Raw genomic sequence first — 66440 nt, 5'->3', positions numbered from 1 at the left:
ATTATTGGTGTTTCCTTCTATACCAGCCGTGTCCCCCCTTGGCAGAGGCAGGTCTCAGTGTGCCTGGCCCTGAGCTAATGTGTAGTTGGAGATGTTCTGCTGTCTGACAGCAGAGTCACACCATTGGTGCACACTGGAGGACGAGGCAGCCCAGCCCATCGGACCCCGTTCTCTGCCCCAGTCTCCTTGGCTTGGCCCCGACCTGCAGCCTGGTGCCTGCAGGAACAGACCCAGGGCAAGGCTGTTTCCAGGTCCTCCCTGCGGAGGGCCCTCTGTCAGCTGCAGGCCTGGGGAGTGGGTGCTCTGGTCTCCTTCCTGCTAGCTGGACTTGCCCTCTGCCTTGTGAGCACATTTGTTGTTTCAAGTCCCGCTCATCTGTTTTCACAAATGCACTCAACCTTGTTATATCCTTTCAAAAAAGGAAAAGAAGGACAGATCAAATTATGCCTTATTGTCCTAATTTTGAAATAATGTTGCCTTCAAAGAGGAAGCTTGGGCAGATGGTGATTGTTCTGTGGAGCCAGCTTCTCACACCACGAAGCACATAGGAGCCGGTGAGGGCTGGAACCGTGTACCTGGAGAGCCTGGTTCCATGACGCTCACACTGGACTGTGGGGAGTCCACCAGGCTCCTGAGCGACCACCCTCCACGGCTGACCCCTCAGAGGACTGCTCTTCCCCCTCCCTCACATCCCCACTGACCACTGTCTGGTCCATGCCAGCCACATCTACCTGGCTTGCAAGACTTCTCCGGGTTAAGCCTCAGTTCCCTGATTCTTTGCAGGGGCTGGTTCTAGATTTAGAATCACAATTTAGACCATAAAATCAATGGATTTATTTACATTTTATCCTTATTACCCTTAGACACTTGACTGAATTGTGGGTCCTCCAAAGTGCATGGAAGGAAAACACTGAGACTACCCATCTCTCCACACACACCCCGCCCCCCCCCCTCGCCCCCCCAGTACTCTTGAAGATACGTGGCCTCAGGGATTGTAAGTCTGGAAAGAGTTTTGAGTCTGGATTGTCTTCCTGGGACAGGTGCTGCTTTAAGGGTCGGCCCTCTTTGGCTTTAACTGGGCAGTCCGAGCCTCCTGAGCCCTTGTGAACTCGGCGGCCGGGACTAGGCGGAGCCATGCGGCGAGGGGGAGGGGAGGGATTTTATAATACAGTTAAGACTTGTCTCCCAGGCTCACTGCCCACTCGTGTGACTGAGCCGAGGTCTGAGTGCGGCCCGGAGCCGCGGAGCGGGCCATGACACCGAGAAGAGTCTGAGCCCGGCGTCCTTGGGCGTTAGGAGCTCAGTCTGGGCTCCCCGGTCCCCAGGGCTGAATCGTAGAGAGGGACTATTTCCGTAGGTCCGAGGACGGCGGCCTCCCCAGGAGTCACTTGGTTTCGGGGGCGTGTAATGGGCGGGGCGTAGAGGCGGCGCCTAGACTCAGAAACGCGTGGACTGTGCAGGAACTGTCCCAACGCTCCGGCAGAGTTAATTTTCAAGACCCTCCACTCAGTGCGCGAAAACCAGCACCATGGCCATGACCTTGGGTTACTGGGACATCCGCGGGGTGAGCGAGGGTCCGCATGGGCGGGTGGGATGGAGCAGGCGGCGGGGAGATCCTGGGCTCCGGGCCGGTCCCTGCAGGGTCCTCCTCGCGGCTGGCAGAGCCGAGCCCCGTCGCCTGCCTGGCCGGGTGTTGGGTGAGGGGCAGTACCCGGAGCGGAGCAAGTGCCGCAGTCGGAACCCCGGATCGTTGACCTCTGTCCCTCCGTCCCCCTCTCTAGCTGGCGCACGCCATCCGCCTGCTCCTGGAGTACACAGACTCCAACTATGAGGAGAAGAAGTACTCGATGGGGGACGGTAATGGCATCCTCGTGTTCTGACTTCGACCCAAACTCTGATATTTGGTCGCAAGTACCCTTGCCCCGGCCACTGTCGCTCACCTCTGCCCCCCTCCACCGTCTGAGGGTGGACCCTGGCCTTCCAGGCAGGTCAGGAGAGGGTATTGCTGGGTCTCCTGTGTCAGTAACTGCGACGACACTCCTAGTGCTGGCCTACATTTATGGAAGCCTTGCCCATGTAACGTCCTGAGACTTTTAGCATTCTTTCCTCAAACCTGAGTGAGAGACTTAGTGTTCAGATTGCAGACCCCTGGTCAGGGCCTGGCCACTGACTGCTTGCTAGGGTCCCGGGAAAGACGGCTGGCCTGGGGGGATGTTTGTTTCACTCCATGTTCTCCACCACAGCTCCCGACTATGACAGAAGCCAGTGGCTGAGTGAAAAATCCAAGCTGGGCCTGGACTTCCCCAATGTAGGTGCTGGGTGTGAGCGGGGGGCACAGTGGGCAGAGAGAAGCTTGTCTCTACTCTGACATCTCCGTTCCCAGCTCAGACAGAGGTTCCAGGATGCAGGGTGTCTGCTCAGCCTCTCCGCTTCCTGGTTCTCCTCACTGCTTTCCCACCATGCTCTGTCTTCCAGCTCAGTCTTTAATTTTACAGTGTATTCACTTAGTGTCTCCCATGGGCTAGCCAGTGAGAGGCCAGATTTCGTCTCTGTCCTGAATGAAGGGAGGGGTTCCAGGGGAGCCTGTGACCTGCTGACCTGTCCCTGTCCCCCTTCCAGCTGCCGTACTTAATTGACGGGGCTCACAAGGTCACCCAGAGCAACGCCATCCTTCGCTACATTGCTCGCAAGCACAACCTCTGTGAGTGGGGCAGGAGTGGGTGCAGGTGGATGGTGGCCGTGTCCCTAGTAGGCTACGGTGGGACGCAGAGTGAGGGTCACTATGGTGTCCACAGGTGGGGAGACGGAAGAGGAGAAGATTCGCATGGACATTTTGGAGAATGAGTTTATGGACGTCCGACTAAAGCTGGCATTGATGTGCTACAACCCTGACTTTGTGAGTCCCCTCTTGCAGGGCTCGGCTGGATAGCATTTGATAGAAGACTAGATCTTTTGTCTCATCTAAATTGGTCCTTTTTGTCCTTGGGCTTATCTACATTAATTCTTGGAGCTTCTGATCCTCCAAGATGGTTGCAAACCGCCAGCTGTGTGACCCTCATAACCGCAGTGCCTCAGGTGAAATTTCTGACCCGGTTCCCTTTAATGTTAGGAGAGTGATTAGACTCCCTAGGTGGGAGTTCAGTTCCTAACAGTGTTCACCTTGTCATCCCAGCAGCACCTCCCTGACTCCTTTGTGCATCAGCACACTTTCTCATCAGGCGGCGTGGGGCAGCCACAGGGCCTCTGGGCCTCTCCCTGTCTCTCTCAGCCTCTCAGAGTCTCCCCATCTGTCTAGAAAGTGCTCAGGTGTCCATTCTTTCCCCACTACCCCCCACAGCACACTGCGGAAACTTATCATTTCCTACCCGAGGCCGTGGGATCTGTGCTCTTTCGTTCTGCCTGACGTCTGAGTCTCGGGCCCGGCCCGGTTCTCCCAGCACTCCGGGGTCTGGCCCATGGGAGGCTGTTTGGAGATGAGTGGGGACGGGTCCAGGGACAGTGAGGTGTTTCCCTTTGCCTTCCCAACTGCCTCTCTCGGGTGGGTGGTGGTAACCAGGCGAGACTAATGAATATAGGTTGCATTAAATTAAACCCTGGTCCCAACCCAGGTACAGTTGGGGAACACGGATGCTCATTCATGACAGTTGAGGGTTGAGAACAGCCTTGGGGGACCTGCCTCTCTGCCCAGGGAATCTGTGTCTGAGGGTGGTGACAGCTCCTTTGTCCCTCAGGAGAAACTGAAGCCTGACTACTTGAAGGGACTCCCTGACAAGATGAAGCAGTTCTCGCAGTTTCTGGGGAAGAGGTCGTGGTTTGCAGGGGACAAGGTAAGGGGTGGGCTTTGGGGGGTGGTAGCTGACATTGTCCTTGGTTCAGGGTTTGGAGCCCATTCATGCTTTTCCTGTCCGCAGCTCACCTATGTGGATTTCCTGGCTTATGACACACTAGATGTGCACCGCATATTCGAGCCCACGTGCCTGGATGCCTTCCCGAACCTGAAGGACTTCATGGTCCGCTTTGAGGTGATGGCTCTGATCCTCTTACTATTTGTCTCTTCTGTCTTCCTGCAAATCCCTGATGCTTTCCCAGTCCTGGGGCTAAAATGGAGCATAAGTAGCATTCACTGAGGACTTGTTTATGCCAGGACCTGTGCACAGCGTTATGCAGATAAGGGTGAAATTCAGTTCTTACAACCTTTCTCCTGTTAGATTTATCACCTCCAATTTACCGATAATAAACTGAGGTTGAAAGGGTAAGTTGTTTGCTCAAGGTCACAGAGCCAGCACCGGCTGTGCTGGGCTCCCAGTCCGCCCCGGCGTCTGTGAGCAGCAGTCAGAGGCTTCCCCATTCCTGTGCCAGAAACAAGAGCTCAGGCCCTTCTCCAGCCTGGGGTCCCAGCTCAGGACATGGTGGATGAAGCAGGGCGTTCAGGTGCTCGTATGTAGCAGAACTAGTGGCGTTGAGACAGGGTAGGCTGAAAATAAGCAGAACTAGTGGCGTTGAGACACGGTAGGGTGATAATAAATACCAAAGACACAGACAGGATTTACTTCCTGTCCCCCGACCGCTCTGCAGCGTGGGATCCCCTGAGTGCAGTCTGAGATTTCCGGGCTGCGGTTGGTGCCGGGATCTGGGTGCTGGTGTGGGTGCCCTGAGGGAAGATTTATCCTGATGGCTTCAGTGGTGGGCTTTTTCTTTGCCTTCTGTCTCCAGTTCTTTCTTCCCTCTAATTAGCCAAGATAGTCTCACGGGGATGGGAGGTGACACTCATTCTCAGTCGTGTTCACTGAGCTGCTGTCTTCTCTGTGTGAGGCACTGTGTCAGGCAGGGCGGGGTGCAGAGGTGACCCAGCCCCGCCTCCCGGGTCTCAGTGCAGTTTGAGAAGCACAGGAGTCCCAGCCGTGTGGTCCTGTGGTTCCACCTGGGTGATGGAGGGCCACAGCCTGGACCACACCGCACAGCCCATCCCACTCACCCTTAGTCAACTCCCAGAGGAGGAACAAAGTCGGCTTTATTACGGATTTGGGGAGTTGAGGCATTGTTAGTCCAAGAGGGTTCCCCCTTACAATGTGTCCCCTCCCCCTCATCAGGAGATCTGCTCTGTCAGCTGCTTCTCATCAGCTCTGGGTCTGGTCAGAGGTGATCAGCCTTGGATATTATCCAAGAGCCGGGAGGAGTGACAGGCTGGGTGGAGGGGACTGCTGTGGGCTGCCGTCTGCGCCCTTTGGGCCCGGGCTGTGGTCACAGGCTGTCCCAGGACCTCTGAGTGCTGTGGGACTCATGGGCACCTGCCCTGGGAAGCTGGCTCTCACACACCTGTGTGTCTTAGGCCTAGTGGCTGCATCATGTCCGGGATGAGTAGGTCGGGACCCAGTGAGACTGGGCTCTGGTACGAGGCCACGCAGTTGGACTTTCCCCTTTAAGTGGAGTTCTCAGGGCCTGGCCTGTGCTCTGCTCCCCCTCCTCCTGTCGGCTGTCCTGCTTGTTTGACTGAGTCACTGGGGGAGATGTGTCTTCTGCAAGCTGCACAGGCACATTCTGAGCCCCTTTGTTCTGCCCGGGGTCCCTCCTCTGGCAGCCCCTGGGAGCCAGGAGCCTCCCTCTGCAGGGAGAGTGAGCAGCCTGGGAGGGGGAGGGCCGCCTGTGTGGGAGTGAGGTGGTGTGTTTGGGGGGTGCATCAAGCAGGGCTCCGAGGGGGGGGGAGAGCCCAAGTAGGGGAGACAGCCTGAGTGGGGGAGAGAGCTGTGCTGCTCCACCCTTTCCCCTGAGGAGCAGTGTGGCCTGAGGGCGGGACTTCAGCTTGTGTGTCTGTTTCCCTTCTGAAAAATGTGATTGTAGAACCTGGTTAGTAAGGGGTTGTGTGGAAGTTCTAAACCTGTAACATAAGCATTAATGAATATAAAACCCGTAGCAAGGTGTATAGTATTACATGTGGTAATTCTTACTAAGATAGCACATCAGTTAAAGGGAATTGGAAGAACTAAATTACTAGAGTTGGGTCCCCAGGAAGGCACTTAGTCCTCAGTGCCTGGCCCACAAGGAAGTCTCGCGAGATCCTGGACCTGGAGCACCTGCTGGGGGCGGTGAGAGTCCAGGTGGGGCAGCTGAGCCTGATGTCCGGCCTCCCTTTGCACCCTCAGGGCTTGAAGAAGATCTCTGCCTACATGAAGTCCAGCCGCTTCTTCCGAACACCCGTGTACTCAAAGATGGCCGTGTGGGGCAACAAGTAGGGGTGCCGGTCCGGAAGATGGGAGCCAGGAGCACTCTGGGGCCTGGGGAACAGCAGGCCCTCCCGAGCCTCCATGGAACCAGCTGTCTTTTTTTCCTCTTCTTTCCTTCATTCCCAAGGTGGTCTTGTCTGGCCCCTTTACTTCTCCAGTCCTAGTGCACCCCGGGTTTAAAGTCTCCTGCGCCCCTGTGCTCAGGGAGGTCACCCGCTGAGGTTTCCCTGACTGCAATAAATCAGAGCCAGGCAGACAGACCTTTCTTTCAGTGCCTGTTTTGCTGTCAAGAGCCCGACCAGACCCCTGGTTTGTGATGCTCTGCCCTGGGCTCCCAGCCCTTCCCTGGTGACATGTGCTGCCTGCTTGTGCAGGCCCTATCCCCGACATGGCCCCTGCCCAGCCCTGCCTGATTTCCAATAAAGCCCCCTCACACCTGCTGTGTCTGGTCTTATTCCCTCCTGGCCACCTGAACTCCAGCGGGCCCTGCTGCTTCCACGGGTCTTACTGCTCATACTGGCCGTGGCTAGGTGCATGGGGATCATGGGTAGTAGTAAGGTGTATTGACTCTTCTTGGTCCCATTGATGACACCTGGGAGTGGGCTCTCTCAAGAAGAGATGCTTTTATGTGGACCTGTGTCTCTCATTCTTTCACTCTTTGTTATTGAGGCTCCCTGCACAGAACTTTGGGGCTCAGTGGGTAGGGCCCAGGGGTATTTGTTGTTGTGAGTCGGGGGCGCAGGGAGAGAGATCAGCAGACGAAATCATCAAGGACTAGCAAAGGACCACCGCTCGCTCAGGCAAATGGCCACGAGTTTGCGCTGTGTCCTATTTCTATTCATAAGACTTCCAAGAGCTTGTTTACTGAGAAATTGGGATAACATCAAGCATAACTTTTACTTAAAGATACATGGAGGCCCTGGCCAGTTGGCTCAGTGGTAGAGCGTTGGCCTGGCGTGCGGGAGTCCCGGGTTCGATTTCCAGCCAGGGCACAAAGGAGAAGCGCCCATCTGCTTCTCCACCTCTTCCCCAGTCCTTCCTCTCTGTCTCTCTCTTCCCATCCCGCAGCCAAGGCTCCATTGGAGCAAAGTTGGCCTGGACCGTTGAGGATGGCTCCATGGCTTCTGCCTCAGGCGCTAGAATGGCTCTGGTTGCGACAGAGCAACGCCCTAGATGGGCCGAGCATCGCCCCCTGGTGGGCATACTGGGTGGATCCCGGTGGGGTGCATATGGGAGTCTGTTTGACTGCCTCCCCATTTCCAGCTTCAGAAAAATACAAAAAAAAAAAAAAGAAAAAGAAAAAAAAAAGATACATGGAGTACACCTGCATGATAACTTAATAACAATATAATATCAAAAGGCATTCATTGCTATTGCTTCTATGGTTTCCACAACATTCCTCTCTTTATCTCAAGGGATAACCTTGAAAGCAACAGAAATCTTATGAGAATCTTTGACTGAGAAAAAAGCCCAGCAACTGCCTTCAGTCACATAGACCTGTTTCAGTGACCTGCCTTCAAGTCACAAAACAATTCTCTTGGCAAAACATTCTTTTCTTGTTGGCTGTGTTTCCATCCAAGGCCATGCAATGGGTTATTCCACTACAGGTATTGCAAATTCAAAGGGGTGGACCCGGGATTCTTTTCCCTTTCTGACTTAATCACATCTGTATGATTCCTGGGATTCCATTTACTCCTTTCTCAGATGACGTCACTCCCTCCACAAGCACTCTAACACGTGGTTTCCTCCACCTTCTCCACCTTCACCTTTCCTCCTGCTTCACACTTTCTGGAAGTAACATTAGATTGCACCGTAAAGTGGGCTGCTACATAGGGGGTTTCTAGTTGCTCCGGCATTCCCATGTTGTGCCACCATGCATACTTGCCTGTTTTGTGCACCTGGTATTCAGGGAGCACTCAGCTAGGGGGAAATATTGCAAATCCTCAAAGGACTCTTCTCCCAAAAGGTTGTTTCAAAATACGACTCAGTGAAAAAAGGTCCCAGTCTTTATCAGGCATTTCCCAAGAGAGATTATTCAATTGAGTCAGAATCATTTGCAAAATGCTGAACATCATTAGATAGTGGAGGAATTATGAATCCAGTTGGAGCCTATTATATACCCATACAGGCTAAAATTAAAAGGATTGACAACTGTTTAATTCATGGAGTCCCTGGAATTGTCATTCATTGCTGGTGGGGCAACCACTTTGGAATACCCACAATATTTATTGAAATTTAAATTACATCTACCTTATGACCCTGGCATCTTACTTCGTGTTATAGTCCAACAGGGATGAATGTTTGTATATGTCTTCCAGGGACATGTACAGTGACCTTCCAGGCAGCTTTATTTGAAATAGCCAATTACTGGCGACAGAGAAATGTCTTATCAGTTGGGGAATGGGTGGATAAATTTGGCTTATTACTATGATTCCATTATTGATGCGATGGAATGGGACACTTCAGTGGATGTAACTATATAATGAAAAGAAATGCCCTACTTGTACATGTGAGGACATTGGTAACTAACAGATACAGTGTAGACCAAAAGGATGCAGATAACAAAAAGTACATTGTCTATAATTCTGTTTACCTTGAAGTTAACACACAAATGTTGTATTTAAGGTTGGCGAGGTCAGCTGAATGGTGTCCTTATTTGTATGGTGTTGCTCATTGAAGGGACTTTGTGAAGGATGGAAACACTGTCTGTTTGTTCTGGGTGATGATTTCCCGAAAAGTATCAGATATGCAAAGCCACATAATACGTAGTGCATGTCAGATTCGGGCACTTTACTGCATGTCCTGCCTATTTATTATCTTGTGTATTATATTATTGGAGTTTCCTTCTATACCAGCCGTGTCCCCCCTTGGCAGAGGCAGGTCTCAGTGTGCCTGGCCCTGAGCTAATGTGCAGTTGGAGATGTTCTGCTGTCTGACAGCAGAGTCACACCCTCGGTGCACACTGGAGGACGAGGCAGCCCAGCCCATCGGACCCCGTTCTCTGCCCCAGTCTCCCTGGCCTGACCCCGACCTGCAGCCTGGTGCCTGCAGGAACAGACCCAGGGCAAGGCTGTTTCCAGGACCTCCCTTCGGAGGGCCCTCTGTCAGCTGGAGGCCTGGGGAGTGGGTGCTCTGGTCTCCTTCCTGCTAGCTGGACTTGCCCTCTGCCTTGTGAGCACATTTGTTGTTTCAAGTCCCGCTCATCTGTTTTCACAAATGCACTCAACCTTGTTATATCCTTTCAAAAAAGGAAAAGAACAACAGGTCAAATTATGCCTTATTGTCCTAATTTTGAAATAATGTTGTCTTCAAAGAGGAAGCTTGGGCGGATGGTGATTGTTGTGTGGAGCCAGCTTCTCACACCACGAAGCACACAGGAGCCGGGTGAGGGCTGGAACTGTGTACCTGGAGAGCCTGGTTCCGTGACGCTCACACTGGACTGTGGGGAGTTCACCAGGCTCCTGAGTGACCACCCTCCACGGCTGACCCCTCAGAGGACTGCTCTTCCCCTTCCCTCACATCCCCAGTGACCACTGTCTGGTCCATGCCAGCCACATCTACCTGGCTTGCAAGACTTCTCTGGGTTAAGCCTCAGTTCCCTGATTCTTTGCACGGGCTGGTTCTAGATTTAGAATCACAACTTAGACCATAAAGTCAATGGATTTATTTACATTTTTATCCTTATTACCCTTAGACACTTGACTGAATTGTGGGTCCTCCAAAGTGCATGGAAGGAAAACACTGAGACTACCCATCTCTACACCCCCCCCCCCCCCCCCCCCCCCCCGCCCGCCCAGTGCTCTTGAAGATACGTGGCCTCAGGGATTCTAAGTCTGGGAGGAGTTTTGAGTCTGGATTGTCTTTCTGGGACTGGTGCTGCTTTAAGGGTCGGCCCTCTTTGGCTTTTACTGGGCAGTCCGAGCCTCTGAGCCCTTGTGAACTCGGCGGCGGGACTAGGCGGAGCCATGCGGCGAGGGGGAGGAGAGGGATTTTATAATACATTTAGACTTGTCTCCCAGGCTCACTGCCCAGTCGTGTGTCTTAGCCGAGGTAGGAGTGCGGCCCGGAGTCGCGGAGCGGGCCATGACACCGAGAAGAGTCTGAGCCCGGCGTCCTTGGGCGTTAGGAGCTCAGTCTGGGCTCCCCGGTCCCCAGGGCTGAATCGTAGAGAGGGACTATTTCCGTAGGTCCGAGGACTGCGGCCCCAGCAGTCACTTGGTTTCGGGGGCGTGTAATGGGCGGGGCGTAGAGGCGGCGCCTAGACTCAGAAACGCGTGGACTGTGCAGGAACTGTCCCAACGCTCCGGCAGAGTTCATTTTCAAGACTTCCACTCAGTGCGCGAAAACCAGCACCATGGCCATGACTTTGGGTTACTGGGACATCCGCGGGGTGAGCGAGGGTCCGCATGGGCGGGTGGGATGGAGCTGGCGGCGGGGAGATCCTGGGCTCCCGGGCGGTCCCTGCAGGGTCTTCCTCGCAGCTCGAGCTCCGTCGCCCTCCTGGCGGGGTGTTGGGTGAGGGGCAGTACCCGGAGCGGAGCGAGTCCCGCAGTCGGAACCCGGGATCGCTGACCTCTGTTCCTCCATCCCCCTCTCTAGCTGGCGCACGCCATCCGCCTGCTCCTGGAGTACACAGACTCCAACTATGAGGAGAAGAAGTACTCGATGGGGGACGGTAATGGCATCCTCGTGTTCTGACTTCGACCCAAACTCTGATATTTGGTCGCAAGTATCCTTGCCCCGGCCACTTGTCGCTCACCCCTGTCTCCTTCCACCCTCTGAGGGTGGACCCTAGCCTTCCAGGCAGGTCAGGAGAGGGTATTGATGGGTCCCCTGTGTCAGTAACTGCGACGACACTCCTAGTGCTGGCCTACATTTATGGAAGCCTTGCCCATGTAACGTCCTGAGACTTTTAGCATTCTTTCCTCAAACCTGAGTGAGAGACTTAGTGTTCAGGTTGCAGACCCCTGGTCAGGGTCTGGCCACTGACTGCTCTGTAGGTCCTGGGAAAGAGGGCTGGCCTGGGGGGATGTTTGTTTCACTCCATCTTCTCCACCACAGCTCCCGACTATGACAGAAGCCAGTGGCTGAGTGAAAAATCCAAGCTGGGCCTGGACTTCCCCAATGTAGGTGCCGGTGTGAGCGGTGGGCACAGTGGGCAGAGAGAAGCTTGTCTCTACTCTGACATCTCCGTTCCCAGCTCAGACAGAGGTTCCAGGATGCAGGGTGTCTGCTCAGCCTCTCCGCTTCCTGGTTCTCCTCACTGCTTTCCCACCATGCTCTGTCTTCCAGCTCAGTCTTTAATTTTACAGTGTATTCACTTAGTGCCTCCCACGGGCTAGCCAGTGAGAGGTCAGATTTCGTCTCTGTCCTGAATGAAGGGAGGGGTTCCAGGGGAGCCTGTGACCTGCTGACCTGTCCCTGTCCCCCTTCCAGCTGCCGTACTTAATTGACGGGGCTCACAAGGTCACCCAGAGCAACGCCATCCTTCGCTACATTGCTCGCAAGCACAACCTCTGTGAGTGGGGCAGGAGTGGGTGCAGGTGGATGGTGGCCGTGTCCCTAGGCTGGCTACGGTGGGACGCAGAGTGAGGGTCACTATGGTGTCCACAGGTGGGGAGACGGAAGAGGAGAAGATTCGCATGGACATTTTGGAGAATGAGTTTATGGACGTCCGACTAAAGCTGGCATTGATGTGCTACAACCCTGACTTTGTGAGTCCCCTCTTGCAGGGCTCGGCTGGATAGCATTTGATAGAAGACTAGATCTTTTGTCTCATCTAAATTGGTCCTTTTTGTCCTTGGGCTTATCTACATTAATTCTTGGAGCTTCTGATCCTCCAAGATGGTTGCAAACCGCCAGCTGTGTGACCCTCATAACCGCAGTGCCTCAGGTGAAATTTCTGACCCGGTTCCCTTTAATGTTAGGAGAGTGATTAGACTCCCTAGGTGGGAGTTCAGTTCCTAACAGTGTTCACCTTGTCATCCCAGCAGCACCTCCCTGACTCCTTTGTGCATCAGGACACTTTCTCATCAGGCGGCGTGGGGCAGCCACAGGGCCTCTGGGCCTCTCCCTGTCTCTCTCAGCCTCTCAGAGTCTCCCCATCTGTCTAGAAAGTGCTCAGGTGTCCATTCTTTCCCCACTACCCCCCACAGCACACTGCGGAAACTTATCATTTCCTACCCGAGGCCGTGGGATCTGTGCTCTTTCGTTCTGCCTGACGTCTGAGTCTCGGGCCCGGCCCGGTTCTCCCAGCACTCCGGGGTCTGGCCCATGGGAGGCTGTTTGGAGATGAGTGGGGACGGGTCCAGGGACAGTGAGGTGTTTCCCTTTGCCTTCCCAACTGCCTCTCTCGGGTGGGTGGTGGTAACCAGGCGAGACTAATGATCACAGGTTGCATTAAATTAAACCCTGGTCCCAACCCAGGTACAGTTGGGGAACACGGATGCTCATTCGTGACAGTTGAGGGTTGAGAACAGCCTTGGGGGACCTGCCTCTCTGCCCAGGGAATCTGTGTCTGAGGGTGGTGACAACTGTTTTGTCCCTCAGGAGAAACTGAAGCCTGACTACTTGAAGGGGCTCCCTGACAAGATGAAGCAGTTCTCGCAGTTTCTGGGGAAGAGGTCGTGGTTTGCAGGGGACAAGGTAAGGGATGGGCTTTGGGGGATGGTAGCTGACATTGTCCCGGGTTCAGGGTTTGGCGCCCATTCATGCTTTTCCTGTCCGCAGCTCACCTATGTGGATTTCCTGGCTTATGACATACTAGACGTGCACCGCATATTCGAGCCCACGTGTCTGGATGCCTTCCCGAACCTGAAGGACTTCATAGTCCGCTTTGAGGTGATGGCACTGATCCTCTTCCTATTTGTCTCTTCTGTCTTCCTGCAAATCCCTGACGCTTTCCCAGTCCTGGGGCTAAAATGGAGCATAAGTAGCATTCACTGAGGACTTGTTTATGCCAGGACCTGTGCACAGCGTTATGCAGATAAGGGTGAAATTCAGTTCTTACAACCTTTCTCCTGTTAGATTTATCACCTCCAATTTACCGATAATAAACTGAGGTTGAAAGGGTAAGTTGTTTGCTCGAGGTCACAGAGCCAGCACCGGCTGTGCTGGGCTCCCAGTCCGCCCCGGCGTCTGTGAGCAGCAGTCAGAGGCTCCCCCATTCCTGAGCCAGAAACAAGAGCTCAGGCCCTTCTCCTGCCTGGGGTCCCAGCTCAGGACATGGTGGATGAAGCAGGGCGTTCAGGTGCTCGTATGTAGCAGAACTAGTGGCGTTGAGACAGGGTAGGCTGATAATAAGCAGAACTAGTGGCGTTGAGACAGGGTAGGGTGATAATAAATACCAAAGACACAGACAGGATTTACTTCCTGTCCCCCGACCGCTCTGCAGCGTGGGATCTCCTGAGGGCAGACTGAGATTTCCGGCTGCGGTTGGTGCCGGGATCTGGGTGCTGGTGTGGGTGCCCTGAGGGAAGATTTATCCTAATGGCTTCAGTGGTGGGCTTTTTCTTTGCCTTCTGTCTCCAGTTCTTTCTTCCCTCTAATTAGCCAAGATAGTCTCACGGGGATGGGAGGTGACACTCATTCTCAGTCGTGTTCACTGAGCTGCTGTCTTCTCTGTGTGAGGCACTGTGTCAGGCACCGCGGGTGCAGAGGTGACCCAGCCCCGCCTCCCGGGTCTCAGTGCAGTTGGAGAAGTCCTGGAAGACCCAGCCATGTGGTCCTGTGGTTCCACCTGGGTGATGGAGGGCCACAGCCTGGACCACACCGCACAGCTCATCCCACTCACCCTTAGTCAACTCCCAGAGGAGGGACAAAGTCGGCTTTATTACGGTTTTGGGGAGTTGAGGCATTGTTAGTCCAAGAGGGTTCCCCCTTACAATGTGTCCCCTCCCCCTCATCAGGAGATCTGCTCTGTCAGCTGCTTCTCATCAGCTCTGGGTCTGGTCAGAGGTGATCAGCCTTGGATATTATCCAAGAGCCGGGAGGAGTGACAGGCTGGGTGGAGGGGACTGCTGTGGGCTGCCGTCTGTGCCTGTTTGGGCCCGGGCCGTGGTCACAGGCTGTCCCAGGACCTCTGAGTGCTGTGGGACTCATGGGCACCTGCCCTGGGAAGCTGGCTCTCACACACCTGTGTGTCTTAGGCCTAGTGGCTGCATCATGTCCGGGATGAGTAGGTCGGGACCCAGTGAGACTGGGCTCTGGTACGAGGCCACGCAGTTGGACTTTCCCCTTTAAGTGGAGTTCTCAGGGCCTGGCCTGTGCTCTGCTCCCCCTCCTCCTGTCGGCTGTCCTGCTTGTTTGACTGAGTCACTGGGGGAGATGTGTCTTCTGCAAGCTGCACAGGCACATTCTGAGCCCCTTTGTTCTGCCCGGGGTCCCTCCTCTGGCAGCCCCTGGGAGCCAGGAGCCTCCCTCTGCAGGGAGAGTGAGCAGCCTGGGAGGGGGAGGGCCGCCTGTGTGGGAGTGAGGTGGTGTGTTTGGGGGGTGCATCAAGCAGGGCTCTAAGTGGGGGGGAGAGCCCAAGTAGGGGAGACAGCCTGAGTGGGGGAGAGAGCTGTGCTGCTCCACCCTTTCCCCTGAGGAGCAGTGTGGCCTGAGGGCGGGACTTCAGCTTGTGTGTCTGTTTCCCTTCTGAAAAATGTGATTGTAGAACCTGGTTAGTAAGGGGTTGTGTGGAAGTTCTAAACCTGTAACATAAGCATTAATGAATATAAAACCCGTAGCAAGGTGTATAGTATTACATGTGGTAATTCTTACTAAGATAGCACATCAGTTAAAGGGAACTGGAAGAATTAAATTACTAGAGTTGGGGACCCCAGGAAGGCACTTAGTCCTCAGTGCCTGGCCCACAAGGAAGTCTCGCGGGATCCTGGACCTGGAGCACCTGCTGGGGGCGGTGAGAGTCCAGGTGGGGCAGCTGAGCCTGATGTCCGGCCTCCCTTTGCACCCTCAGGGCCTGAAGAAGATCTCTGCCTACATGAAGTCCAGCCGCTTCCTCCGAACGCCTGTGTACTCAAAGATGGCCGTGTGGGGCAACAAGTAGGGGTGCCGGTCCGGAAGATGGGAGTGAGGAGCACGCTGGGGCCTGGGAAACAGCCAGCCCTTCGAGCCTCCATGGAACCAGCTGTCTTTTTTTTTCTTCTTTCCTTCATCCCATGGTGGTCTTGTCTGCCCCTTTGCTTCCCCAGTGCCAGTGCACCCCGGGTTTAAAGCTCTCCAGCGCCCCCTGTGCTCAGGGAGGTCACCCCCTGACGTTTCCCTGACTGCAGTAAATCAGAGCCAGGCAGACAGACCTTTCTTTCAGTGCCTGTTTTGCTGTCAAAAGCCCGACCAGACCCCTGGTCTGTAGTGCTCTTCACTGGGCTCCTGCCCATTCCCTGGTGACATGTGCTGCCTGGGTGTGCAGGCCCTGCCCCCGACATGGCCCCTGTCCAGCCCTGCCTGATTCCCAATAAACCCCCCTCACACCTGCTGCGTCTTGTCTTATTCCTCCTGGCCACTTGAACTCCCAGCAGGCCCTGCTGCTTCCACGGGTCTGACTGCTCCTACTGGCCGTGGCTAAGTGCATGGGGATCGTGGGTAGTAGTAAGGTGTATTGACTCTTCTCCATCACATTGATGACACCTGGGAGCGGGAGGCCTTGTGGGCTCTCTGAAGAAGAGAGGCTTTTATGTGGACCTGTATCTCTCATTCATTCACTCTTTGTTATTAAGGCTCCCTTCACAGAGCTTTGTGGCTCAGTGGGTAGGGCCCAGGGGTATTGGAAATTCCCAGGGGTGGACCCAGGATTCTTTTCCCTTTCTGACTTAATCACATCTGTAAGATTCCTGGGATTCCATCTATTCCTTTCTCAGATAACGTCACTCCCTCCCACGAGCACTCTAACACGTGGTTTCCTCCACCTTCTCCACTTTTACCTTTCCTCCTGTTTTACACTTTCTGGAAGTAACATTAGATTGCACCATAAAGTGGGCTGCTACATAGGGGGTTTCTAGTCACTCTGGCATTCCCATGTTGTGCCACCACGCATACTTCCTTGTTTTGTATGCCTGGTATTCAGGGAGCGCTCAGCTGGGAGGAAATATTGCAAAACCTCAAAGTACTCTTCTCCCAAAAGGTTATTCCAAATACGACTCAGTGAAAAAAGGTCCCAGTCTTTATCAGGCATTTCCCAAGAGGAATTATTCAATTGGGTCAGAAGCATTTCCAAAGTGCTGAACATCATTAGATAGTGGAGGAATTATGAATGTAGTTGGAGCCTAATACATACCCACACAGGCTAAAATTAAAAGGATTGACAACTGTTTAATTCATGGAGTCCCTGGAATTGTCATTCATTGCTGGTGGGGCAACCACTTTGGAATACCCACAATATTTATTGAAATTTAAATTACATCTACCTTATGACCCTGGCATCTTACTCTGTGTTATAGTCCAACAGGGATGAATGTTTGTATATGTCTTCCAGGGACATGTACAGTGACCTTCAAGGCAGCTTTATTTGAAATAGCCAATTATTGCCGACAGAGAAATGTCTTATCAGTTGGGGAATGGGTGGATAAATTTGGCTTATTACTATGATTCCATTATTGATGCGATGGAATAGGACACTCCAGTGGATGTAACTATATAATGAAAAGAAATGCCCTACTTGTACATGTGAGGACATTGGTAACTAACAGATACAGTGTAGACCAAAAGGATGCAGATAACAAAAAGTACATTGTCTATAATTCTGTTTACCTTGAAGTTAACACACAAATGTTGTATTTAAGGTTGGCGAGGTCAGCTGAATGGTGTCCTTATTTGTATGGTGTTGCTCATTGAAGGGACTTTGTGAAGGATGGAAACACTGTCTGTTTGTTCTGGGTGATGATTTCCCGAAAAGTATCAGATATGCAAAGCCACATAATACGTAGTGCATGTCAGATTCGGGCACTTTACTGCATGTCCTGCCTATTTATTATCTTGTGTATTATATTATTGGAGTTTCCTTCTATACCAGCCGTGTCCCCCCTTGGCAGAGGCAGGTCTCAGTGTGCCTGGCCCTGAGCTAATGTGCAGTTGGAGATGTTCTGCTGTCTGACAGCAGAGTCACACCATTGGTGCACACTGGAGGATGAGGCACCCCAGCCCATTGGACCCCGTTCTCTGCCCCAGTCTCCTTGGCTTCGCCCCGACATACAGCCTGGTGCCTGCAACAACAGACCCAGGGCAAGGCTGTTTCCAGGTCCTCCCTGCGGAGAGCCCTCTGTCAGCTGGAGGCCTGGGGAGTGGGTGCTCTGGTCTCCTTCCTGCTAGCTGGACTTGCCCTCTTCCTTGTGAGCACATTTGTTGTTTCAAGTCCCGCTCATCTGTTTTTACAAATGCATTCAACCTTGTTATATCCTTTCAAAAAAGGAAAAGAACAACAGGTCAAAGTATGCCTTATTGTCCTAATTTTGAAATAATGTTCCCTTCAAAGAAGAAGCTTGGGTGGATGGTGATTGTTCTGTGGAGCCAGCTTCTCACACCACGAAGCACACAGGAGCCGGGTGAGGGCTGGAACTGTGTACCTGGAGAGCCTGGTTCCGTGACGCTCACACTGGACTGTGGGGAGTTCACCAGGCTCCTGAGTGACCACCCTCCACGGCTGACCCCTCAGAGGACTGCTCTTCCCCTTCCCTCACATCCCCAGTGACCACTGTCTGGTCCATGCCAGCCACATCTACCTGGCTGGCAGGACTTCTCCGGGTTAAGCCTCAGTTCCCTGATTCTTTGCAGGGGCTGGTTCTAGATTTAGAATCACAACTTAGACCATAAAGTCAATGGATTTATTACATTTTTATCCTTATTGCCCTTAGACACTTGACTGAATTGTGGGTCCTCCAAAGTGCATGGAAGGAAAACACTGAGACTACCCATCTCTCCACCCCCCCACCCCCCCCCCCCCCCCAGTGCTCTTGAAGAGACGTGGCCTCAGGGATTGTAAGTCTGGAAAGAGTTTTGAGTCTGGATTGTCTTCGTGGGACAGGTGCTGCTTTAAGGGTCGGCCCTCTTTGGCTTTAACTGGGCAGTCCGAGCCTCCTGAGCCCTTGTGAACTCGGCGGCGGGACTAGGCGGAGCCATGAGGCGAGGGGGAGGAGAGGGATTTTATAATACAGTTAGACTTTCTCTCAGGCTCACTGCCCACTCGTGTGACTGAGCCGAGGTCTGAGTGCGGCCCGGAGCCGCGGAGCGGGCCATGACACCGAGAAGAGTCTGAGCCCGGCGTCCTTGGGTGTTAGGAGCTCAGTCTGGGCTCCCCGGTCCCCAGGGCTGAATCGTAGATATGGACTATTTCCTTAGGTCCGAGATCGGCGGCCTCCCCAGGAGTCACTTGGTTTCGGGGGCGTGTAATGGGCGGGGCGTAGAGGCGGCGCCTAGACTCAGAAACGCGTGGACTGTGCAGGAACTGTCCCAACGCTCCGGCAGAGTTCATTTTCAAGACTTCCACTCAGTGCGCGAAAACCAGCACCATGGCCATGACTTTGGGTTACTGGGACATCCGCGGGGTGAGCGAGGGTCCGCATGGGCGAGTGAGATGGAGCGGGCGGCGGGGAGAGCCTGGGCTCCGGGGCGGTCCCTGCAGGGTCCTCCTCGCGGCTGGCAGAGCCGAGCCCCGTCGCCCGCCTGGCCGGGTGTTGGGTGAGGGGCAGTACCCGGAGCGGAGCGAGTCCCGCGGTCGGAACCCCGGATCGCTGACCTCTGTCCCACCGTCCCCCTCTCTAGCTGGCGCACGCCATCCGCCTGCTCCTGGAGTACACAGACTCCAACTATGAGGAGAAGAAGTTCTCGATGGGGGACGGTAATGGCATCTTCGTGTTCTGACTTCGACCCAACCTCTGATATTTGGTCGCAAGTATCCTTGCCCCGGCCACTTGTCGCTCACCCCTGTCTCCTTCCACCCTCTGAGGGTGGACCCTAGCCTTCCAGGCAGGTCAGGAGAGGGTATTGATGGGTCCCCTGTGTCAGTAACTGCGACGACACTCCTAGTGCTGGCCTACATTTATGGAAACCTTGCCCATGTAACGTCCTGAGACTTTTAGCATTCTTTCCTCAAACCTGAGTGAGAGACTTAGTGTTCAGATTGCAGACCCCCTGGTCAGGGCCTGGCCACTGACTGCTCTGTAGATCCTGGGAAAGAGGACTGGCCTGAGGGGATGTTTGTTTCACTCCATCTTCTCCACCACAGCTCCCGACTATGACAGAAGCCAGTGGCTGAGTGAAAAATCCAAGCTGGGCCTGGACTTCCCCAATGTAGGTGCCGGTGTGAGCGGGGGGCACAGTGGGCAGAGAGAAGCTTGCCTCTACTCTGACATCTCCGTTCCCAGCTCAGACAGAGGTTCCAGGATGCAGGGTGTCTGCTCAGCCTCTCCGCTTCCTGGTTCTCCTCACTGCTTTCCCACCACGCTCTGTCTTCCAGCTCAGTCTTTAATTTTACAGTGTATTCACTTAGTGCCTCCCACGGGCTAGCCAGTGAGAGGTCAGATTTCGTCTCTGTCCTGAATGAAGGGAGAGGTTTCAGGGGAGCCTATGACCTGCTGACCTGTCCCTGTCCCCCTTCCAGCTGCCCTACTTAATTGACGGGGCCCACAGGCTCAACCAGAGCAACGCCATCCTTCGCTACATTGCTCGGAAGCACAACCTCTGTGAGTGTGGCAGTGGTGGGTGCAGGTGGGTGGCGGTTTTGTCTCAGGGCTGACTGGGGTGGGACGCAGAGTGAGGGTCTCTATGGTGTCCACAGGTGGGGAGACGGAAGAGGAAAAGATTCGCATGGACATTTTGGAGAATGAGGTTATGGACGTCCGACTAAAGCTGGCATTGATGTGCTACAACCCTGACTTTGTGAGTCCCCTCTTGCAGGGCTAGGCTGGATAGCATTTGATAGAAGACTGGATCTTTTGTCTCATCTAAATTGTTCCTTTTTGTCCTTGGGCTTATCTACATTAATCCTTGGAGCTTCTGATCCTCCAAGATGGTCGCAAACCGCCAGCCGTGTGACCCTCATAACCCCAGTGCCTCAAATGAAACTTCTGACCTGGTTCCCTTTAATGTTAGGAGAGTGATTAGACTCCCTAGGTGGGAGTTCAGTTCCTAACAGTGTGTTCACCTTGTCATCCCAGCAGCACCTCCCTGACTCCTTTGTGCATCAGGACACTTTCTCATCAGGCGGCGTGGGGCAGCCACAGGGCCTCTGGGCCTCTCCCCGGTCCCTTTCTGCCTCTCAGAGTCTCCCCGTTGGTCCAGAAAGTGCTCAGGTGTCCATTGGTCACACCCCCCCCCCAACACAAACACAACTGAAACTTATCATTTTCTTCCCGAGGTCCTTGGGATCTGTGCTCTTTCGTTCTGCCTGACGTCTGAGTCCAGGGCCCGGCCCGGTTCTCCCAGCACTCCGGGGTCTGGCCCGGGGTGGGGCTGTTTGGAGATGAGTGGGGACGGGTCCAGGGACAGTGAGGTGTTTCTCTTTGCCTTCCCAACTGCCTCTCACGGGTGGGAGGTGGTACCCAGGCGAGACTAATGAACAGAATTTACGTTAAATTATACCCTGGCCCCGACCCAGGTATAATCGGGGAACATGGCTGCTCATTTGTGACAGCTGTGGCTCTGAGCAGCCCTGGGTGACCTGCCTCTCTGCCCAGGGAGTCTGTGTCTGAGGGTGGTGACAACTCCTTTGTCCCTCAGGAGAAACTGAAGCCTGACTACTTGAAGGGGCTCCCTGACAAGATGAAGCAGTTCTCGCAGTTTCTGGGGAAGAGGTCGTGGTTTGCAGGGGACAAGGTAAGGGGTGGGCTTTAGGGGGTGGTAGCTGACATTGTCCCGGGTTCAGGGTTTGGCGCCCATTCATGCTTTTCCTGTCCACAGCTCACCTATGTGGATTTCCTGGCTTATGACATACTAGACCAGCACCGCATATTCGAGCCCAAGAGCCTGGATGCCTTCCCGAACCTGAAGGACTTCATGGTCCGCTTTGAGGTGATGGCACTGATCCTCTTCCTATTTGTCTCTTCTGTCTTCCTGAAAATCCCTGATGCTTTCCCAGTCCTGGGGCTAAAATGGAGCATAAGTAGCATTCACTGAGGACTTGTTTATGCCAGGACCTGTGTACAGCGTTATACAGATACGGGCTGAAATTAAATGTTTACAACATTTCTACATGAGAACACTTATCACCTGTCCTTTATAGATAATGTACTGAGGTGACAGGGTGAGTCATTTGCTCGAGGTCACAGAGCCAGTACCGGCTGTGCTGGGCTCCCAGTCCGCCCCGGCGTCTGTGAGCAGCAGTCAGAGACTCCCCATTTCCTGAGCTAGAAACAAGAGCTCAGGCCCTTTTCCGGCCTGGGGTCCCAGCTCAGGAAATGGTGGATGAAGCAGGGTGTTCAGATGTTCATTTGTAGCAGAACTAGTGGCGCTGAGACACGGTAGGCTGATAGTAAGTACCAAAGAAACAGACAGGGTTTACTCCTTCTGTGATGGGCCCTTCCTTTGCCTCCTGTCTCCATTTCCTTCTTCCCTCTCATTAGCCAAGATAGTCTCACGGGGATGGGGTGACACTCATTCTCAGTCGTGTCCACTGAGCTGCTCTCTTCTCTGTGTGAGGCACTGTGTCAGGCACGGCGGGGTGCAGAGGTGACCCAGCCCCGCCTCCCGGGTCTCAGTGCAGTTGGAGAAGCACAGGAGTCCCAGCCGTGTGGTCCTGCAGTTCCACCTGGGTGATGGAGGGCCACAGCCTGGACCGCACCGCACAGCCCATGCCACTCACCCTTAGTCAACTCCCAGAGGAGGAACAAAGTCGGCTTTATTGCGGATTTGGGGAGTTGAGGCATTGTTAGTCCAAGAGGGTTCCCACTTACAGTCTGTCCCCTCTTTCTCATCAGGAGATCTGCTCTGTCAGCTGTTTCCCATCAACTCTGGGTCTGGTCAGAGGTGATCAGCCTTGGATATTATCCAAGATCTGGGAGGAGTGACAGGCTGGGTGGAGGGGGCTGCTGTGGGCTGTCTTCTGCACCTGTTGGGCCTGGGCCGTGGTCACAGGCTGTCCCAGGACCTCTGAGTGCTGTGGGACTCATGGGCACCTGCCCTGGGAAGATGGCTTCACAGCCCTGTGTGTCTAAGGCTTAGTAGGCTGCGGCAGGACCGGGATGAGTAGGTTGGGGACCCAGTGAGACTGGGCTCAGGTACCAGGCCACGCAGTTGGACTTTCTCCTTTCAGTGGAGCTCTCAGGGCCTGGCCTGGCTGCTCTGCTCCCCCTCCTCCTGTCGGCTTTCCTCTCCGTTTTGCTGAGTCACTGGGGGAGATGTGGCCTCTGCAAGCTGCACAGGCACATTCTGAGCCCCTTTGTTCTGCCTGGGGCCCTCCTCTGGCAGCCCCTGGGAGCCAGGAGCCTCCCTCTGCAGGGAGACTGAGCAGCCTGGGAGGGGGAGGGCCGCCTGTGTGGGAGGTGGGGAGGTGCAGCAGGCAGGGCTCCGTGTGTGTGTGTGTGTGTGTGTGTGTGTGTGTGTGTGTGTGTGTGTGTGTGTGAGAGAGAGAGAGAGAGAGAGAGAGAGAGAGAGAGAGAGAGAGAGCGCGCGCGCGCAGAGTGGGGGAGAGAGCGGGGCTGCTCGCCCTTTCCCCTGAGGACCAGTGTGGCCTGAGGGCGGGGCTTCAGCTTGTGTGTCTCCTTTCCCTTTTGATAAATGGTGGTAGCAGCACCTGCCTTGCAGAGGGTTGTAAACCTGTTTCATAAGGTCTAGTGGAAATAAAGCTCCGAGCACAGTGTGGGCTTACACGAGGTAACTCTTACTAAGACAGCACAGCATGGTTGTGAGCGTGGAGGGCCTGCAGGTTGGCTGTGAGGCCCTGGGTGGGGTGCAGACCCTGATGTTTCTCCGTCTTTTCCCACCGGCAGGGCCTGCAGAAGATCTCTGCCTACATGAAGTCCAGCCGCTTCCTCCCCAGGCCTCTGTTTCTAAAGATGGCCGTGTGGGACAACAAGTAGGGCCTGTCCTGTCCGGTTTGGGGAGCGAGGAGCACGCCGTCCTACTGAACAGCTGGACGTTTCTGTAGTCTTAGAACCATCTGCTTTGTCTCTTTTTTCCTTCTTTTAGCTCCCTTCTTTCCCCCCGACCCTCACCAGATGCATTACTGGCCCTCCTATCTGCTTCCCACCCCCCATGTCATCCTGGCCCTCTGAAGGTTCAGCTCCCCACTGTGCCTATTGATGCTCCCACCCCACTCGCCTGAACCCTGTGGTGAAGCCAGTGAGACTGACCTTCGCCTCACTGGTTGCTCTGCTTGACGAGCCCTACCAGACCCCTTGCCTGTAAATCTCAGTCCTGAGCTCCGGCCCCTGCCCTGAAGACCATGGTTGCCTGGGTGTGCAGGCCCTGCGCCACCAGCGTGGCCCCTGTCCAGCCCCGCCTGATCCCCAGGACAGCCTCCTCACACCTGCTTGTCTTGTTACTCCTTTCCAGCCACTGGACTCGGCAATGACCGCGTTGAAAGTTTGGGGCGTGTCCATTTTCTCTCTGCTGTCTGTAAGGGCTGGAGTGGGGGGCTGTGTGTGTGGGGTGGTGGCAGGGAGGGTGGCAGGTAGGCTTATGAGGCTCCTGTCTCTCTTCCCATACTGTGTGCCTCAGCTTGGGGTCTCTGCAGAAGAGGGGGCTTCCTACACCTGGGTCCCCCTTAGTTTCAGCATTTGTGGAGTGCTTCTTGTAAGCTTGTAGTACTCTGTGTCATGGTTCAGGGGGCTCTCAGGGGTGGGGAAGGGAGTTGAGCCGCCCGCGGCTGGTGTGGGGTCCTAGTGGATTACCTGTCACCCTTTCCCGCAGTGTTCCCTGCTGCAGATGCTCCTCCTCTGTGCTCTTACAACTTATCTCAATAAAACACCCCCTATTTGTTATAATTGTTTTCCTCTCCCACTCGATCAGAAATTCATTGAGGAGAGAATCCATGTCTTACTGGACTTTTTATTTATTTACTTTTTTTTTTTTTTTACTTTTTTAGATTTTATTTATTCATTTTTATTAGAGAGAGAGGGGAGAGAGAGAGAGAGAGAGAGGGGTAGATAGAGATAGAACAGGGGGAGGAGCAGGAAGCATCAACTCCCATATGTGACCAGGCAAGCCCAGGGCATTTCCAGGTCGACGCTTTATCCACTGCGCCACCACAGGTCAGGCCTTACTGGACTTTTTATCTCTAATGTCTATCACACTGCCTGAACGTTTATTCAACAAAAGTTGGAAATTTGGATTATCTCTGGCAAACTCTACAGCCATTCTTGGGATGTAGAGCTCTGGATATAGTTCATCTCAGCCACCATGGTTACAAAACAAAGCTCAAAAGACTTACAATGTACAGGTCTGGGAGAATGAATCCTTAGCTCTTTCTAACTAAGCATTTAATAGGTTTTAGTTGCTCTCTGAATAACTTCAACTGACCTGGGCAGGCCTAGTGTGGTGGACCAGAGGCTAGCCAAGCTGTGTGGTCAGGAGCTGGAGTGGGCATTTGATGTCAGGACACCTGCAAAGGTGTAGGAGTCACCAGGTAGCCATCTGACCAGCACACTCCTCAAACACTGGCTGGATAGATAGTGGAGTCCGGTCCTTTTAAGGTCCAGTCTTGAGGCTTAGCTCATAACAGGAAATTTGAAAAGAGTCTTGTTGGGCTTTTGTCAAGCTGATTTCTGCCTGCAACTGTACCTCTTGCAGTTATTAAATAAAAAGGGAGCTATGGGAATAATGCTAAAAGTCATTAAGAAAGAAATGATTATGAAAGATAAAACCGGTAAGATAACAGTTCAGCAAAACTAACCAAGGCTTATGAAAATGATAAGATAAAAGATAGTTAAGCCACAAGTTTATTCAACTTTTTTTTCCCTGCAAGCAGCTTTGTTGTTTCCATTTGGTCCGATGCATGCGAGCAGCTCCAGGGGGGTTACAAGGATGCCTGGGGGTTGCAGGGAGAGGCTCAGACAGAAGCCAGACTCCAGGGGGATGCAGGGGGTCCCCTCAAAGCCCCCTGGGCTCCAGAGGCTCTCCATCCTGCTTGAGGGGGAGCCTTTCAAAGACATGCTCGCCCAGCCCAGCCTGGGGGCGCCAGCCTGCGGGGGTGTCAGGTGTCGCCCATCTTCCTGATGAGTTCCACCTGCTCACCCGGGAGTGGTTCTCCAGGAAGCCGCAGAGCGAGGGTCTGTGCGGGCAGAACCCTGGGGGTGCTGATCCAAAAGGGTCTGGTTCAGGTTCTTCTCCAAGGCCATGGTGGCTTCGTGGCGTCCTGAGTGTCACCCCACTGCATCCTGGGAAGGCTTCCGCACGTCCTGGAAGAGAATGCGGCCACCATGCTGGTTTTGCATCTTCAAGAGACACTAGGCGTCCTCACGCTTCTCCTCGACTGACTCGCAGAAGGAGTGGCCCGTGCCCTCCAGAGCCACATGGTCGCAGTTGACACAGAAGCCCAGAGAGAGGTTGGTGTGGGAGGCCCGCAGATGCAGGTGGACCAGGCGGTTGGCGGCAGCTTCCACCTGGCGGAATAATTCTGGTGAATTTGGGAGCTGATGGTTGTTGGGCAATAAGAAGTTGGAGTAAAAAAATGTTGTTGGCTGGTCTCATAGGCGGAGGGTGCCGAGGCGGTTCTGAAGGTGGTGCCGGGAAAGAGGTCGGAGGGTGGTCGGAGGCGGGTGAAGGGGCGGCCCTGCGTCTGTCCTGTCCAAACACTGTGGCAGCAAGAGAGGGGTCCGGGGGCCGCCGAGGGCACTGCATTTAATACACTTTAACTTAAAGACAGGAGGGGTAAGAATAAAAAAGGAGTAATGGCCCTGGCTGGATAGCCTGGTTGGTTAGTGTCATTCCCATAATGCAGGGTTGGTGGTTCAATCCCCGGTCAGGGCACATAGAGGAACAGATAGATGTTCCCATCTCTCTCTCTCCTGCTTCCTTTCTCGCTAAAATAAATAAACGAATAAAATAAAGAAGAAGTAATGGAAATTAGGAGTGACAGTATGATAAAAGATAAGCAGAGAGAATAAAAGTATGAAATCAGAGTAAAGTGGATATAGGTCCAGAACAGGTGTTGGCAAATATTTCCTGTAGAGGCCTAGAGAGTAAATGTTTTTGCTTTTTGGGTCATGTGATCTCCGTCAATTCCTCACCTACCACTGTAGTGTGAAAGCCTCCAGAGACGATATATACATGAATTGGGGGGGGGGGGCTGTATTCTCACAGAACTTCTAAGATAGATGGCTAGCATTTCCCAACTCCTGATCTAGGAAGCTCAGATTAAAAGGGCATAGCTACAGTAAAACCTATATATTAGATTTGAAATATAGTAGGTGATTATCAAAGAAAAAACCTCCACAATTTTCTAAACATTGTGGTCAAAGTCATAAAAACTAAAAACATACTGGTTAAAGTCTGAGGTAGAAACAGTAGAATGTATGTACTTCAAACCAAAAAATGATTTGATTGTGGCTGGAGCTGGTAGAGGTCCCAAGACTTAGGATTCTTTGGTGCCTTGTGACCGTGCTCACCCATCATTCAGTGAGTATCTTCCCCTTCTAGAATGAGAACGCAGCATGGGGGTCTCCTGCACGGGTCTGTAATCACCCATTGATAATTACAAGTCCCTGCCTACTAGTCCTCCATTATTAGCAGAGAAAGGCAGAGCGGACAGAGATCCCGAGAAGGGGAGGAGTCCAGGCTGTTGGGGCAGCCCTGCTCCGCGAAGTTACTCAGGCTCTTTCCTTCTTGTGGCTCTGACATCCCCAACTCGTCTCCTTGCTTGAAGCCATATCATGAGTGTGGAAAGGAAAACAGCAAAAACCCAACGCAGCAACTTCCCACTATGCAAGTGAGGCGGAATGCATATGTCACAATCCCTCGTTCTCCTCGTGAGGCTCAGCTGGGTGGTTCTACCTGGTCACGGAGGTAGACCCATGTTTCAAAAGAATGGACTTTAATGGCCAACTGCAGTTGTTCCCACACCCAGAGAAGCGAGTATAAAGGTTAACCCCTGTCCAGATGAAACTGTGGGGTTATGCCAGTGGTTTAAAGCAGGGAGGACAGAGGATAAGGAATTAAAGATGTTGTTTTCAGATATACCCAAGGGGAGTGGCATTTCACGGTTCCTTGTTGCTGAAACAGGGAAATGGTTTAGTAGAGGTGTCGGGTAGCACATGGACTCCCTGGGAGGCCAGGGGTTGGCCTTGGAGGCTGGGCAGCCAGGAAGTGGGCCTGCCTGCCTGTGGGATTGTTCTAGAGAACACCCCACAGCCACTGCTGAGCACAGACACCCGAGGCCCTACCTGTGACATATGACACTGCATGTGAGTGTCTCCCCACTGCTGCCTCCAAAATCCTGATCCTTTCCAGAAAACAAACTCTCAGGGCCTGCTTCTTTAAGACTCAAGTCCTGCACCTCTGTGTGCAATTTGCAGAGCCCAGGTTCCAGGCCTAACAGCCACAAGGAAGGCTGGAAGGGCAAGTGAATTAGCAGGAATTAAGTTCTCCTGGATACGACTAAATAGTAACAATGACTTAAATAGGACAGATGCTCATTTCTCTTGTAAGGAAAGCTCTGGAAGTGGACAGTTAAGCAATGGTAATGTTAGCTTCATAGTCGCCTTAAGGACTCAGTTTCTTAACTTTCTGCTTCCTCATCCTCAGCGGGAGGACTCCATGCTCTATGTCACCTCATAGCGCAAAATGGCTGCTAGAGCCCCATCACATCTGCGTTCCAAATAGCAGGAGACAGAAGGAAGAATGGGGGTTGTTCTTTCCCTCCTAAGGAAACTTCCTCAAAGTAACATGACACTTCTACTTACATGTTCTCAATGGCTAGAACTTAATCATGTTGGAAATGACATCTTTTACTTAGGCAGTAATGTGCCCAGCAGAGATTCTGTGACAACTAGAAGATGGGGAGGCAAATATTGGTGGGACTTAGAACAAGAGAAATTCCCCACCTATAAGAAGGATGTTTCAAAGATGCAGAGAATAGATGCCCACTGCAGACACACTCTTTCCATATGTGCATTTCAATATATATATATATATTTTTTACAGGGACAGAAAGAGAGTCAGAGAGAGGGATAGATAGGGACAGACAGACAGGAACAGAGAGATGAGAAGCATCAATCATCAGCCCTTTTTTGTTGTGACACCTTAGTTGTTCATTGACTGCTCTCTCATATGTGCCTTGACTGTGGGCCCTCAGCAGACCAAGTAACCCCCTGCTCAAGCCAGCGGGCCTGGGTCCAAAGCTGACTAGCTTTTTGCTCAAGCCAGATGAGCCCGCGCTCAAGCCGGCGACCTCGGGGTCTCGAACCTGGGTCCTTCCGCATCCCAGTCCGACGCTCCATCCACTGTGCCACCGTCTGGTCAGGCCATATGTGCATTTCTAAATAATCACTACAATAGCCAGCACCAGAAAATGCTCCCGCCTAACATAATGCAACCATCCCTGTACAAATAAAAACACATCCACTCTCTTTTGCCCCAAACAGAGACAATGCAAAGTGTCATCAACTACTGTGCCCACTTCCAAGTTTGGGAATCTCTGGGTAACATTCAGATCGATAATTTGAAAACAACAGACTAAAGCGTAACGTCAATGACCGCCAATTCACCCTGCATACAGTAGTAAGGGAATGGGAGGTGGAAAAAGGGAAAATTAGGTGAGTTCTATGATGTAGTCGGAAACAGCCTGCACTCAGAGGTGCAGATAAACTGTTCGCGTTTATTTACAATGCTCATGGGATGCCCTCCCTTGGTGAGACGATTCGGAAGAGATGTTGCAAAGTAAGGCTTTTATTTTTATTGGTATTAGCCAATCTCTGCATTGGTTCTTGTCTCCATCCCCCATTTTCAGTTTTACTATCGTCCTACTTTTTTGTGTGTGTATTTTTCTGAAGTGAGAAGCGGGGAGGCGGAGAGACAGACTCCCGCATGCGCCCAACTGGGATCCATCCAGCATGCCCATCCAGGCCAACTTTGCTTCAACAGAGTCTTGGCTGCGGGAGAGGAAGAGAGAGACAGAGAGGAAGGAGAGGGGGAAGGGTGGAGAAGCAGATGGGCGCTTCTCCTGCGTGCCTGGAACGGGAATCGAACCCGGGACTTCCACAGGCTGGGCTGCCGCTCTGCCGCTGAGCCAACGGGCCAGAGCCTGTCCTACTTTATTCTTTAAAAATTTACTTATTGATTTTTTTAGAGAGAGAGGAGAGAAAGAAAGAATGAAAGGTGGAGGGATGGTGGAAGAGCAGGAAGTATCAACTCATGGTTGCTTCTCGTTTGCACCGTGACCCGGCAAGCCCAGGGTTTTGAACCAGCGACCTCAGCATTTCAGGTGAACACTCTATCCACTGTCCCACCACCGGTCAGGCAGCCTGTGTTTTTCTAACTCCTGTGGCGTGATGAGTGAAATGTTTATTGATAACAGACCGAGAGAGACCTGCCTGCTGCCACATGGTAACTCAAGACTTGGAAGCAGAGACTAAGAAGGGCCAATCCTGATGGTCCCAGAACGACTCCTGTGAACACTAATTGTCATGCTCCTACTGAAACAGCCCTGGTGCTCCCACTGACTCCACTTTGTGGGGTGGCCCCAACACCCCCCTGGTAGAGCAGCCTCCTGTCTGAAAGGCCCAGCAGCCACCGTGTGTTTCCTACCCCCTTCCAGGGCCCTTCCCATTTGAAACAAACTTTGGAAAGAAGTGGACAGAGTTTCAGTCACAGTTCAAAAAAAATTTTTGTTGTTGTTAATACAATGGAAACACTACACCACAGAAATGAGATACAGACCTGTTCTAACTTTGCTCAGACTTCTACCACAACACGAACGTGATCCTGTTGGATGCATTTCTGTCCCTCTGTACCATGTGAAACGCTCCCTCCTGATGACCTTGGCTTGACCCTCTATCTCCAGGTGGAGCTGCACACCGCACCTACTCACTGGAAATTTGAGTATACACACATCCATTGAATCCTCTGTTTTCCTAGGGTTCAGCTTTTTATTGACGTGACCAGGCAAACCCAGGGTTTTGAACTGGCGACCTTAGTGTTCCAGGTCACGCTTTATCCACTGCGCCACCACAGGTCAGGCTGGATACAGCCTTAGAGATCTTTGCTGGTCCTTGGGACCTCCCTGAACCTGAACTTCTGTTCTGCCTCCAAGCATGTCTATCTGAACCGTCTCTACCTGGTTTCAGAACAGGCTCTGCCTTTTTTTCCATGTTGTCACCCAACCAGAACGGAGAATTTAAAAAGTGCCTTCAGGGCATTAAGCACTTATTTGAAGCAAACTCTTCTTTTGTTCCAATTCTCATTAAAACAAAGGCAAGCAACACATTGTGTGGGTGCTGGGCTCAATACAAGCTCTCTCTCTCTATATGAATTTGCTTGAGACACAGTCCTTACTCTCAGGCAACTTACAGTTTAGTGATGGAGACAGACATTTAAACAAGCATTTAAAGTTCAATGTGGTTAAGTACTGATCAAGGAAAAAGTGGAATCCTAGGGGAACAGATTTTAAAATAGGTACATTTAAATTACCCTTGGGTGCTGGAGAAACGTTGGTCAGGAGAAAACAAATCTCAGTGGCTTAATACACTTTGTTTTTTCTAACTCGAGTCAGGTCTCGCCTGACCAGGCGGTGGCGCAGTGGATAGAGTGTTGGACTGGGATGTGGAGGACCCAGGTTCGAGACCCTGAGGTTGCCAGCTTGAGCGCGGGCTTATCTGGCTTGAGCAAAAAGAAAGCTCACCAGCTTGGACCCAAGGTCACTGGCTCGAGCAAGGGGTTACTCGACCTGCTGAAGGCCCATGGTCAAGGCACATATGAGAAAGCAAACAATGAACAACTAAAGTGTCGCAATGAAAAACTGATGATTGATGCTTCTCACCTCTCTCCGTTCCTGTCTGTCTGTCCCTATCTATCCCTCTCTCTCTCTGTTCCAGTAAAAAAAAAAAAAAGAGGTCTCATGTAGTCAACAGGGGCTCTGCTGTTTGTGATCTAACAGAGAGCTAGACTGATGGAGGCTTCAGCGGGGCACCTGCTCATCACAGTGGTCAGCATATACACTGGCAACGCATGCCCTGGCTCTGAAAGCGTCTTCCTGGAAAATGTATTTCATTGGCCAAAGCAAGTCACAAGTAGAAAATGTTCTCTGCTGTAATTTGAAGTTTCTTGGATAATAAACATTTTTTGATTTGAGAGAGAGAGAGAGAGAGAAAGAAACATCGACTTATTTCACTTATACACTCATTGGTTGATTCTTGTATGTGCTCTGATTGGGGATTGACCCCACAACCTTGTAAACATCTTTTTAACTTTTTGGGGGGCCATCAATGTCCCTATTTCTATAAATTGTTTTGTTCATAGATATTTGCCCATTTTTAAAAACTGAGTTGTCTTAATGATTTTTAGGAGGGGTCCTTTATATAGTCTTTTTTATAGTCCTTTAAATCAGTCCCTTGTTATCTCATTTGTCATTTAATTCTGCTTATTTGGGCACTAGCATAGAGAGTTTTAAAAGTGTGATATTGTTCAAGTCTTTCCTTTTATGGCTTTTTCTTGGTGTCTTATTAAAACTTTTCCCACCCTTTGATCACAAACATTCTTACATTTTTATTAATACTTTTCCAGCTTGTATTTAGCATTGGGCCTCAAATTCCAGATGAATTCATTGTAGTGAGTGGTGTGAGGTAGGGTTCAGTTATTTTTAATTGCTAAGTTAGCTCACCGGGTTGAAATACTGTCTTCATCACACTAGATTTCCATATATAAGGGTCTGTTTCTGAACTCCAGTTCTGTGAAGTCCACAGTACCAAACAGTTTTGCTCAATGTCATCACCAGGTCTTCACAGGGGCTCCAGTCCCATGTGACACACCAGTCCTCTACATCTGTGCAATCTCACTCTGATTTCCAGTGCTCACCCTCAAGTCTTGGGCAGGACCCTCTAGCCGCTGAACACCTTCGGGGGGTGGGGGGTGGGGGTATCAATGTCGCAGGGACTGAATCACATCTTAGTAATTCTCCATGTACCCTCGTTCTCTTCCAGCCTCTACTCCCAAGAAAAACCCAGTGGGACACCAGTAGCCCCAAGCACTATTTATTAAGAGCAGAGAAGAAAGCGCACAGGCCCCTGGGGGCAGGAGGGGACAAAGAAGCTGTGTGAGCAGGCTTCCTGCTCAGCATATTTGTTTGTTGCCCCACTGGGCCATCTTGTTGTTGATGGGCATCTTGAAGAAGCGGTCAGACTGCATGTAGGCAGCGATCTTCTCCAAAGCCTGAAGGGGAAGCACAGAAACGTTATAAAGACTAGCACAAGCCCTGGCCAGTTGGCTCAGTGGTAGAGCATCGGCCTGGTGTGCAGGAGTCCCGGGTTCGATTCCCGGCCAGGGCACACAGGAGAAGCGCCCATCTGCTTCTCCACCCCTCCCCCTCTCCTTCCTCTCTGTCTCTCTCTTCCCCTCCCGCAGCCAAGGCTCCATTGGAGTAAAAAGTTGGCCCGGGTGCTGAGGATGGCTTCATGGCCTCTGCCTCAGGCGCTAGAGTGGCTCTGGTTGCAACAGAGTGACACCCCAGATGGGCAGATCATCGCCCCCTGGTGGGCGTGCCAGGTGGATCCCGGTCGGGTGCATGTGGGAGTCTGTCTGACTGCCTCCCTGTTTCCAACTTCAGAAAAATATAAACAAAACAAACAAAAAAAAGACTAGCACAACCCAACAGACCCATTCCAAACCAGCGGCAGTCACATGCTTCCTGTCCACTCCACCCTTTCTTGTAAACAGTGCCTTCAGGGTATAGAATCCAGGTCTTTCTTAACACTTAAAGGTTTGGAGGTGTCCAGCAATTGATCCCTTTAGGCAAAAGCTGGTGCTGGACAAGGATCTACCACAACAGGTTCCCTCGGGGGCCAGAGGAGCCTCTGTTTCTGTAGGAGAAAGATGCAAGAGGTATCCATCACCTCAAAACGGCACATGAAAGCCTTCAGATTCGGAAATTCGTCCAGGCACTTGGGCTCAAACATGCGGTTCTGATCTAAGACATCATAGGTGAGGAAATCCACAAAGGTGAGCTGGAGGGAAAACAAGATGGTGAGGTCCGGGGAGTTCACAAGCCACCTGCAGACACAGAAAGGCATTCTCCCCTTTCCTCTCTTCCTACCTTTTCGCCTGCAAACCATGAGAATTTCCCCAGGAATAAGGAGAACTGTTTCAGCTGTTCAGGTAGCTGGTCCAAGTACTGAGGCTTCAGTTTTTCCTGGGAGAGAGTGACAATAGCTGTCATGTTCATAGCTAATCGGGCACAGGCCAGTGATGGACACTTAGGGGACTTCCTCTCACTGCCACCAGGTAGGGGTGGCAGGATGGAAAGGAGGGGTTTGGAAAGGAAGAGGGACAACACCAGAGTTAATGACAAATCCCCACAGAAGATGAATTCTGTTTCCTATTCTGACAGATTGGGTTGGTGGGAAGGTAGCAGCAGCAGAACGGAGAGTTAACCCGGACTCCACGGTGCCTGCTGCTAAGGGAACTCACATGGTCCGAGTGGTAGCAGATTCTAACCAGTTGCAGGCGGAAGTCCATAACTTGGTTCTCTATGATGTCTACTCGAATCTTTTCTTCTTCAGTGTCGCCGCCTGCAGGCCAAACGACAAGAAATCACTTTTGGCATGTCCACTCCCAGGTGAGCAACCAGCCTTGTCTCCCTCACCAATCCTTCCCCACTCACACATGTTGTGCTTGCGAGCAATATAGCGCAAAATGGCGTTGCTCTGGGTGATCTTGTTCTTCCCATCCATGAGGTAGGGCAGCTGCAAGGAAAAGCACAGGTCAAATGAAACACCTGACTCTCTGTCCTGGGGAAGGCAAGACTGGCAGGGAAGTGAACAGTGGAGAGAAGATGCCGTGTTAGAAGGAAGAAGAAAATAAGTAGATGGTAGCTATTGGGTCCTCACCTGAACTGACACAGGGGTTCTTAATCTCTGTGCATGTGCATGTATATGTGTGCCACGTACCCTTTTGCAGAATAAGGTTTTTAAGTACATAAAGCAAATTATATATATCTATTTACACAATTTATAAAAACATTAGGAAAATTGTAACAGAAAACTATGTGCCTATTAGTGAATTAAACAACAAGCAGGTGTAATAACTATCACAATTTCAAGGTATGATGAATATAAATATTTATTTACAACATCTACAACATATCCAATATAATATAAAAAACACCTGGTTTCTAATAGTGACAAAGTGACAGACATAGCTAACAACCAGTGTCACTTACTGCCTGTATTCACAATAGAATTGTTAACTTGCATTTAGTGGTTAGTGGAAATGAGAATGTAATTTTTTTTTCTCTATCTGAATTCAAGAACCCCTGAATTCTATTTATCTTATCTAGGTTAAGAGCCCCTATTCCAGATCCCTCTAGATAGAGAGGGAAGAGACAGCCTTCCCTTCTGGCCCCTCTTTTTCTAAAGTCACCTACGTTAGGAAAGTCCAGGTCTAGCTTGAATTTCACATCCAGCCATTGGCTTCTATCATAGTCAGGAGCTGTAAGAGAGAGAAGGAAGTGGGACCCAACCTCCTTAGCATCCCACCTGAGGACAGTGGAAAAGATCTAAAGAAATAACCTCGTCCAGACAGGACAGCTCACATTCCCAGGCCCGGAAAGGTTAACTGTTTAATCTCGGGGGGCCTATTCGGTTAAGTGTTAAGATGGGGTTGGGCTGTGGCAGAGAGAGAATCCCAACTCCAGATAAAGGATGCGTCTCTCTCAACGCAGGACAAAGCAGAGGGCTTCGAGGTGACTGGGGCTCTAATGCTACTTGACATCAGCGTGATGCCACCTTCAGGGCACAAGAAGACAGGGCCTGCTGGATGGCCGGCCTGGCTGCGCGCGACGGCGCCCCGGCACCCAGGGCAGCCTTACCTTCCCCGCACGTGTACCGTTTCTCCTCATAGTTTGTACCCGTGAACTCCAGGAGCATGCGGATGGCGTGTGCCAGCTGGGGAAGAGAGCAGGGTCAGCGCCTGCGCAGCTCCCACCGCCCCGAACCTCCACCCTCAACGTCCTCCACCCGGGCTGCCGAGACCCTGCATCCTGAGACCCTGCATCCTGCCGACGTGGTCGTTAAACCACCCCCAGACCGGCCCAGCCCGGCCCGGCCCGGCGGCTGTCAGCCCTCAGCCCCTCCTCCGCGGGTCCCCGGGTCCCAGGGGCGGAGGCTGGCCACTCGCGAGGGAGGCTGGGCCCCGGGACAGCCCCTTCTTTGGGGGGGGACCGCGGGCCCTGAGCCCCGGCTGCCTCTGCGTCCGTCCCCCTGACCAAGCGGCTCGACCGTTGAGAGGACACTCACCCCGCGAATATCCCAGTAACCCAGAACCATAGCCGACTTAGTCTTAGACGAGGCCATGATGCCCTTCTCCGTGCCTCTGGGGACCTGCAAGAAGGCGAGGGCCAACGGGCGGCGGGACTTTATAGCCGCGAGAGTGGGCGGGGCCAACGGAGCCCTGACTCCGCCCCGCCGTCCTGGTGCCGCTCCTAACGGGTGTCCACTGGGTCACGCGCAGGCTCGACTTCTGCAGCCCCTGGGGATGGGGCCCTGTGACCCCGAGGTGAGACAGGGAGGGGGGCGTGGCACGTGCTGGGGGACCTGGGCTTGAGACTGCGGGTCAGGGTGAGGAGATTGCCCACAGCCCAAGCAGTGAGAGCCCTGGATACCGCGGGAGAGAGTGAGATTCATGTTCTAAATATTGATCTAGTGGGTGGGGGTCGGGGGAAGGTGAGCAAGACCGTAGCTCTGACCACCAGGGAATCCGCGCCGTTGGTAGGCAGGTTGTTGGGGGCTGGATAGGAGTCCAGAACTACTTGCAAGGTTCCTGGCCCCTAGGGTCTGCGCAGCATGGCCACCACTTAGGACTGGAAGCCTCTTCCCCGCCTTGCCCATGTCTGGGAAGTCACATTTCTCTGTTAGTCTGGCTGAAGCAACCTTGGGACTTTTTAGAAGGACATTTCACTGAAAAGAAGAAAGGAAGAGCCTGACCAGGCGGTGGCGCAGTGGATAGAGCCTCGGACTGGGATGTGGAAGGACTCAGGTTCGAGACCCCGAGATCGCCAGCTTGAGCGCAGGCTCATCTGGTTTGAGCAAAAGCTCACCGGATTGGACCCAAGGTCACTGGCTCAAGCAAGGGGTTACTCGGTCTGCTGAAGGCCCATGGTCAAGGCACATATGAGAAAGCAATCAATGAACAACTAAGTGTCACAAAGCATAACAAAAAACTAATGATTGATGCTTCTCATCTCTCCACTCCTGTCTGTCTGTCCCTGACTCTCTCTCTGTCTCTGTTAAAAAAATAAAATAAAATAAAAACCATGATCTTTAAAAAAAAGAAAAAAAAAAAAAAAAAAGAAGAAAGGAAGAAAGTGCAATCAATGCACAGGGGCAGAAAAATTAATAATGCCGGAATCTCTCCTCCCAAGATAACAAAGGCCAGTCACAAATTAGCTTGAGGTATAAGATTCATTGAATACTGATGATGTGCCAGGCAGCCATCTAGGACAGTGGTTTTCAACCTCTTTATACGCGGAGACCTGTGACCATAGAATTATTTCGGGGACTGCTAAGGCAGAAATCACCCTGAGTATAAGCAAATTTGACTAAGATCATTGGGTCTGTAGTCTTCATATAACATCAAGGTGGTTAACTCACGGACTGGCACGAAATTTTTGGCAGAGCAGCGTTTGAAAAACACTGATCTAGGTATTTCTTATATGTTAGCCAATTTATTCTAATTCAGACTTCACAACTTTGTGAAGTAGGTTTTATAGAAGGAGATAAGGGAGGCCTGGAGAAACTATAATAGGTGAGTTGCCTTTCTAAATTCTCACATTCTCATGGGTGGTGGCCTGGGATTCAAACGTAGGTCCGCCTAGTTGCCAAACTTGTGTCAGTTCCACTGAACTTGGACATCCAGACAGACCCTCAACTTATTTCAGTCTTTGCTGAGAAATCTGGGGAGCTCTGGGATAAAATACTTTTTTTTTCCCTGGGCCTAGAGGGTTTGTTTGCTTCTAGGACTCCTTCCACTCCATGAAACCCAGAGGACAGTGAGTAAATATCTCCCCTCCCCATCCCAAGAAATGAACATTTCTGACTAACTTTTTACCCTTGACAGACCCTAAGAGTCTTACCTGTGTTTCTCTTTTCGTGAGAGAAAAGAAGTGATTTTTCTGAGGCCAGGAACTTGAGGAAATGACATAGGCAGTCCATAAATGAGGGTAATCTGGGGCCTCGGCAATGTTACGGTCTTGACAAATTCAGCTAAGAAATCCTTATGGAGACATCTTAAGAACCCCGAAGGGGCCCTTGATCCACAGGTACATCAAGCCTTCTATGTAGACTGAATCACTGAAAGTACAACCTATTATGTGTGGAGTCCATTCCATGGCATTTATGAGATTAAAGACTGCTAAGTATACCCAATCGTAGAAGCCACAGACAGTCCTGAAACTTCACTTAACCTCTAAGACAGTGGTTCTCAACCTTTCTAACGCCGTGACCCCACGATACAGTTCCTCATGTTGCGGTGACCCCAAACCAAAAAATAATTTTGGTGGCTACTTCATAACTGTAATTTTGCTACAGTTATGATTCGGAATGTAAATACCTGATATGCATTATGTATTTTCTGATGGCTTTAGGCGACCCCTGTGTTTTGGTTGCAACCCACAGGTTGAGAACCACTGCTCTAAGAAAATAGGGACCTAGAGAGTGGAATGTCTTGCCAGGCAGTTGGTGGGCTTTGGACTTCCAGTCTAATATTCCCTATGCTCTGCCACCAAAGACAACCTGGGGAGGAAGCCCAAGGCTGGCTCACCCAGCAGGAGGGGACAAAAGTTGTATGAAAGGAGGAAGTTGCCAAGTAGAGCCCGGAGCACTTGACATGCTTCTTAGTGCTTCTCGGGACCATCAGCCAGTGCGGCTGATCAGAACCTACTGCTGTCAGCAGCCTGGTGCTCTCTGCTCCTTTGAAGGGTTGTGCCCTCGGCTCCCCGCTGGGCACCTTGGAACATACTGGGAGAACTGCACACCGAAGGACAAAGATGGTGAGCAGAGCCCTTATTTGGGAGTTTGTTTAGAAAGAAGGTAAACGGAGCTCGGGCCATAATTTTCCAATTCTGACTCCTCTCCCGGCTGCAGTCATGCTCAGTCTGGTCCAGGGACGGAGGGGAGGCTGCTGCTGTGCCGTGCCCGGTGTCCCAGCTCCCTCTGCCTCCCTGCCTTTGGCCCCCTCAGGCCCAGAGGAAGCTGCAAGGGAGGCACATGCCAAGACTGAAGATGCTTTTATTGGGGAGGAGAGGGATTGAACAGAATCCTGACAAATCTAGGCATACACGCCCCAGGCTTAGGACAGAGACAATAAATATTATAGATGGTAACCGGAGAGGGCTCCCAACACACAGCAAGAGAGGGCACCACCCGCCCAGCCTCTGGGCTCGCCCGTCCTCTGTCCTCTTTGTGTCGGGGTTGCTGCAAACTGGGCGCCTGGAAGAGGAATTGTCGGGGCTTTAAAGAGTATCACATCCCCCATCTTGCTGTGAGAAGGCCTTGGTGTTGGAGATGTCTCAGTTGGTGCCTAAGGGCTTATCTGAGGAAGAAAAGGATTGAGATGAGGCTGGGGGCAGGGAAGGGACCCCCCAGAGCTCATGCTGACACTCAGCTTGGAGCCTCCAGGCATGCCTGAGCACATGAAGTCAGGCCCCCAGGGCAACAGCCTCTGCCCGGACCCTCCACACTCAGTTCCTCCCCAGTGCTGGGCCTGCCAGCTCGCCCCCTTGGCACTGTCACTGTCACCGTCACCCAGGGAGCACCCCACAGCTCCACTGGAGCCAGCACCCCAGGGGGCCCTCACCCCCAGTGTCCTTCTGATGGCCTCCAGCCGTGTCAGGACCCGTGGGGCATCCTGTGGACACAGCATCTGTAGCTCCCTGGGGCTCATGTGAAGCAGCTGGGACCCCATCAGGGCCCCGAGGGTCTTCACCGTGCTGGGAACGAAAGCAGAGATGCTGTCAGCCGCAGGCAGAAGGACCTGGGCCCCAGTCTTTGGGTAGAGAAAGAGCTGTTTGGGCTTGGGGGCTGGGGTGACAGGAGAATTCATGGACTAGGGTATTTGAAGGAGGAAGATGTGCATTTTGGTGTAAACCAATTTCAGAGCCCCCGAGTTGGAAGGGAGCCGTGCCCTGGGGAGACTCGGGTGCAGAGGTGTGGGGGCAGTTGAGATTCCTCCTGAGGGCCCCGGTCCTGCTGCCTTCCCCACGGCAAGGGCTCCCCACTTAGTGCTCTCACGGAGGCACGGACACAGCCCGTCTTCCACTGTGGCGGTGCTGTGACAGGGAGGGCCCGTGGGACCCTCGTGTACTGCGCAGGCCAGGTGGTTTGTTCTGGGGCTCTGGATTTCCTTGGTTGTCGTCTGAACCCTTTACAAAGGTTCCCCCCCAAACCCGTGGGGCTAGGCGCTCACACAGTGGAGAAGTTCTCTGCCTGCAGCCAGGCTCTGACCTCCTCCGGCCTTGAGCTGAGTCGAAGCACTGGAGCCTAGAATTGGGGGCACTGGGGGTCAGAGGCCATTGCCTCTCAGAACCCCCCCCCCCGCATCATCTGGGCCCTCCTCTGGGCTGCCATCTAATTACTTAAGTCACTCGGTGGGTTGCTTGTCTGGCAAGGGCCAGGCTCGTCCCTGCTCTAGCTTCAGGAGAAACCTGGCACCCGGTACGCATGTGATAATAGATTCAATCGAACCAGGACTACCTCCTCTTGTCCCTGAATCCTCCCCACCCCCACCCCTGGCTCAGGACCCAGACTTCTGGGCAGTCTAGGCTAGCTAGTACCCAAGGGGGCGTCTGGCTGTGGCTCCCAGGGGCCCCCGAGTCTAGGGGTTCCAGGATGTTGCTGGGAATGTAGCCGCTCTGTCCCGACTCGTTCTTCACCAGCCACCACCGCTTGCTGTGGTCCAGAACCTGCCAGAGTCACCCGGTTACATGAGCCTCTGTCCCTCCCTCTCAAGGCCCCCCTCCCACAGCCTCTCACCTGCGCCCCCGCCCCAGGCTGCTTGGGGCTCCCACCGACCACTCCCCCCCTTTTCTAGGCCCGAGCCCCAGCCTCACCTCCAGCACTTCTCCCTGGACGACTGTCAGCTCCTTTGGGTTCCGACCCTCAAACTCATACAAGACTTGCATTCTTAGGGCTGGATTGACAGGTCTGGTGTTGAAGGGCACGTGGTTGGGGTCCCCAGACTGCAGGCCATGGTCGTGTGTCTCCTGCTGAGCTGAGTATGAGGTGCTTGCTGACCTAACTCGCTCCCCCCTCCCCCAGAGACAAGAGTCAGGACGGCTGGGGAAGGGGTCGCAGAGACTGAGCCCCTGTCCCAGCCCCAGAGCCCAAGTGTCCCCTGCCTGGAATCTGGAGGTGACTTTTAGGTTTCCACAGGGTTTAATGGCTGGTCAGAGCTAGGTGGGGTTTTGTGCAGGCGGCCAGGGTCTGAAATTGGCTGATTTCTGAAGGCTTTTTCAGCTCTGGGAAATCGGAGGCGTGTGTGGGTAGTAATGTGAGAGGTGGGATTGGAGCCTGGGAAGGTAAAAACCTGCTTTTTTACCCAAGGTGGGGGAGGGATGTGCTTGTACACACGAGTCTGGCTTAAGAGAGCCCAGAGGGTCTGAGATGTAGCCCCCCAGATCCACAGGGTCGGCCGTCCCTCCTTCCCCACAAGCACGTGGTCCTGACTAAGCCCCAGGCTTACTGGGCAGAGGGAGAGTCCTGTTGTCCTGAGGGTTCCTGTGGGGGCAGGGCAGAGTGAGTGAGGGCGGGGGTCAGCGGCAGGGGTCAGCCGGCAGGGGTCAGCGGCAGGGGTCAGCCGGCAGGGGTCAGCGGCAGGGGTCAGCGGCAGGGGTCAGCCGGCAGGGGTCAGCGGCAGGGGTCAGCCGGCAGGGGTCAGCGGCAGGGGTCAGCGGCAGGGGTCAGCCGGCAGGGGAGGACGGCGCTGGTTCCCACCACAGGCCCCCTCCTACACAGCTGCCTCAACCCCTCCCTGCCTGCCCACCACCCAGATGTGGACACTCAGTTGCCACGTGACCATAGTTTGGACAGAGAAGGCAGAAACTAGCCGGAGACCAGGGCTTTGAGTAGGGCTTGGTGCTCAACTCCCGTTACCTGGAAGGAAGGTTCTGGAAACTGCCAACCATCATAGAAGGTGGGTCGGTAGGGTGGAGGCTCACTGTCTGTCCAGTTGTCCCTGGGGAGAGAACCAAACTTAGTCCAGTCTGTGCTGCCAGGCTGTGGGATGTGAGGTGGAGGAGTAGACAGAGCCTAGCCTCAGGGTCTTCCAGGTAAAGGAGGACGCAGTCCACGTGCGCAGATGAAAGGCCCCGGAACACCCACAAAGGAGCCAAGAGTTAGGCATGAACAGATCCCACAGTGCAGGTAACTGTGGCCGGCTTCACCTCTGCCTGTGAAGTTCAGATACACCAACTCCATAAAAACATGCTGGGTCCTTGATGACATGACTGGGCATTCAACTTAAAGTGGTGGGGGCAGAGGTGAATATTTCCTCTACGGCACTGTCACTGAACTTGGGCCACCCTGGGTCATTGCTTCTCTCACTGTACTGCACACGACTCTCGCATGTCCGTGTTTCTGACAATAATGAACTCCTTGTGAGCTGTTATCCCGAGTACAGTGGAGGGATCAGGCAGCAGCTAATAAATATTTATTCAGTGGAAACAAATAAATTGTTCCCTCTTTTGAATATATTTTTTAAAGATTTATTGATTTTACAGAGAAAGGAGGGTGGGGGGGGGGAGAGAAGTAGTTGCTTCATTGGTTGCTTGTCATATGTGCCTTGACCGGGCAAGCCCAGGGTTTTGAACCAGCAACCTCAGCAGTCCAGGCCAATGCTGTATTTATTCACTGCGCCCCACAGGTCAGGCTCTTCTGAATCTTTTTAAATGGTTCCTTCTCTTTGCAGTAAAAACATGCTCAGGTCTGCCCTTGGCTGTGTCACCAAGTTTTTTGAGAGTGTCTCTGTTTGCCCTGCCTATGTTTTTTTCCCCCTAGCTCTTTCATTGTTTCTTGAAATTTGATTTTTACCTCTGCCATTCCTCTTTGGAAACCAGTTTCTCTCAAGTCCTGGCAATCTCCTGATTGCCAAACCCAATGACCTTGTGTGGTCCCTATACTTCTGAACCACGGCATTGAGCATTATGTATAGCTTTGGGTTGGTTTGCCTAAAATCAAGCCACCTATATACAATTTGCCTGAAATTCAACTCTTTGAGGGTTTTTACATCTCTTTAGTCTATTTTCTGTATTTTTTTAAAAAAAATTTATTTATTCATTATAGAGAGGAGAGAGAGAGAGAGAGAGAGAAGGGGGGGGAGGAGCAGGAAGCATCAACTCCCATATGTGCCTTGACCAGGCAAGCCCAGGGTTTTGAACCAGCAACCTCAGTGTTTCCAGGTTGACGCTTTATCCACTGCGCCACCACAGGTCAGGCATATTTTCTGTATTTTTGTCTTTCATTCATTCATTCATTCAGTAATTTTTTTTTTTTTTTTTTTTGCTGCTTTTTTAAGAAATCAGTCCTTGGCTGGATAGCTCAGTTGGTTAGACAGGAACAGATAGATGTCTCTGTCTCTCTGTTTCTCTCCTTCCTCTCTCTTTACAATCAATAAATAAAAATTATATATATAAAAAGAATTTAGAAAGCATTTCAGGGCACATATGACCTAATTTTGTATCTAAAGTGATAAACAGAGTCAGAAAGTATTATAGAAGGCTATCTCCAGGGGCTGGGGAGAGGGAGGACTCAGGTTTGTTAATTGTGCACTGAGTACAGAGTTGCTGTTAGGGAGGGTGAAAAGTTCTGGAAATGGATAGTGGTGTTGGTTGCCCAACATTGTTAAGTACTTAATGCCATTGAATTAAATATCCTCTGGAAAACATTAAGATGGTAATTTTTTTTTTTTTTTCCTGAAGCTGGAAACGGGGAGAGACAGTCAGACAGACTCCCACATGCGCCCCACCGGGATCCACCCGGCACGCCCACCAGAGGCGACGCTCTGCCCACCAGGGGGCGTCGCTCTGCTGCGACCAGAGTCACTCTAGCGCCTGGGGCAGAGGCCAAGGAGCCATCCCCAGCGCCCGGGCCATCTTTGCTCCAATGGAGCCTTGGCTGCGGGAGGGGGAGAGAGAGACAGAGAGGAAGGAGGGGGGGGGGTGGAGAAGCAAATGGGCGCTTCTCCTATGTGCCCTGGCCGGGAATCGAACCCTGGTCCCCTGCACTCCAGGCCGACGCTCTACCGCTGAGCCAACCGGCCAGGGCCTAAAATGGTAAATTTTATCTTATATATATTCTATCACAAAGAGAGAGATTACACTGAATTATAATTTGTCTTTGGGCGGGTTGGACAACAAACCCTTAAATGGGGCTGAATTGAAAAGAACTGCTCACTAGGCCAGATGCTAGAACAAGCGGCTTATTTCCTGGTTGGCTTTTCTTTCTGAAACTCTCTTCCTTTGGTTTTCATGTCTCTACTTTTAACTTTCAGAAATTTTTCTTTGCCTCCTTAACACTTTTTCCTTTCTCCACCTTCCCTTCTCTCCTGGGACAGAGCGACCTTGCTCGTTAAGGGGAGTTCCCAGGCTGCCCAGTGGAGTCTTACCCCTAGGGGCTCCAACCATCATCTCTGTTCTGACTGTTCTCAATCCCGCGTAGCCACCTGGACCTCTCACCTGCGAGCCGGCCACCCTGTCCGCGGAATGTTCTGCTGACCCCTCGGCTCAGAACATCCAGGCTGGCTTTATCCCCCCCTCCCCATGGCTCTCACTGGTTTGGCCTTGTTGTCCAGTTGCCCATCTCACACCTCCACGGACACGCAATCCCACTTTGATCTTAGCAACTTGGCCAGCTGGTTGCCGGGTCTTACTGAGGTTACATTTGCAGCATCTCTTAGGTCAGTAATTCTTAAATTCCGGGCCGATTGAGACAAAGTTTTCACTTTGTCCTTGACGAAAATGAGAACATATTTTAGTAGAAGGTTGCCAACTCTACTTTCTTGGGGAGAATTGTCCTTTTCTTCTGAGATAATGCCCTTCCTTCAGTGGCCGGTGATGGCAAGTGGTGGTTTTAAAAATAAATTGTTTGCACTTAGTCTAATAAAGAGTTGGGAACTCCGTGTAGAGCTGCCCATTTGTTTTGAGAAGTTTCTGCTTTGTGACAGTGCAGAGCTGGCCACGTCCAATGTCGGGCCCTGTGCCCCCGTGTGCCCGGCCCCCAATTTGGTTCAGGCCTGTCTTCACTCACCGGCTAATGGTCCAGGCCATGCCCAGCCTCTTCCAGAGGTTACTGGCAGCTGGGCTTAGATAGGTCTGCAGCAGGTCGATGGCTTCGGGGGTGAGGAGGGGTGAGATCACCTGGGCTGGGAGGCCCCGCTCGGGGCACTGGGTCACAACCTGGAGGAAGAATGGAAGGCGTCAGGGAGCCTGGGTTCCTGCAGGCCCAGCTGGAGCGGGGAAGGGCCCAGAGTCCCCGTGACCACTTCTGCAAGGCCACGGTGCCTCCGGCCTGCTGCTCTGTGCCCGGCTCCTCCGAGCCCTGGTCTCCTTCTCTCTGACTCCAGCCCCTCCAGTCTGTACCCAGCGGGGACGGGGTCTTGGGGTGGAGGAGGGTGTGTTAGGGTGAGGGGCAGACCCCACAGCTGCCCTCTGCCCTGTGCCCGCCACCCTGGCCTCTGCTCCATCTGCACCCCAGCCTGTACTTCCCCCTTCACCACCCTGGCCTCCCACAACTCACGTAGTCCAGAGTTTGGAACAGGATGTGCAGCAACTCAGGGGCACTCGTGCCCTTCAGAAGGATGGCCATCCTCCCCTGGGGACACAGGGGTATGCTGTCACCACGCTCATCCCACCCCACCCTCACTAGGACCCCAAGGCCCTGATTGTTGTGGGCCTTGGGTGGGGGCCTGGTGCTCTCCAGAGAGAGGCGAGGTTCTGGCGGGGGGCGCGGGGGCGCGGGGGCGGGGGGGGGGCTGGAGAGAAGACTGGGGTGCCTGTGAGACCAGAGAGGAGGGCGTGGCAGTACAAGGAAGGGCTTGCGAACTTTGGGGAGTCACATACTAGGAGGTTGAAGCTGTACTTGAACTTCTGGAAGCAGTCAATGTACTGCACCTTTGTCATCGCTATGGGGGAAGGGAGAAGGCGGGGGTCACAGGTTATCCCAACAGCACCCCCCACTTCTCTTCCCTGGCCCTTCGCACTCACCCCACTGGTCCTTATCCTTTTTCTTCCCCAGCCTCTTCTTCTTCTTCAGACTGCTGTTTGCCTGGGCCTTCTTCAGCTGTCCCACAAACAGCTCGATGTCCCTCAGGGTGTGGTTCAGCACCTCCTGGACCACAAACAGCTTTTGGCCTGGAGCAAACAACTTGGTCCATCCTGGGACTCTCAAGCCTGCCTGTTCCTCCTCAGCCCAAAGCCTGCCTTGGCCATACAGGGACCTGGTTTCCTAAGGGGAGGGGAGTCCTCTCTCCCCCCAGGCCCGGAAAGCCACAGCAAGCCCCGCGACCTGCAGTTACCTCGTCTCTCTCTGGGTTGAGGGGGGATGGGGGCCGCCGTGCAGGAGGCGGAGGGAAGGTGCTTGGTTCTCTGGAGTGTCGCAGCAGGGGCTTTGGGGATGGTGGTATGCCTGCAATGTAAGGGGACCATGACCTCTTTGATGGAACCCTTCTCCTCCCATGGCCCCGACACCCCACACTCACTGTGCTCTGAGGCCATCCGGTAGGGCTGCTCTGGAGGGTGCCCCTGCTCCAGCGTGGGTCCCTGCTCCTTAGGGAACGGCTTTTCCGGAGAGGTCCCCCTCCATCCTTCCTGGCCTGGGTGCAGGGCTCCGAGTCTGGATCTGCTGAGCACGTGGTGGGGACACAGGTGTGACAGCGCACTTGGGGCTGAGCCTTGCCCACACTTCTCTCCAGGTCTCCATCTGGAACCTTCCCTGACTCTACCCTGCCTCACTGCCTGCCTCTGAGCCCTCTCAGGCCCCATGTCGGGTCCCAGGGACGGTCTCCAGGGCTCCCGGGCCAGGCCCCGGCCCCTCCCTCTCACCGTCTATGTCTCGGTTGCAGCCTGGCGCCTCCCCAGCTCCAACCCAGGTTCCTCTGGCCGCAGGCTCCTGGGCTTCCCCAGATCTGGGCCCAGGGCTGGCCCACCCAGGCCTGAGCTCTAACATCCTGCAGGCGGGCCGGGGCGAGGTTGCCCACCTGTGCTCCAGCTCCTCCTCCAGGGCCTTCTGCAGGGTGCTCCGCAGTCCCTCTGCCTGGAGGAAGCAGCAGTCAGGCGGGCCATGTGTGTGCGTTTGGGACACAGGGATGGTCATCGGGCCCCACGCCCACTCTCCTCCACCCAGCTCACACTCACTCCCACTTCCGGGCACTGGAAGAGCAGGGTGCTGCTGCGCGTCGAGGCGGGCTCCTGCACCGTGACGCACAGGACGGAGTTGTAGGAGCAGGCGTTGAGCACCACGGTCATGGCCTGGATGCTGTCCAGGCGGTAAGAGTCCAGCTCCTCCTAGGTCAGGTGGAGAGGGTGGCTGCAAGGTCACTGAGAGCCAGGGCGGCTCTTGGAAGTTCCTGACTTGGGTCACCCCAGCCCTGTCACCTCCCCTGACCCGGGTGCCTGGTCCCTTCCTAGTCCAGATGTGTACTGCACGTGGGGAGGGGCAGCTGCTGTTGGAAGCATGGAGGGGCGGAGTTTGTGCCCGGTGTCTGCTTTCCGCAGCCTGGGCTGTCTGGGACCCGTTGCCGGGTATGGCGAGAGGGCTGACCTTGGTCTCGATGTCCAGTAGCTGGAGCCGGCCATCTCTGACCTGCAGGAACAAGTTCTGGCTCCACACCCGGCCCTGAGCGTCCATTTCCTGCAGCTTCCGCACGGCGTCCTTGGGCTCCCGGACCGTCTGAGTGCCCAGCTTACATGTCATCAGGTGCTGAGGGGAGAGGGGAGGCCCAGGACTGGGAGCGGGTTTGGAGAGGGCCCCACGGGGGGTGGGGGGGTGGGCAGGGTGGGGAAAGGCAGCGGGGAAGGCCTCAGGCCATCTCATAAAGCAGCCTTCGAGGGCCGGTGTCAGGGCCAGAAGCTGGCTGGGACGGACCCGTGAGTAGGCTGAGGACTCTGGAGAAAGGACGAGGCCTTTCTCAGTCAAGGCCAGCAGAGGGGGATGGATGGTGGTCAGTGTGGGCTCCGGCCACATAACAAATGAAGTGTGGACTCCTCTGGGTGGGGTACAGGACCCTCAGGTTCCATCCCTGGCTTCTCTTGCTCCTCTGGGGATCCACCATGCAGTGTGGTCCTGCTCACTGGCCTTGCATTCCTGTCTCCGTGCCTTTGCTCATGCTGGTCCCTGTAGCCCCTCCCACTTCTGCTCATCCCCTGTCCCCTGTCCCCCATCCCCGGATTCTTGCTCCGTGAGATGAGAGGGTAGTGAGCTCAGTCTCCTCTCAGGCCCCTCACTCAGCTGGTCTGAGCACCTGACAGGTGTTCGCTGTTGTTTCCCTCCTCGCGGAGACCCCTCCCTCCTCCCATCCTGACGCAGCCTTCACAAGTCACAGCCTTGCCCCAGGCCCTTGTTGGGGGAGGCCATCTGCCTCTTGCCCGCCCCACCCCCTGCTCAGGTCCCAGCTCCTGCTGGAGGAGCTGCCAGCATGTTTGGGGCCCCTGACAACATGAACAAATGCCCTGGCATCCTGGACACGCCTCCCCTTGCCTTCGCCTCCTGGGCCTCAGTGAAGCCCTTTCCCAACCTTCACCCCTGCCACGAACCCCAGGACCTGCGGTCCCAACCCGGCCGGCTGGGGGAGCCCTACGCCTCTTGCCCTGTGGAACCTCCAGCCCATCGCCCTGTGTCCCTCCGTCCTCCTCCTCCGGGACAGCCAGAATCTACCGTGCCCAGGGTGGTTTATGCCCAGATGCTCCGCCTGACAGGTGTTTGCTCCCACCATGCCATTCTGGTCTGTGCTGTGTTGGTTGTGCCCACAGCCCTTCAGGCAACTAATGCCGCAGTGCCAGTGTCCTCCTCCCAGACAGGCCAGAGCCTCCAAGCAGCTCATACCTGCCTGCCCTGAGCCCAAGCCCAGACACCTCCCTTGCAGGGACCGCTGATCACACATTCCTTCCTCCTGCCAAGCCAGATCCTGGGCAAAGGGCAGCTCTTTGGGGACCCCGGTGGGTGTGGCAGGGATGGGTTGGGAGTTAGGCCGGGTGAGGTGGGTGCACGGGCCTCCATCCCACCCCTCCACTCCGGGTGAGGGTGGGTGCACGGGCCTCCTCTCCCACCCCTCCACTCCGGGTGAGGTGGGTGCACGGGCCTCCTCTCCCACCCCTCCACTCCGGGTGAGGTGGGTACACGGGCCTCCTATCCCACCCCTCCACTCCGGGTGAGGTGGGTGCATGGGCCTCCTCTCCCACCCCTCCACTCCGGGTGAGGTGGGTGCACGGGCCTCCTCTCCCACCCCTCCACTCCGGGTGAGGTGGGTGCACGGGCCTCCTCTCCCACCCCTCCACTCCGGGTGAGGTGGGTGCACGGGCCTCCTCTCCCACCCCTCCACTCCGGGTGAGGGTCCGGGTGAGGGTGGGTGCACGGGCCTCCTCTCCCACCCCTCCACTCCGGGTGAGGGTGGGTGCACGGGCCTCCTATCCCACCCCTCCACTCCGGGTGAGGGTGGGTGCACGGGCCTCCTCTCCCACCCCTCCACTCTCCACTGCTTGTCCCTGCCTCCACCTGGCCGCCCGCCTGCCCCCCACCCGACCGCGACCTCGGGGGCTCAGGCTGTTGGCTCCGGCAGGGACTTCTCAGAGATGTCTGATCTGGGGCAGGCGCTGGGCACACAGGGAAACGGGGGTTGAATCGGGAACCTGTCTGGGCCGAGTTACTCACCTCCACCCTGAGCTGCAGGCCGGCGGGCTCTGAGGCGAGGCTGTGCAGGTACTCTTTCCGGTGCACTGGGGGGGCAGCATCAGGGCAGGGAGGGGCAGAGGGACCAGGTGAGACGGGCACATGCAGGATGAACTCAGCATGGGGAGGGAGAGACCGGAGGGCTGGGGTTCAGGCAACTCGGGGGGGGGGGGAGGGCTGGGGTGGGGGGAGCAGAGGAAGAGCTTACTGTAAATGGCTCTGCTGCTGGGCCGGGACATGGTGACACCTCCGAGGTGACTCCCTAGAACCCAAACTGAAGCACAGGGACAGCCGTGAGCTGGGGAGAGGGGCCCCAGGGCAGAGCGAAGCAGGCTGCTGCTGGTTCACCTGGTCCTGACCCGGCCCTCACCTACAGCCAGCCAGGGACTCGACGCCCTGGCCCCAGGGGCCTTTTGGGGGCCACCTCCAGCGTGCCCTCCGTGGAGAAGCCCTCCATCTTGGCTGGGCCTGGAAGGCCCCAAGCCAGACTCCTGGCCTCCCATTTTGTGGACAATAAAACTCATCTCCGTGGACCCAGGAAAGCTGGGTGGACAGGGACCTGGGACCAGATCCCACCCTGGGCCCGAGTGTGAAAATGCCAGAGGGGTGGGCTGCACCCACCTTCTGTGGCGAGGCATAGGGTCAGCAGCCTTCCTGCCAGAGCCAGCCTCTGTCCTAGCCTGTTTCAATTCTGCAATTGGGAGGGGGTCTATGTTGGCTCTTAGACTGGGGAACCGCTCCGGAGGGGTGCGTGCGTGTGTGTGTGAGCGCGCGCATGTGCACAAGTATCCACACACGTTTGTGGGGCCCGTGTCAGTGATCTGCCCTCCCCTGAAAGTCTTACCAAGTCTACCATCTCTTTGTCTTTCCGTACTCTGAACCCTCTGCCCAGAGCCCCTCTCACTCAACCCTAAATTCCAGCTCAAAGATCTCCTCCTCAGTGAAGCCCTCCTTGACCTCTCCACTCCCCCACATCCCAGAGTACCCTTCTAATGCCACCTGGAACCTTGTCTGTTCCTCTCTAATGACAAAAGCCACCCAGTGGGTGATGTGAGTCTGGTGCCAAGGCCCCGACGAACATCATGTCATTGAAATCTTACTACCACCGCTCGTACTTCCTTGTGCCCAGAACTGTTCTACGGACTTTACCTTCATCATCTCATTTAATCCTCAGAACATCCTCACCAGGTGGTACTGTTATCCCATTTACTAGATGAGGATGCTGAGGCTCAAAGAGTGTAACAGGCCTGAGGTCACAAGTGAGTATTTAATAGCAGATGGACCCCGCTGTCTGGCTGCCAGCTCCATGCTTGAGTTCGTATGTGTGCCTGTCACTGCGATGTGAGCTTCGGAGGACAGACCTGTCTTGCCCCGACTCTCCCCAGTGTCGTCCTGGCACAGAGGGGCCTGGAAGGCAGATGTTGATGTGGGTGGAGGTACGTGTGTGTGTTCGTGTGGGGCGGGGTGCGACCTGGTCGAGGGGGTCGGTGGAGGGTATGCGTCATTTGAATGAGGTGTCTATGCATCACGACTGGGTATCTGTTTGGTGGTTTCCATGCATCAGCAGGCTACGCCGGGGCCGTTCAGAAGCTGTGGAGTATCCTGGGCAAAGTGTAAGGAGAGAGCAGCCCACACCCCTGTTTACTGGGACTGTTATGAAAATAGCTGAGGATCTGATAAGGTGACTCAGAATGGGGAAACAGTTGCTACTGAACAGTTAAGGGACCGTGGAGGAGGCCCTGGGTCTCTGTGTTCCTTGTGTGGGAGGACCCCTTCCCCTCTGAGGGTAAGGGGTGCTGGAGGCCGGCTCCCCCTCTCCGCAGCCCTTCCCTTCCCCCCGCTGCAACATTTCCTGCCTCTGGATACGGAAGAGGAAGAAGAGAAAATAAGCCTGCATTGGTCAACCCTGCTCCCCACTCCCCGCCACACCAAGAAGGTCCTGTGGATCCCGTGGGTCCCGTGGGTCCCCGCCGCTCAAGATCCCGACACCAGGAGAAGGGAGAGGCTGGCTTTGGCCTGTCTTATCCCTGGCGGGGAAGGAGGCTGCAGTGGCCCCGTTTCCCCCACTTGCCCTCGCGTTTAGAGGCTTGGAGTAGGGAAGGGGTGTCTACATCATGGCCACTGGGAGAAACTTCGGGCCCTGGCTCCCTTCCTTCTCCCCAGCCATCCAGCCCCCGACCGAGCCCCACGCCTTCTTGGGACTCCTCCTGGCTGCATCTGGAAGCAGGCTGGAGACCCTGGCCTGGGAGTCCACAGAGCTGCCCCCACCACCCTGGGGGCCCCTGTCGCTATCTGGGCCCTGACCTTCCTGAGGGCCGGGCCTTACCTGGCTTCCACTCAGGCCTGGTGGCTGGTCCCCCTCCCCGAGGAGGCTGGTGTTCTGACTGGTGGTAGGAGGGCAGCGTCTGCTCTGCTAGTGACCACAGGTGCCTTGTGATGAGGCAGGCCCTGGCCAAGCAGGCGGGCCTAATGGTGATGAGGTCAGGAGGCAGCCACACCTGTGCTCTTTGGACTCTGGTAGGTGGGGCCACCACCTGTCCAACTCCAGAGCCTGGACCGTGGTACTGTGAGCACTGACAGGTGTCCCAAGCTCTGTCAGAGACCCTGCGTCCTGCCTCCTCTGCTTGCCTCTGGCACTGGGACAGGGACCAGAAAGAGAGGGCACCCACGGCCCAGGGGAGTCTGGCCTCTGCGGTCAGGGGGCAGGTGGCTGCAGGTGCCCCAGTGTTCAGGGAAGCTGTCGGCTGGTGTGTGTGCCTCTGTGTGTGTGGGTGCGTGACCATGTGTGCCCAGCTGGGGCCTGGGACGGGGCATGGGTCACGTGAGACGAGACGGGGACCAGGCACTGGGACCACTGTAGGCATTGCATGGAGGCCTGAGGGTTGCTTTGGGCAGGGCCTAGTCATTCCATCCTTTCTTCTGTCCCCTCCCACCAGCAGGGACCCGCCCCCATTCTTGCTCTTCTCCTCTCTTAGCTGCCACACCCTAGAGCCATGCCCTCAGACCTCTGGGTGATGCCTGGCCGGCTTCAGCGAGAATGGGAAACTGAGGCCTGCCTCTGTCCCTCTTCATGAGCTTGCCCAGTCTCTATACTTGATTTGATTTAGAAACTCTCCTGGTACCTGTGGTGGGCCACGCTGCCTGCCTTCTGCCCTCTCAGTCTAATGAGGGAAGCAAGGGCGCAGGGTGGGAGGGAGAGGAGAGGAGGGAGGGGCCAGCCTGGTGGCGGATCTCGTGGGTGGGTGGGGGGGAGGGGCCAGGGCCCCAGTGAGTGGGAGGGCCTGTGACGGAGAGTCCTGTGGTCTGGGACCAGCCTACATCCTCACTCCTTTCCTCGGCTTCTCCAGGGCCCTCCCAGGAGAACCTACTCCCTGCCCCCACCTCAGCCAGTGCTTTTCCCGAAGGCCTAAAGTCCAGGGCTTGGATCCTGGTCAGGGTTTCCCCACCTGTGAGAGTCCGTCGGGCAGTCAGCTGAAGGGCCCAGGGACCAGGTGCCAGCCCCTAGCGTAGCCTCTGGGAACCAGCTCTCCTGACCTCCCTGCGCTCTGTTCTCTGGCTCTTAGTCTCTTGGTCCTTCAGCTTCTTTCAGGACAAGACAGCCTGTCCCTTCATTGCCTCCCCCAGTCCCAGCCCTGGCTGGGTGCCCAGCCAAGACCTTGTTCTGTCCAGCTCGGACCAGGCCCCATCCTTCCTACAGCCATTCCCCCAGGTCAGTGTGAGCACAGTAGAGGCCTAGGGCAGGGCAGGGACAGGGGCAGGGCTGGGGCAGGGACAGGGGCTGGGGCAGGGACAGGGGCAGGGGCTGGGGCAGGGACAGGGACAGGAGCAGGGACGGGCAGGGCTGGGGCAGGGACAGGGGCAGGGACAGGGACAGGAGCAGGGACAGGGGCAGGGGCTGGGGCAGGGACGGGCAGGGGCAGGGGCAGGGGCAGGGGCAGGGGCAGGGACAGGAGCAGGGACAGGGGCAGGGGCAGGGGCAGGGACGGGCTGGGACAGGGGCAGGGGCAGGGGCTGGGGCAGGGACGGGCAGGGACAGGGGCAGGGGCAGGGACAGGGACAGGAGCAGGGACAGGGGCAGGGGCTGGGGCAGGGACGGGCAGGGGCAGGGGCTGGGGCAGGGCAGGGACAGGGGCAGGGGCAGGGCAGGGGCAGGGGCAGGGACAGGGGCAGGGGCAGGGACAGGGGCAGGGGCAGGACTGGGGCTGGGACAGGGGCAGGGGCAGGGACAGGGGCAGGGGCAGGACTGGGGCTGGGACAGGGGCAGGGGCAGGGACAGGGGCAGGGGCAGGACTGGGGCTGGGACAGGGGCAGGGGCAGGGATAGGGGCAGGGGCAAGGGCAGGGGCAGGGGCAGGGGCAGGGGCTGGGGCAGGGGCAGGGGCAGGACTGGGGCTGGGACAGGGGCAGGGGCAGGGATAGGGGCAGGGGCAAGGGCAGGGGCAGGGGCAGGACTGGGGCAGGGGCAGGACTGGGGCTGGGGCAGGGCAGGGACAGGGGCAGGGGCAGGGCAGGGACAGGGGCAGGGCAGGGGCAGGGGCAGGGACAGGGGCAGGGGCAGGACTGGGGCTGGGACAGGGGCAGGGGCAGGGATAGGGGCAGGGGCAAGGGCAGGGGCAGGGGCAGGGGCAGGGCAGGGGCAGGGGCAGGGCAGGGGCAGGGGCAGGGCAGGGGCAGGGGCGGGGCAGGGGCTGGGGCAGGGGCTGGGGCAGGGGCAGGGGCAGGGGCAGGGCAGGGACAGGGGCAGGGGCAGGGGCTGGGGCAGGGGCTGGGGCAGGGGCAGGGGCTGGGGCAGGGGCAGGGGCAGGGCAGGGACAGGGGCAGGGGCTGGGGCAGGGGCTGGGGCAGGGGCAGGGGCAGGGCAGGGACAGGGGCAGGGGCAGGGGCTGGGGCAGGGGCTGGGGCAGGGGCAGGGGCTGGGGCAGGGGCTGGGGCAGGGGCAGGGGCTGGGGCAGGGGCTGGGGCAGGGGCAGGGGCAGGGACAGGGCAGGGGCTGGGGCAGGGGCTGGGGCAGGGGCAGGGACAGGGGCTGGGGCAGGGGCTGGGGCAGGGGCTGGGGCAGGGGCAGGGGCTGGGGCAGGGGCAGGGGCAGGGCAGGGACAGGGGCAGGGGCTGGGGCAGGGGCTGGGGCAGGGGCAGGGGCAGGGCAGGGGCAGGGGCAGGGGCAGGGGCGGGGCAGGGCAGGGGCAGGGGCTGGGGCTGGGGCAGGGGCAGGGACAGGGGCAGGGCAGGGGCAGGGGCAGGGCAGGGGCAGGGGCGGGGCAGGGCAGGGGCAGGGGCTGGGGCAGGGGCAGGGGCAGGGGCAGGGGCGGGGCAGGGGCAGGGGCAGGGGCAGGGCAGGGGCAGGGCAGGGGCAGGGGCTGGGGCAGGGGCGGGGCAGGGGCAGGGGCGGGGCAGGGGCAGGGGCGGGGCAGGGCAGGGGCAGGGGCGGGGCAGGGGCAGGGCAGGGGCTGGGGCAGGGTAGGGGCTGGAGCAGGGTAGGGACAGGGGCACACCCCCTGCAGAGATGCACCTGAAACCTCGGGCAGTGTAAAGCCAGTTGCCATAGCCATCATCACAGCCACCTGGCCAGTGCAGGTTCGCATTAGATTCAGACAGTCGGTAATGAGACAACGAGCCAAGAACTGGTGGGCCATCATCTTTAATTCTAGCTTGCACCCAACAGGCAAGTAAAAACACACACTGGGCTCCAAAACCCACTTATTCAGTGCTCACAAAGCTACTGACTTATCCGAGTTTCCTAGAATCAAAGGTTTCTAGCTCACCAGACTTATTCACCTCTGTTCCCCATCTCCTTCCTTCTCCCTGCACAAACTCTGCACAAACTGGCTTCTCACTCAGCACTCCACCATCTTGGCTGCTTCTCCTGGCCTCCTCCACGTGGCCTTTCTCTGCTCTCCTCTCTGCTCTCTGCTCTAATGCTAATCTCAGGAACGGAGATAGAGCAAGCTCCCGATCTGCCCCACTTTATAGTGTAGAAATCAAAACCTTTAATCCAATATACAAAATAGGGAAGTCTCTAATACAAAGTCACGTATCTGAGGCATAATGGGATTCCTCATGAGAGTGCACTGCTCTACATCAAAAAGTGTGGGAAAGGCTTAGTCTTAAAACTAAGACTTAGGCTATAAGAATCCTGCCTGCTTACAGCCTGTCCCCCCACATCCAATGCAAACTATAAGCGAGCAAACAGATATATCATACTTACAAACTTATCTGACCAAAGGGCAGGGAAGTGGAGGGTACCCTGGCATCCTCGGCGTCTTGCCCTCTGCAGCACCCTGCAGGGGTGGTCCGGAGAACCTTCTGCATCTGGGTGGGGCCGGACCTGGAGATTTTTCAGTACCAGGCATTGTGGACATCTGCTAGGGTGAAGCCACTCAGGGAGGAAGGACAGTAGGAGGGACGGAGAGGCCAGGCCACCACCCCTGGAGATTTGGGGGCCATCACTGATCCTTCTGCGTGAAGACAGCTCCAGGGGCCAGAGCCAGGCTTTGGCTCTGTCATGCTGACTGGGGCCCAGGAGCCAGGACTCCGGTGGGAGGGAGGAAGTGGGAGCAGAGGGCATCTCCTTGAATTGTGAGGCTACGAAAGTTGTGGGACCTCATCTATTCATTCATTCATTCATTCATTCACTCCCTCCCTCCCTCCCTCCCTCCCTCCCTCCCTCCCTCCCTCCCTCCCTCCCTCTCTCACTCCGCAGCTATATATTGAGAGCTTCCTGTCTGCCAGGCACTATGCTAGATGCTTGGGGACACCTTGCAACTGAGCCTGGGTTCAGTATCTCCCTTCAAGCAACCCAGCCTCTCCTCCCATGTTCCCAGCTCTGCGAAGACAACAACAGCCAGCCGAGCATCCAAGCAGGAAAGCAGAGCCCCCGCCCAGTCCTCCCTTGGCCCCCACTACCAGCCCATCACCCACCCTGTGAGTCTCACCTCCTTAGTCAGTTACTACACTTCCATCCCGCCCTCTACTCGTGCGCACTGCTTGCGCCTGCGCTCAGACCTCCTGCGCGTTGACCGTGAGGCAGTCCCCCAACCTCCTGCCTCCACTCCTGCTCTTACTGGTCCTTCCTCCTGCTGCAGACAGGAGATCTTCTTTTTTTTTATTTTATTTTATTTGTTTGTTTGTTTATTTATTTATTTATTATAGAGACAGAGAGTGAGTCAGAGAAAGGGATAGACAGGGACAGAGAGAGATGAGAAGCATCATTAGTTTTTCATTGTGCATTGCAACACCTTAGTTGTTCATTGATTGCCTCCCCACATGTGCCCCGACCGCAGGCCTTCAGCAGACCGAGTAACCCCCTGCTGGACCCAGTGACTTTGGGTTCAAGCTGGTAGGCTTTTGCTCAAACCAGATGAGCCCGCGCTCAAGTTGGCGACCTCGGGGTCTCGAACCTGGGTCCTCTGCATCCCAGTCCGAGGCTCTATCCACTGCGTCACTGCCTGGTCAGGCCAGGGGATCTTCTTGAACTGGAAGTTTGATCACTCGTCTGTCTAAAACCCATCACTGATGCAATAATCTATTAAAACTTTGAAGACATTTACTATTTTCTGGATACATTCTTATCATCTCTAGGAAATCTAGAAGTCCCAGGAATTCGATTTCAGAGGACTTAGAAAGAACTCCTTATAAAATCCTTCAGTATCACATTCTTTGATAACTGAGACTTGGGCCATGTTTGGCATCCTTTTGGCTTTGAAACATCGCCTTGATAAATTAGTTAGCAGCAGCCTGTGAAATCGTGAATAGATGAGTGTTGGTCAAATAAGTTTATAAATATGATATATATGTTTGCTCGCTTATAGTTTGCATTGAGTGTGGGGGACAGGCTGTAAGCAGGCAGGGTCGTTATAGCCTAAGGCTTAGTTTTAAGACTAAGCCTTTCCCACTCTTTTAATACTAAGATCTTTTCAAACCTAAGCTTTTCGGCCCTGGCCGGTTGGCTCAGTGGTAGAGCATTGGCCTGGCAGACCGGGGAGTCTCGGGTTCGATTCCCCGCCAGGGCACACAGGAGAAGTGCCCATCTGCTCCTCCACCCCTCCCACTCTCCTTCCTCTCTGTCTCTCTTCCCCTCCTGCAGCCAAGGCTCCATTGGAGCAAAGTTTGCCTGGGTGCTGAGGATGGCTCTGTGGCCTCTGCCTCAGGCGCTAGAATGGCTCTGATTGTGGCAGAGCGATGCCGCAGATGGGCAGAGCATCGCCCCCTGGTGGGCATGCCAGGTGGATCCCGGTCGGGCGCATGCGGGAGTCTGTCTGACTTGCTTCCCTGTTTCCAACTTCAGAAAAATACAAAAAAAAAAAGCAAACCCAAAACAAAAAACTAAGCTTTTCTCCACACCCTTGACTGTTGCATGATGTGGGGTGGTGCACTCTTCTGAGGAATCCCATTATGCCTCAGATAATTGACTTTGTATCAGAGACTTTCTTATTTGTATATTGAATTAAAGGTTTTGATTGCTACACTATAAAATGGGGGCAGATCAGGGGCTTGCTCTCTGGGTTCCTGAAACTAGCATTGCAAGGAGAGCAGAGAAAGGCCACGTGGAGGAGAGGAGAAGCAGCCAAGATGGTGGAGTGCTGAAGGAGAAGCCAGTTTGTGCAGAGTTTGTGCAGAGAGATGGAGATGGGGAACAGAGGTGAATAAGGCTGGTGAGGTAGATACCTCTGATTCTAGGAAACTAGGATAAATCAGTGGCTTTGGGAGCCCTGAATGGAAAGGGAAGTGTTTTCCCACTGTGTGTATTTCTTGCCCTCCGGGTGCGAGCTAGGATTAAAGCTAATGGCCCACCAGTTCTTGGCTCCGTTGTTTCATTACCATCTGTCCTAATCAAATGCGAACCTGCATGGGCCAGGCGGCTGTGATGGTGGCCATGTATACTGGCCTTACAATGAGAGACTTGTATTCACTCCTATCCAAATGTCACGAACAGCACCCTCTCTCCTTGAGTGGAACAGGGCTTCATGAACTTGTGGCTCCTGCTTCTGTGCCTGGCCTTATCTCCCTCCACACCCTGCTCCTTGAACTTGATCTTCAGCTTAGAGAATGACTTGTGATTCCCAGTCAGGTCACGCGTCGAGTCACGCCTCGGTACCTGGGTGCCTGCTATTCTCCCTGCCGGGAACGACTGACCCTTCCTCGCTCGTGGGGAGCACCGAAGGTGCCTTTCTGTCCACGTGGAAGCTCTGCCTCTTCTGAAAACCTTCCCACAGTCCAGGACTCATGGAGACTCTGGCTCCTGGCTCCCAGACAACTTATACACATGTCCCTCCATTATTGCACGAGTCACCTTGAGGAGCATGTCCCCGTCAGACTAGTATCCCCGAGGACCCAGAGTCTACTGAAGAGAAGGCTTGTGAATAAATATCATATATATGCTGTGGCGTTCCGGGCACAAGGACCATACTCAGCTTGGGGCATCAGGGAAGACTTCCCGAAGGAAGGGATGTTCTTAAAAATCATGTAGGAGTCCAACAAGAGCTGAGTGGGGAGGAAAAGCAGGCGGAGGGAGCAGCAAGCTTGCTGGATGCATAATGAGGAGTTGGGTGTGGCTTAAGTGTGAGCTCTGTGTGTGTGTGTGTGTGTGTGTAAGTGTGGCAGGGAGGTAGTGGCAGGTGACAGAGGATATGTGTGTCTTTATCACGTGACAATGAGTGGAGTCATTGAGCTGTTTTGCATGAAGGGGTGACAAGGGTGTGGGTGGTGTCCTGCGTCCTTGCAGGCCCTGCTGCCTGCTGGTTCTCAGGCATACAGAGGATGCTGAGGAGCGGGGTGCAGGGACAGACCCAGTGCAGGAGGCAGGCCCCGGCCTCTAGGAAACTCTGGAGCAGACCCTGGTCAGTTCCTTCCAAGGAAAGAAAGCTCTACTTGCTCTTTCTTTCTTTCTTTCTTTCTTTCTTTCTTTCTTTCTTTCTTTCTTTCTTTCTTTCTTTCTTTCTTTCTTTCTTTCTTTTTCTTTCTTTCTCTCTCTCTCTCTCTCTCTTTCTTTCTTTCTCTCTTTCTCTCTCTCTCTTTCTCCCTCCCTTCCCTCCCTCCCTCCCTCTTTCCTTCCTTCCTTCCTTCCTTCCTTCCTTCCTTCCTTCCTTCCTTCCTTCCTTCCTTCCTTCCTTCCTTTCCTTTCCTTTCCTTCTTTCTTTCTTTCTTTCTTTTCTTTCTCGCTTGCTCGCTTGCCAGTTGTGTAGCCAGTATCCATGGCTACCATCACAGCAGCCTGGCCCATGCAGGTTCGCACTGGATTCGGACAGTCGGTAAAGAAACAACGGAGCCAAAAACTGGTGGGCCATCATCTTTAATCCTAGCTTGCACCCGGTGGGCAAGTAAAAACACACACTGGGCTCCAAAACCCACTTATTCAGTGCTCACAAAGCTACTGACTTATCCGAGTTTCCTAGAATCAAAGGTTTCTAGCTCACCAGACTTATTCACCTCTGTTCCCCATCTCCTTCCTTCTCCCTGCACAAACTCTGCACAAACTGGCTTCTCACTCAGCACTCCACCAACTTGGCTGCTTCTCCTAGCCTCCACGTGGCCTTTCTCTGCTCTCTCTTCTCTCTGTTCTAATGTTAATCTCTGGAACCAAGAGAGCAAGCTCCCGTTCTGCTCCCATTTTATAGTGTAGAAATCAAAACCTTTAATCCAATATACAAAATAGGGAAGTCTCTAATACAAAGTCACTTATCAGAGACATGATGAGATTGCACCATCCCACATCAAAAAGGGTGGGGGCCCTGGCTGGTTGGCTCAGCGGTAGAGCGTTGGTCTAGCATGCAGAGGACCCGGGTTCGATTCCCGGCCAGGGCACACAGGAGAAGCGCCCATTTGCTTCTCCACCCCTCCGCCGCGCTTTCCTCTCTGTCTCTCTCTTCCCCTCCCGCAGCCAAGGCTCCATTGGAGCAAAGATGGCCCGGGCGCTGGGGATGGCTCTGTGGCCTCTGCCTCAGGCGCTAGAGTGGCTCTGGTCGCAACATGGCGACGCCCAGGATGGGCAGAGCATCGCCCCTGGTGGGCGTGCCGGGTGGATCCTGGTTGGGCGCATGCGGGAGTCTGTCTGACTGTCTCTCCCCGTTTCCAGCTTCAGAAAAATGAAAAAAAAAAAAAAAAAAAAAAAAAAAAAAAAAAAAAAAAGGGTGGGAAAGGCTTAGTTCTAAAACCAAGCCCCAGGCTACAAGGATCCTGCCTGCCCACAGCCCGCCCCCAACACACATTAACATCACCTGGGCAACAGCTTCCACGTGGGCAGCGCCATCTTTAACAAAGTGAGCATAATATATTTTATCTGCCCAACACCAGTATACACGGCCACCATCACAGCCGCCTGGCCCATGCAGGTTCACATTGGATTCGGACAGATGGTAATGAAACAATGGAGCCAAGAACTGGTGGGCCATCATCTTTAATCCTAGCTTGCACCCAGCAGGCAAGTAAAAACACACACTGGGCTCCAAAACCCACTTATTCAGTGCTCACAAAGCTACTGACTTATCCGAGTTTCCTAGAATCAAAGGTTTCTAGCTCACCAGACTTATTCACCTCTGTTCCCCATCTCCTTCCTTCTCCCTGCACAAAGTCTGCACAAACTGGCTTCTCCTTCAACACTTCACCATCTTGGCTGCTTCTCCTGGCCTCCTCCACATGGCCTTTCTCTGCTCTCCAACCTGCTCTCTGCTCTAATGCTAATCTCAGGACCGGCCTGACCTGTGGTGGCGCAATGGGATAAAGCATCAACCTAATCTCAGGAATGGAGAGAGCAAGCTCCCGGTCTGCCCCACTTTATAGTGCAGAAATCAAAACCTTTAATCCAATATACAAAATAAGGAAGTCTTATCTGGGGCATGATGGGATTGCACCACCCCACATCAAAAAGGGTGGGAAAGGCTTAGTCCTAAAACCAAGCCCCAGGCTACAAGGATCCTGCCTGCCCACAGCCCGCCCCAACACACATTAATATAATCATGCCCATTCCAAGTAAGAAGGGCAACTAATATCACCTGGGCAACGAGCTTCCACGTGGGCAGTGCCATCTTTAACAAAGTGAGCATAATATATTTTTATCTGCCCAACACTTACCTTCTCTCTCCCTCTCCCTCTCTCCCTTTCTCTCTCTCTCTCTCTCTCTCTCTCTCTCTCTCTCTCTCTCTTTCTTTCTTTTTGACCTAGCGGGGGGGGGGGGGCAAGGGGGTTTCAACTGAACCAGTGACTCCTTGCTCAAGCTACTGACATTTGGAATCAAGCCAGTGACCATGGGGTCATGTGTATGATCCCACGCTCAAGCTGTGAGCCTGCACTCAAGCCAGATGAGCCCACACTCAAACCGGCAACCTCAGGGTTTTGAACCTGGGTTCTCTGAGTCCCAGACCAACGCTCTATCCATTGTGCCACCGCCTGGTCAGGCGAGAGCTCTGCTTTCATGAAGGGCAGGGAGGAAGGCAGGGCAGAGCTATGCTGTTTGGGAAAGGGCCTGCTTGTGCTCGAAAGGCCCCTGGGGATGGGCCCCTGTGGCCAGCCAGGAGCACCTCAGGCTCATGGAACTGAATGCTAGGGCAGGGTCCAGCCACAGCTCTCTCTGGTGCACCGTGTGGGCGAGGTGCGGCCTTGATGTCAGACCAGGGGCTGGGGCCTGAGTTCTGCTGGTCATGGACAGGGGATGACGCCTGGAGAGTCACAGAAACAGACCCCACCATGCCACTACTGTCCCAGTCCTGGCACCTGGGGACACGTGGCTTCTGTGAGCCAGCCAGAAGAGTCAATGTGGGATGACGTCCCTGCACTTGGAGCCGACCTTCCAGTGGCAGAAGAAACAAACAACTGTGAAGATAAGGTCATCAAAGCCCTGATAAGTGACAGTCATCAAGAGGGTGGTGTTCCGGAGGGCATGGGGGGGCTGGGGGCTACTCTGGGTGGGTGCAATGGGCGATGACCTCCCTGAGGAGGGGCGCTTTGGGCTGAGATGGGGGGTGGGAAGGAGCCAGGGTGTGACACGCTCACTGGAGGGGGCCAGCAAGACAAAGGACCTGTTGCTGGGAAGTGGACCGAGTGGGGGAGGGGCAGGGGCACGGAGGGCAGCCGCCCAGCGGGACTACGCAGACCTTGGCCAGGAGTCGGGCTTTCATTGCAAGGACGGTTGGAAGACACTGAGGGCTCTAAGCAGAGGAGTGGCAGGATCCGCTTTGCGTTTTATTTATTTATTTATTTATTTCGTATTTTTACTTATTGATTTGAGAAAGAGAGAAACATCGATTTGCCATTTCACTTATTGATGCGTTCACTGGTTAACTCTTGTAGGTGCCCTGACTGGGAATCAAACCCACAACCTTGGCACACTGGGACACTGCTCTAACCAGAGAATGGGTGGTTGGGGGACCGAGGAGCAGCTACCGCAGTGACAGGGCTGGGCCATGGGGGGGCAGTGGGGTGGAGACTCGTGGGTGGGCGGGGCGGGTGGGAGGCGCTATGGATGGGATGCGGGTGAGGGGAGTGAGGACTTCAGGACAACAGGCTGGGTGATGGTGGCACCTGGTGAAACGGGTAATACAGCAGAGAAGGTGTGGGAGCCGGGCAGGAATGAAGAGTTCCGGTTCCATCTCGGAGGCTTCAGGGAAGAGGTTTCTGCGGCCTGTGATGGAGATGCAGACGGGAAGGCACAGGAGCTTGGAGTGAGAGTTCAGGGTGGTGTGATGGCCACGCTGCTGCCATTCAAAACCTGTGGCAAAAGGCCGGTGCCGGGGGAAGTGCACGTGAGCATCAGACGAGGAAGGCAGGGTGCAGAATGGTGAATGCGTGGCTGTTGTAAGTACACAAATGACTCAGAGGCCCGAGGTTGCAGGGGGCCTTCTGGGGAAGACACACAGAGAAGGAGAGGTGACCTGGGGCTGAGCCCGCCCAGGAGCTGGGACAGTAAGAGGTTGGGGGGTAAAGAGGAACCCTCTACGGAGATTGGCAGACAGCCCCTGAGCTTGGAGGGGAACCAGAAGAGTGTTTCTAGAAGGAGGGAGCCACCTGGGTCAAGGGCAACTGAGAGGTGGAGAAAGATGCCGAGAGAGAAGTTATCTGTGAACTTGACCACGTGGGTGGAGGTCATGGGTGGTCCGGATGAAGGCGGTGCCCTGGAGTGGGGACGGGAGAGGGATGAAAAGTGAGAGGGGGCGAGGAGCTGGCATCTGTGCGGGTGATGGTGAGTGTGGACAATGAGTGTAGACGGTGGGTAGTGCAAGAGGTTTTACTGGGAATGGGATGTGGGGCCGGGGTGAGATACAGAAACTCATTGTAGATGTGTTCAGGAGGGGAGACAGTACAGCGTGTTTGCTAGTGGGGAGAAGCTACCAGCAAGACAGCAGAGACACTGGAAGACGCTGACCTTGGGAAGGGGCCAGAGAATGGGGTCCGGAGTTTAGATGGCGGTGATGGCCTTGCAGGAGAGAAGGGACAGGAGCCAGCGGGGGCTGGTGGCCTCTGCAGCCTCTGCTGTGCTCCCTCCTCTCCTCCCCCCCTCCTTCTCCCCCTCCTTCCTTCCTTCTCCCCCCTCCTTCTCCCCACTTTCTTCTTCCCCCTTCTCCTCCCTCCTTCTCCTCCTTCCCCTTCTTCTTCCTTCTCCCCCTCCTTCCTTCCTTCTCCCTCTTCCTTCTCCCTCTTCCTTCTCCCCTTCCCCTTCTCCTCCCTCTTTCCCCCTCCTCCCTCTCCTTCCTTCCTTCTCCCTCCTCTCCTGTTGGGCAGATAAAATGTATTATGCTCACTTTGTTAAAGATGATGCTGCCCACGTGGAGGCCGTTGCCCAGGTGATATTAATGTGTGTTGGGGATCATTGTAGCCTGGGGCTTGGTTTTGGGATTAAGCCTTTCCCACCCTTTTTTTTATTTTTATTTTTATTTATTTTTATTATTTATTTATTTATTTATTTGTATTTTTCTGAAGCTGGAAACGGGGAGAGACAGTCAGACAGACTCCCGCATGCGCCCGACCTGGCACGCCCACCAGGGGCGATGCTCTGCCCACCAGGGGGCGATGCTCTGCCCCTCTGGGGCGTCGCTCTGCCGCGACCAGAGCCACTCTAGTGCCTGGGGCAGAGGCCAAGGAGCCATCCCCAGCGCCCGGGCCATCTTTGCTCCAATGGAGCCTTGGCTGCGGGAGGGGAAGAGAGAAACAGAGAGGAAGGGGGGGGGGGTGGAGAAGCAAATGGGTGCTTCTCCTATGTGCCCTGGCCGGGAATCGAACCCAGGTCCCCCGCATGCCAGGCCGACGCTCTACCGCTGAGCCAACCGGCCAGGGCCTATTTTTTTTATTTTTTAAGATTCTTTTTTATTTATTTATTTATTCATTCATTCATTCATTTTGGGGGAGGGGGGAGAGAGAGAGCGAGAGAGAAGGGGAGGAGCAGGAAGCATCAACTCCCATATGTGCCTTGACCAGGCAAGCCAGGGTTTTGAACCGGCAACCTCAGTGTTTCCAGGTTGACGCTTTATCCACTGTGCCACCACAGGTCAGGCATCCCACCCTTTTTGATGTGGGGTGGTACAATCCAATCATGCCTCAGAGAAGTGACTTTGTATTAGAGACTTCCCTATTTTGTATATTGGATTAAAGGTTTGGATTTCTACACTATAAAATAGGGGCAGAACAGGAGCTTGCTCTCTTGGTTCCTGAGATTATCATTTAGAGGAGAGAGCAGAGCAGAGAGCAGAAAGAGGCCATGTGGCCAGGAGAAGCAGCCAAGATGGCGGAGTATTGAGTGAGAGGCCAGTTTGTGCCAAGTTTGACACTGGAGAAGGAAGGAGATGGGGAACAGAGGTGAATAAGTCTGGTGAGCTAGGAACCTTTGATTCTAGGAAACTCGGATAAGTCAGTAGCTTTGTGAGCACTGAATTTGAGTGGGTTTTGGAGCCCAGTGTGTGTTTTTACTTGCCCGCCGGGTGCAAGCTAGAATTAAAGATGACAGCCCATCAGTTCTTGGCTCCGTTGTTTCTTTACCGACTGTCCGAATCCAATGTGAACCTGCATGGGTCAGGCTGCTGTGATAGTGGCCCTGGCCGTGGCTACTGGCTTTACATCTCCCCTTCCCCTTTTCCCCTCTCCTTCTCCCCCCTCCTTCTCCCCCTCCTTCTCCCCCCTCCTTCTCCCCCCTTCTCCCCCTCCTTCTCCCTCACTTCTCCTCCCCTTCTCCCCCTTTTCTCCCCCCCTGCACACAGGCAGAGGAAGGAAGGGGTCTGGCAGCAGGAGGAGGCTGGGGGAGGGGCGATGTGAAAGTCTATGGCTGGCTCTCTGGGGCCAGTGTGGTGGCAGGGGCTTGAGTTCTCAGGGTGGAAGGCTGAGCCTTAGATGCTCCTGGAAGCTGCTCCTTCCAGGGACTGGAGCCCCGGCGGGAACCTCAGACCTACCCCAGTTTGCCTAGTTTGCTCCAAGTCCCTGTCTCCTAAACTCTCAGACCCAAAGTCAGTGCTAAGGCCTTATTTCTCCTGCCTTTTCTAACTCCCTGGCCCCAGGATGCCATTCCTGACGTCTCTCAGTGACTCTGGGTCTGCCTCCCTCTAGCTTCGGATCCACGGGGTGGCTCCTGCACATGCCTCCTCCTCCCTCCCCTACATCTGCATCCCACTGCTCATCCAGGCGGCAGGTGGTCCCAGGGGCCTGGATTCGCCCCATCCCCCTTGCCCAGACAGCCCTGGAGGAACTGTCCTCAGGCATGTCCCTTGACCAAAGGCCCGGACCTTGGACTGTGATTCAGAGCAGGTGTGCAGGCCAGCAGGCTGGGGAGAACCATAGGCCAGGCCGGGAAGGGCTGCTCAGGAAGGACCAGCCTCGGGGGAAGACAGGCCCTCAGTGATCTGGAGGGAGGGGCTTCCCCTGGGCTCAGCTCTTCGTGAGGGACAGTGTCCGCGGCGGCCCTCACTGGGCCTGGCCTCGCCGACTGCCACGGCTGTGCAGGGGCGGAGGCTCCACCAGCGCCTCTATCGTGCCCGTCAGCTCCTGCCTCCTCTTCAAGCCGCTGCCCAAGGTGACCGCAACGCAGCCATTCAAACCATAGTCAAAAGCTATTCAGTGATGTGGGGCAAAGGGCACTGTGCAGCCTTAGATGGAGAAGGCAGGCCACCAAATAACAGATACCATAAGGTTCTAGGTCTGCTAAATACACTGAAATCATATAAATGGAAACATAGAAAAAAAAATCTAAACAGAACTTGTAATTCTATAAATCTAAACAGAAAACATTGCTGTCAGGCACA

General features: G+C 54.6%; 5 protein-coding genes across 7 annotated transcripts; 3 read left to right on the top strand and 2 right to left on the bottom strand.

Moving 5' to 3' along the window:
- Positions 1–1365: 1365 nt before the first annotated feature.
- Positions 1366–6661, top strand: LOC136383283 (glutathione S-transferase Mu 1-like). The gene is made up of 8 exons (XM_066352975.1): positions 1366–1564; positions 1782–1857; positions 2244–2308; positions 2620–2701; positions 2796–2896; positions 3732–3827; positions 3912–4022; positions 6141–6661. The coding sequence occupies exons 1-8, from the start codon at positions 1529–1531 to the stop codon at positions 6228–6230; spliced, it is 657 nt and encodes a 218-aa protein (XP_066209072.1). The 5' UTR covers positions 1366–1528; the 3' UTR covers positions 6231–6661.
- Positions 6662–10468: 3807 nt separating this feature from the next.
- On the top strand, positions 10469–15717 carry LOC136383263 (glutathione S-transferase Mu 1-like). Its single transcript, XM_066352922.1, has 8 exons — positions 10469–10611; positions 10821–10896; positions 11283–11347; positions 11658–11739; positions 11835–11935; positions 12771–12866; positions 12951–13061; positions 15181–15717. The coding sequence occupies exons 1-8, from the start codon at positions 10576–10578 to the stop codon at positions 15268–15270; spliced, it is 657 nt and encodes a 218-aa protein (XP_066209019.1). The 5' UTR covers positions 10469–10575; the 3' UTR covers positions 15271–15717.
- A 2605-nt stretch (positions 15718–18322) lies between these two features.
- LOC136383256 (glutathione S-transferase Mu 1-like) lies at positions 18323–24109 on the top strand. Of its 2 annotated transcripts, XM_066352912.1 has the most exons (8): positions 18609–18760; positions 18978–19053; positions 19441–19505; positions 19816–19897; positions 19993–20093; positions 20934–21029; positions 21114–21224; positions 23141–24104. In XM_066352912.1, the coding sequence occupies exons 1-8, from the start codon at positions 18725–18727 to the stop codon at positions 23228–23230; spliced, it is 657 nt and encodes a 218-aa protein (XP_066209009.1). In that variant the 5' UTR covers positions 18609–18724; the 3' UTR covers positions 23231–24104. The 2 variants fall into 2 exon arrangements, with proteins under 2 accessions (XP_066209008.1, XP_066209009.1); XM_066352911.1 differs by lacking the exon at positions 18978–19053 and having other exon boundaries at positions 18323–18760; positions 23141–24109.
- An 8210-nt stretch (positions 24110–32319) lies between these two features.
- On the bottom strand, positions 32320–35710 carry GSTM3 (glutathione S-transferase mu 3). The gene is made up of 8 exons (XM_066352428.1): positions 35594–35710; positions 35167–35242; positions 34723–34787; positions 33961–34042; positions 33768–33868; positions 33394–33489; positions 33194–33304; positions 32320–32513 (listed from the first exon to the last, which is right to left on the bottom strand). The coding sequence occupies exons 1-8, from the start codon at positions 35648–35650 to the stop codon at positions 32415–32417; spliced, it is 687 nt and encodes a 228-aa protein (XP_066208525.1). The 5' UTR covers positions 35651–35710; the 3' UTR covers positions 32320–32414.
- Positions 35711–38568: 2858 nt separating this feature from the next.
- On the bottom strand, positions 38569–51712 carry EPS8L3 (EPS8 signaling adaptor L3). 2 transcript variants are annotated; one of them, XM_066352484.1, is made up of 19 exons: positions 51555–51712; positions 49437–49502; positions 49211–49275; positions 47105–47263; positions 46699–46848; positions 46542–46597; positions 46044–46186; positions 45861–45970; positions 45550–45673; positions 45406–45467; positions 45083–45157; positions 44594–44742; positions 41444–41525; positions 41034–41068; positions 40402–40600; positions 40126–40254; positions 39759–39832; positions 39150–39282; positions 38569–38885 (listed from the first exon to the last, which is right to left on the bottom strand). In XM_066352484.1, the coding sequence occupies exons 2-19, from the start codon at positions 49465–49467 to the stop codon at positions 38874–38876; spliced, it is 1788 nt and encodes a 595-aa protein (XP_066208581.1). In that variant the 5' UTR covers positions 49468–49502; positions 51555–51712; the 3' UTR covers positions 38569–38873. The 2 variants fall into 2 exon arrangements, with proteins under 2 accessions (XP_066208581.1, XP_066208582.1); XM_066352485.1 differs by having other exon boundaries at positions 46044–46183.
- Between the last annotated feature and the right edge of the window lie 14728 nt (positions 51713–66440).

The sequence above is a fragment of the Saccopteryx leptura genome, chromosome 11 (genome assembly GCF_036850995.1).
Source record: "Saccopteryx leptura isolate mSacLep1 chromosome 11, mSacLep1_pri_phased_curated, whole genome shotgun sequence".
NCBI lineage: Eukaryota > Metazoa > Chordata > Mammalia > Chiroptera > Emballonuridae > Saccopteryx > Saccopteryx leptura.
The sequence above is the reverse complement of the archived record's forward strand: the minus strand, read 5'-3'. Positions and strand labels throughout refer to the sequence as shown.

Coding starts and splice junctions, on each gene's coding strand:
- LOC136383263 (XM_066352922.1), top strand. CDS start 10,576: ATGGCCATGACTTTGGGTTACTGGGACATCCGCGGG. Junction 10,612..10,820: donor GTTACTGGGACATCCGCGGG/GTGAGCGAGGGT, acceptor CCCCCTCTCTAG/CTGGCGCACGCCATCCGCCT. Junction 11,936..12,770: donor TGTGCTACAACCCTGACTTT/GTGAGTCCCCTC, acceptor TTTGTCCCTCAG/GAGAAACTGAAGCCTGACTA.
- EPS8L3 (XM_066352484.1), bottom strand. CDS start 49,467: ATGTCCCGGCCCAGCAGCAGAGCCATTTACA. Junction 49,276..49,436: donor CAGCAGCAGAGCCATTTACA/GTAAGCTCTTCC, acceptor CTGCCCCCCCAG/TGCACCGGAAAGAGTACCTG. Junction 45,158..45,405: donor AGTACAGCTTCAACCTCCTA/GTATGTGACTCC, acceptor CTGTGTCCCCAG/GGGAGGATGGCCATCCTTCT.
- GSTM3 (XM_066352428.1), bottom strand. CDS start 35,650: ATGGCCTCGTCTAAGACTAAGTCGGCTATGGTTCTGGGTTACTGGGAT. Junction 34,043..34,722: donor TAGACCTGGACTTTCCTAAC/GTAGGTGACTTT, acceptor TTTTCCTTGCAG/CTGCCCTACCTCATGGATGG. Junction 33,869..33,960: donor TGCTCGCAAGCACAACATGT/GTGAGTGGGGAA, acceptor TTTGGCCTGCAG/GCGGCGACACTGAAGAAGAA.
- LOC136383283 (XM_066352975.1), top strand. CDS start 1,529: ATGGCCATGACCTTGGGTTACTGGGACATCCGCGGG. Junction 1,565..1,781: donor GTTACTGGGACATCCGCGGG/GTGAGCGAGGGT, acceptor CCCCCTCTCTAG/CTGGCGCACGCCATCCGCCT. Junction 2,897..3,731: donor TGTGCTACAACCCTGACTTT/GTGAGTCCCCTC, acceptor TTTGTCCCTCAG/GAGAAACTGAAGCCTGACTA.
- LOC136383256 (XM_066352911.1), top strand. CDS start 18,538: ATGGACTATTTCCTTAGGTCCGAGATCGGCGGCCTCCCCAGGAGTCAC. Junction 19,506..19,815: donor TGGGCCTGGACTTCCCCAAT/GTAGGTGCCGGT, acceptor TCCCCCTTCCAG/CTGCCCTACTTAATTGACGG. Junction 19,898..19,992: donor TGCTCGGAAGCACAACCTCT/GTGAGTGTGGCA, acceptor TGGTGTCCACAG/GTGGGGAGACGGAAGAGGAA.